This window comes from Nerophis lumbriciformis, linkage group LG21 (genome assembly GCF_033978685.3).
Source record: "Nerophis lumbriciformis linkage group LG21, RoL_Nlum_v2.1, whole genome shotgun sequence".
Lineage (NCBI taxonomy): Eukaryota > Metazoa > Chordata > Actinopteri > Syngnathiformes > Syngnathidae > Nerophis > Nerophis lumbriciformis.
In genome coordinates this window covers 16,827,624-16,889,595 of record NC_084568.2, presented here as the reverse complement: position 1 = coordinate 16,889,595, position 61,972 = coordinate 16,827,624, and the positions used below count along the sequence as shown (strand labels likewise).

Sequence of the window (61,972 nt, the reverse complement as noted above, 5' to 3'; positions counted from 1 at the left end):
AGCAGCCACGTTTAGTACGACAAATATTTGCCTTTGTATGAAAACATTCTATTTTCAGGCGGTTTCTTTTCAAAAGGTACATAAGGACTTCACCCACATTGAGGGTCCAATAAAGAAGACCATGGACCATGAACACAATAACCCACCAACCAGCACCACACGAGGTCTGGCGGTCGAGCTCTAGTCTTTGGGCCTTTCAGTTGCCAAGCGACAGCCTCAAAACCTTCCGGATTTTAGGGGTATCTGTAAATGGAACCGAAACCCTGCTTGAGATGTGTGCAACTCCGGTGGCCAAAAAAGCGTCTGCGCTTCCTCACAAAGGCTTCTTTGCCAAGACCTGGCTTATTTTGGAAGTGTGCTTAGCAAAGTCTGCCTCACAGCCATGAGGTTGTAGGTTCAAATTCAGCTCAAAACTCGCAGAAAACACTGGTAATAGAAAAGTATGGTGTCAAACTCCTTTTCATTGAGGGTCACGTGGTAGTTATGGCCGCTTGTAGCAGTGAATACATGTGAATATAAATATATAAGGATTCACCTCATGATATACTACACTATTTTTTGCATACAATGTAAACATTTTTTTTTTTAATTTTACGGTCAAAACTGGCAATTCAGTCGCTTGAATTGTACTGTAAAATTGACTTTTTTTTTTAGAGCAGTTTTTTTAACGGTAAAATTATGAGCTGCCAGTTTTTCACTGTAAAATCTACAGTTGTTTCTACGGTGTATTACTGTAAATGGAAAAACAGTACATGTTTTTAGGGTAAAATTTTGGCGACTGAGTTGCAACATTTTATTTTATTTCTAAACGTAAATTATACAGCCATGTTTTCAGTTTACAATTTTTGTTTTGAAAGCTTAAGTTAAGCAACTATTTAAAGGGGAACTGTACCTTTGATTTGCCCATCGTTCACAGTCATTATGAAAGACATCACGATGGATGTTAATGTTTTGCATTCTAAATATTAAATAAATGTGATCAAATGTCTGCTTACAATGGAGCCTATTGCAGCCGTGCAATTCTGCCTATAAAGCCCCTAAAAAAACATCCAAACACCTCCATTAAGGTTGTATATACATGATTTAAGTATATATGTAATGTAGTAACATTTATAACAACATTTAATATTTACGTATTTTGATCACTTTAAGCATATATGGCACATGAATTTCAAAAACGCATCACGTTTGCTCTTTTTTTTTTTTTTTTTCATCAGTGCAGACTTCATGAGCCAACAAACATAATAAAGCATCACTTACTGTACACTGTCTGCTGTCATTAGGATGCCGATGGCTGGGATGTTCATATAATCCCATTTAAATGAAGAATGTCTCATTATCCTCACGAAGAACCGGGGGGCCGGGGGGAGACGACCTGAAATAGAGGACCTCCTAATGGCTTCGCGGTAAGCGGACTTTTATTTACGTTTATTTACAATTAAGAACGCATTTGAAAAAATCCGTCCGTCGTCAAGTCTTTCATAATGACTGTAACGATAGACAAAATTCCCCCCAAAAAGTGCAGTTCCCCTTTAAGTATTTAGTTTTAGTTTAACAACAACAAACATTTTGGCGTATATTTATAACATTAATTGATTTAAAAGTTTTAAATTTATGTATTTTTTCTACTAAAATGAAAAGAACAAATACATTTAGTAAGAAAAGATAAAGTACTTTATTGCAGAATATTTTTTCCAGTTTTTCCCAGGCCACATAAAATGTGAGTTTTTGTGAGTGAGCTTTGATAAATTGTTTATTATTTTTAAACATTTCTTTTACCAGCCTGACATAATCCATGTAAAAACTACTTCATTTTCCAGAACAATTTCCTATTTTCAAATGCTAATGTTAACAGCTATTACAAATGTTGATGTCCAGAGAATTTCATATTTATATTTTATTAATGTAAAATTATTTGTATTTCTTTTTTGATCACACTACATATTTGTTTTGTACTAAAACCAATTGATGGTAAAGGAAAAAAAAGTTTAAGTTTAGCGAGGACGACACGAAAAGACGTTTGTTCACCGGGGTTGCACACATCTCAAGCAGGGTTTTGGTTCCATTTACAAATACTCTTCAAATCCGAAAGGTTTTGAGGCTGTCGCTTGGCAACTGAAAGGTCAACAAGTTTTGTTTTTTTACTGCAATATAGCACATTTTTCATCCTTAAAATATACATTTATAAACCTTTCCAACATCAAACCCAGTACGCCTTCAGATTCTATGGGCGCCATTAAAAATACGGCCGCCACATTATTATCTAAGGGGTTATTGGATTTACATCTGGGCCATTCATACGGATCATGCCGTTTGAATCCCCAGGAAATGAAAATGAAAATGCACAATTAAGTATTTGTATTATTTCTTATAAACCCAAATTTCCTGCACATTGATTTGATTGCTTATCTGATCAATAACATTTAAAAGACTCATTTAAATGACCCTGATCACTGAAAAAATAGCATGTGCTGCCTGTACCCGCTTCCTAATTTCCTGATTTTATCATGAAATATGACCATTTAAAACCTTCAGAGAAGATATAATTTGTTTTGTTTAGTTTACCCAACTATGATATAGGTTTATACTCTCTAATTTTATTTTTTTAAGTTAAAAGTCACAATTAAAAAATCTGGGTTTCACTCAGTTACCACACATCAAACGTGGAATATTCCACAGGAAGTTGCATCATCTGCAGGCCAAATGTTTATTTTAGTCATGCATTCGCTAAAATTCCAATTCTGCTACTCAAATGAGTCATCATCGCCAGAGGACCCTTGTCCAAAAATGAAATAAAGTTGTTTGAGGTGCACCAATACACATTTAGAGAGGTTCGACATGTGTTTTATTTATTTAGGGTTGAAAAAAAGACAGAAATTAATTCTATTTTGAGGGCTCCAACAAAGCAAATAGCATCAATTTAGTGGAAAGCATATATTGTTCTATGTTTAGCCCTCCCTCCCTAGAAATGATTGCTATAATGTATTATTAAAATTGTCGTTAACAGTAAAAAATTATCTTTCGTAACACACACACACAAAAAATATCTGTAATTGTTATGGAAATGAAATGTGAATGAACACCTCTCCAAAATAATAAAACATGACACAGTCTCCACATGACTTTATTTTCTCAATACATTATAAAAGCTATTCCTACATAAAGTAATAAAATAGAATTCCTGACAGAATATACTGAATGAAGAAAACAGGTGGTGTTAATATTGCAGACACGTAAACTCCTCATTTAAAACCAAACATTATATTTTTGAAAACAGGTCAACATTGAAACCGAGACAGTTACTTTGCCGTCCACTTTATTTCATATATAAAACACTCAAAGTTGGCAACAAGCAAGTTCAAATAACAAAGGTTCCACTTTTTGACATGATCATATTTCAAATGGCGTGTGCTCAGTCAAATCACACAGAAACATTTCAGTCTGAACTTGTCATATTTTAAGCAGTAAGGCTTCTTGTTCCGCCTGGTTAAGATCACGTGATCACATACTGATATGATTTATTCATATTTTTCGGTCTCAACTGTCTAATTGGTGGCGTGTTTACTCCCATTTGTAAATAATCCAATTACCGTACTGTGAAAAAAAAAAGAAAGGCAACTTTAGGCTTTGTTGTCTTGATAAAGGTGCGTTCACAGCACCATGACGCAGGAAGTGGCCTGCTTATGATACCAAAGCATTCTAAAACACTAGGAGTGATACTGTGTCAAATGATACCACGATGTGTGTGTCACTTTAAGAAAAAAAACATGTGACCAATACATTTGACTCTGAGGCGCCTTGCGTATTAAAAGTTGGAAAAAATTCCAAAATGCGGGATCACTTTAATCTTATCACACCGAATAAGTTATTTTCCTGTTGACTGTTTGGCTCATTGACCAGAGTTGCAAGTTTCGTACTTCTTTCTGGCAGCTATTCTAAAAAAAAACAAAAAACAAAAACAATATATTTCCAAATTTTATTTGCAAGTCAAATGTAGTGTTTTTAATCCAGCAAATGGCGCCAGTATGAAACAGCAACACATTGTCAATACAGCTAGTGAGTGTACCACACGCTCATCGAGGCGCCATTTACCCATCACTACAGCTTACTTGGCGGGGGTCAACGCTGTAGTCAGTGGTCAATATGTGGTCATTACAGCGTTGCTAAGGTAACCCGCCTGGATCTGCCCCCTTTTTTACCAACCAAGGTGCACAGATTGAGAGGCAAAAGTGCAAGGCAAACCAGATGAACAAAAAATAACCTGTCAGCTCATTGTCCAGCGCGACTCTTAAGGCCTTAGGGAGGATTACCGACATACTCTCGCACGGCGACACTCATACATCAAAGGTAATGTTGCCCGACACTTCACCGACTGTCAAAAACAGAGCGATATTATCCTGCTTCTCACCAGTTTGTTTTTTCCTTTCCAGCAAGAAAAGAACAATCAAGCTATTGTTTCTCTTCTTAGTTCAACATCACTTTTTTTTTTTTAATAAACGTACTTAACAAGCATCTGTTAACCAGAAATGTGCTTACTTCTTCATGACTTTAGTTTGAAACAGCCACATCCTTGCATCTGCTGACCCTCATGATACTCTAATTTTCCCAAAATAGACTACATTTTACAATCTGAGGACCACCTTTACTCAAATCGAACCACTGGTCCTAACACACCAGTGTCGCAGAGAAAGTGGACGACTTTAAAGACAATAATCTTCAGCTTCCCATTAATAAACGCCTGCTGCTCTCTGCAGTTGAGTAAATACACTTTAGTCGAAAGAACCGCACCTACTTTTGAACCGCCACTGATGGCGTGCGGCAGCAAAAGGGAGGTACCATAGTGGCAGGTTTTGCAAATTGTATTTTATTTGAAATGTCATTGGTAAATATGGTTGGAGCAGAGTAGTATGAAGAGTTCTTACTGGTCACACGATGTACTGGTACAAGTCCGCCTTGCCGTGGTCAGGTGTGGCAAACGGGTTCAGCCAGGCAACGGAGAACGGGTGACCGAACACCACTTTCAAGTTCATCCATTTGGACTTTTTGATCCATCTTCTTTCCTCTTTTTTTAGCTGCTCGATGCCCTTTTAGGTCAAAGATGACAGAGAGAAATATCAGATGATATCAGCATGCATCTGAAATGTCCGATACAGCGTGTTTACTTGTGCAACGCTGGACAGTTAACGTCTAAATGTCCTCCAATAATCACACAAGGTTGATCTTTTCTTGTATTTTAGTCAAGTCATTTACAATAAAGTAAACATGGCAGGCTACAGGCTACGCAACAGCTAAGCAAACAATAACACACAGGCGAGGCATACATAATAGTGTCCTTAATATAAGAATATTGCATTCTAAAATAGCACATTTGTAATGATTAACAAGTGTGAAATAATTATAGTTGCATATTACTTACACATACAAAGTCTACAAGACGTGTTAGAAAATATCCAGTAACAAAGGTGTCCACATCATTCAACCTAATGAGTCATGAGCTTAACTCAGTTCTCCTCAAATAGTATGGGGCAATGCGTTGTGTACTTAGTTTTAACTTCATCGTGGAGACAATAAAACAACCTCAAGTTGAACATTTTTAAATTTCTAAATCAAAGGACGGTTTACATATCTGCCAAACTAAATTTCAACATTCAGGGAGTGCAGAATAATATATGTAAACAAACTCTGGAAGGTGTTACATTGTAGGAGCAAAATAAGCAGCAACAATTGAAAAATACAGCAAAACAATTCAATGTAACATGAAAAAGTTGATACTAATAACACAGATTTGTCTTTAAACATACTGTATGCACCGTATTTTTCAGACTATAATGGGCACTTAAAATCCTTTCATTTTCTCAAAAATCGACAGTGCGCCTAATGTACGGAATAATTCTGACTGTGCTTACCGACCTCGAAGCAATTTTATTTGGCACATGGTGTAACGACGACAGTAACACATAAGAGATATGTGTAGATTGCAGTATGACGCCAGTAAACAACACCAAAACTTTAAATGTTCCATTGAAAACAGAAGATTACACACGGCGCTCAAAAATCTGTCAAAATGTTTTAGTACGACTTTAGTAAACAATGAAGCCGCACCGTTTGATGGATTGTCGGAGCATTACGGCTACTGTAGTCAGACGTACAAGTATTATTATGGTGTGTGTGTATAATGACCGCAAAATGGCACCCATTAGCAGACATTATCTGGCGTTTTGTTTCGCAATATTATGCAAAACCAACTTTTCTTACCTTCTGGTAGCTGCTGATGTGTATTTGAGATCTGGATAAGTCCTGAAAATTTGCACAAGTCCTTTGTAGTCCGTGACGACATTGTAGTCGATAAGCTTCTTCTTGTTATGTGGCATTCATCCTCCAATGTTGCTATTTCTAATAAAAAGTAGCATAAAGTTCTAACTTATATCAGTCAGTAGACTTGTTATGGAAGCGCTAAAAACTACCGGTGTAGTGGGTTTACATAATTCACCCATGGAAATTCAGTTATTAGAATGTTACGGTCCGACGTTTTTTCACGGGACACATTTCTGGCGTTGTTGCTGCACTAGTGAGCCACGGATGAAAAGATGCTGCTCCGTTATTGATTTAGGTAAAGTTTGAATGTCATTAAAATAGTTAGCTCCATCTTTTGACACTTCTTCCCCTCCCGTCCTTGCACGCTACACCGCTACAACAAAGATGACGGGGAGAAGACTCTGTCAAAAGTGAGCCAAGTAAATAAGACCCCCCACCAAACGGCGTGTCCTATTGAGATGGTCAAAAAGCAACTTGAAGATGGTCTGTAAAACAATCTATGCAACATTTTGACGGAACAACTACCATTACATGTTATGTAGAACACAAGGAAGTGTTTTCAATTTTGAAATAAAAATTATGATATGACCCCTTTAATGCGCCTTAGAAACCGGTGCGCCTTTTTTATGAAAATAGCCCTGAATCATCGGCAGTGTGCCTTATGGTCTGGAAAATACAGTATACATTTTTTCAGCCTTCCTCAAAGAAAATACATGTGTCATTCCCAATTAGGCAAATTCTACAAGTATATCGTATTGACACTACCCCCACCACACCCTGACCACACTCCCACCGCCACTATTAGATTGACACTCTGTGAGAAACACTGTTGCCTTATTATCTATCCATCCATCCATTTTCTACCGCTTATTCCCTTTGGGGTCGCGGGGGGCGCTGGAGCCTATCTCAGCTACAATCGGGCGGAAGGCGGGGTACACCCTGGACAAGTCGCCACCTCATCGCAGGGCCATCACAGATAGACAGACAACATTCACACTCACATCCACACACTAGGGCCAATTTAGTGTTGCCAATCAACTTATCCCCAGGTGCATGTCTTTGGAAGTGGGAGGAAGCCGGAGTACCCGGAGGGAACCCACGCAGTCACGGGGAGTGCATAAAAGTGATTTATTCTGTAGTTACTTGCTCAGATCATTCAGAGTTTCTCATACGTTGATTGAATGATTTATTATTTTCTTTCTTTTGTTTTACATACCGTACATTGATTTATTTGTGACAGCCCGCCACAAATAGATTTGGGGCTACCTGTAAAAAATTCTCCATGTTTACAAGTCGCACTTCCTCTTTTTAGACACACCTGTTTGCTATACTAGAGAGTGCTAAAAACTACTTTAAACATTACTCTTACTGCGTTCTGCTGGGACTGCATAAAAACAGTACTTACTGTCTCGTCGCTGCAGATGGAGTGGACCTGTGTCCCAAACATGACGGCGGTGAAGATTAAGAACAGAAGCCCCTCGAAGCACAGCAGGATGAGCAGGATGACAGTTGCTGGTGCAGAAAAGGTGCTGCACTCTAGTGAAGGAAGTGAGATCTGTCTTACAGTATTTATCGATATTTTTACTGCTACCTCAACCAAAAGGAAAGGTGCTACTTACTTGACCAATCGTCTTCGAAGCAGAAAACAAAATGGAACGCCACCATGGCCAATGCATGGAAGGATACTAATGCGATGTACATCTAAGACAAAAAAAAGTTACTTGTATGAACATATTAAACATTGTATCCAATATGCTCACTATTTTGTAACATGTTATTCATAATTAGTTGTCAAAATAGTGTATTTTTGTTGACTCACCGTAAAGAGCACAAAGTATTTCTGATTGTTCTCCCCGACACAGTTGTTGACCCAAGGACAGTGGTGGTCCATCTTTTTGATGCACCGTTTGCACACACTGCAGACACACAGGCGGGAATGGGGAGAAACATTTTTGAAAAAAATATTAATCAGCTCAAATTCAAATTGTTTAGAATTCAGATTCTCTGGGACAATTTTTACCACTTCTGCAATAATCCACTCAAAAAAGAAATCAAGTAATATAATGATTCATAAAATTGCTCTGAAGCGAGATAGTATCCGCTAACAGGTCTCCAGTCACCATCTGATGCCACTCCAGCGTAAATGCACCCCCACCTAACATGCTAATTGATTGTATTGATTTATATTATATATTTTATATTATACATAGATACAAGGTCTGTGCTCTACAAATGAATGCCGTACATAGGGACGGGTATTTCGATACCTTTGTTGCACGTGACATCACGTCCGGTTGCAGACTAAACACTGGCTCATGCAAACAATCACTCAAGCAGCACTCAGGGCAGACTCAGCCAAACTCCCTCTAAGTAATGTTGCAATTTTCAACACCAACAAAGCAAGTTTGCTCTGTAGAAAACGCGCAAACGTAAAGTAAGGCTTTACTTTTTACAAATGCGCTGGCTTGATGCTAATTTACATTGGATCTGCCATAGCTACTGTTAGCATTAGCGATTTTGCAAGGCGATTTCAACACCTCCAAATTTGGTCATAAAAACTACAACTAAGATGAAAGTTTACATTCAAACAGCTGGCGTGTAATAAGCACAATACTTACAGTGTAAACACTTTGTAGGGCGCAATCTAACACATCATGGAAAAAAGCTACTTTTTAGACAACATACCATAGATAGCCTGTAAAATATTGCCATCTAATGTCTTGGAATTGGAAGTGCGACTGCAATGCAAAATGTAATAAGAAAACAAGATATAACAACTAGACATTCCAGTTATCAAAATCAGCTCATTTTTAAATGTTACATTATAAAATAAAATGTTATTATCAAACATCCATCCATTTTCACCGCTTATTCCTCTCGAAGTTGCGGGAGGGGGGCTGGAGCCTATCAAAACTGCACTCGGATGGAAGGCAGGGTACACCCTGGACAAGTTGCCAGCTCATCGCAGGGGCCAACATATATAGACAGACAACACACTCGTGTGTTGCCAAACATTTATCAACACACACAAAAGTACCAAAAATTGGTACCGTCGAGTTCCTGTATCGATTTCCAAATGGTACCGTATCGGTTTAAAAGTGAACACTACCCATCCGTGGGTTTCCAGCTGAGTGTAATTGTAATGAATAGAAACACAGTGGTGAATCTGTGTGGTCTTCACCAGAAGATGACATAACAATTGCATTCATTGCACCTGGCGCTGATAAAATTATTGACTTGTTTAAGAATTAAAAAGCAGGTTTTGATAAAAGACTTTCCTAATGTGAGATGTTACATGATGTTAGTGGTGTACAACCTCAATACTAATACAATCAGTACAATACCATATCATACTATACCATAATCAAGGAGTTTGACGCTACAATTTATGAAAAAGATGTATTTTTGATTTAATTAGGCAACTATTCATCTTCCCAGGAGACCCACACAAATCACTACCTGTCGGTGTCAGGGACTCACTACATTGAAAACATCACTGCTGCATTCAATTACAGTTCCAATTGTTCCACACTTTAATATTATCTGATTGTCTTCCCGATTCAACTATATTGTACTTTTTTTTGTAATTTTCAGCTGATTTCCATCACCTAATAACTGTTGTTTAGCGTCGAATGTAGACGTGCATGCTGGACTGTGTACCTGCAGTGATGAGCCCTGTCAGGCTTGATGCTGCAGCATTTAGGACACTTGTAGACCACCTGTCCTGGTTTGAGCTGGAGGCTTTCGATGAATTCTTTGGTTGCGTTTCCTTTGGGCACAGCTCCCTGGTGAGAGAGATGACTGGATAAGACATACAATAGTAATTTATAAACCTTTAGATCAGACCTGGGCCACATGCGGCCCATTAAGATTTTCAATCCCGCCCGCCGGGCGTTCTACATAATTTTTTTACACCTTGAACATCCAAACTGTAGCCGCCATTATGATGTGCAGTGCTGTTTTTGAATGACCGTAAGTCTTGAACTATAGAAAGTAATTCAATGGTTGAAATCTGCGCTTTTGAGTTATTACGGTAATCTACATCACAGCAGCTCAGACGAGGAACCAACCAGAGTGGGCGGGGTTTGTTTTTAAAGCAGCCAGCCTCAAACATATTAGCCAGGACCAGATGTGGAAACAAATTTATACAAAAAAATGTTTGCATAAAAGTGATAATATATCATATTTTAGGTGTTTATTACCCTTTGCATTCATATTTTGCTGTTTTTTGCATTTTTGTTGTGTTTTGCTTGATTGTAAAAGATGTCTATCGAGGAGCTGGTCTGAGAAGTAAAAGAGGCTTGATGTTCATATGTTGTTAATATTCAGTGTTTTATTGTTCATAGTTAATATTGTACATCCCACTTTCTTTATTTTCATGTACATTTTGGGTGTCCCATTCAGTAAAAAACTGTAAAATTTAATTTGTTTTTTTGAGGTGGTCTGTTTTTAGAATTCTAGCGGACATTGTGACTTTTGGTATTAGTGTTCCTGAAAAAAGGGACCCAACACACATACAGTACAGCAGATTTTTACAGCTAAATGTGTATATATAATTTATACACACATACCACATTTTGTCTCTCAATGTGGCCCCCGAGTAAAAATATTTGCCCAGCTATGGCATAAACGGACCCCTTCTGCAAAAATAATGGTTAATTCTCATAGTGGATGGTTGCAGAATTGCACAATACACACAGTTCCATTAGACTTAAATTGCTAGTAGTTTTACTCTTGGGTGCTCATCTCATATAGTATACTTTTTAAAAGGATAATTTAAACTTTTATTAGAGAAAAACATAACACTGGACATTCTTGTGATATTGCCACAGAATAATAAATAGGTTATTTTGTGTTTATTTTATTATTATTCTTTGTTGTTTTCAAAACCTTTTTTTCCCTGGAGACCCCACAGAGGCGCCCTAGGCTGTTGGCCTCTTAAGACCTCTCCATTGGATGTGTACGCTCATGTTACTTCTAAACTAAACAAAGTTGTACTAATCGACCTGATTGCTCTCCTTTTTTCCAAATGAGAATCGATGAATAATCAAAAAGTTAAGCAGAATCAAAAATGGAAAAATCGTATGAATTCCCATCCCCAGTAAACTTAAGTGCGCGCGTTTTAGTGATTAAAACCAGGACTTTATAAGTTGGTTACCCAGGTTGTCGACATAAATGGGACCAAATTGAGCGGGTTTTTTAAATATTACAGCCGCACCTCACTTTATGAGTGCCCCAACTTTAGAGTGTTAAGAGATAAGAGCTGTCCTCAGCCAATTGTTATGCTTTAAGTTGCAAGCAAAAATTTTAGTTGCTAGCATCCCCGTCCAAAGCATCTGGTCTTACTCGCTAGCATGAGCATTAAACTAGAGATCGACATAACATTTTTTTCCAAGCATGGGACGGAAGAAAGTAAGGGCTGAAACAGTGCTGAGAAGAAGTGGACTATATTCCCTGAAATGAAAAAAGAAATCATCCAAAACATGACCAAGCGTGTCGCCAACTTGGCAAAGAAATTTAAACGTATCACTACCAGTGTGCACTATACTCAGTGAAATAATATCTAAATGGTGAACATTTATTCATGAAAATATAGAAAAGGTGTTGATGGTGTGTTTGACGGAGAAGCAGCTGGAAGGAAATACCGTAGAAGTCCACTCTCCCCGGTGAATGCTGTACTATTACATTATTTCATAAAAACTACTGCAGTTGTTTGCATTACATTATATTGCATTATAATACAATATTTCTCATTTAAAATTGTGTTTTTATTTTCATAGGGCATGTCACATGTTAAAATTGGGCTGTTTTGGAGAGGCCAAGCACCAAATGAATCATTTTCATTTCATTTGGAGATGTTGATTCAAGTTAAGAGCTCCATTACAGGACCAGTCAAGTTGATGTACTACCGTACGCTGCCTCCAAATTATTTCCATTCCCATTATTTCATCTAAATTGCGCAATAGTTAGATGTCTACTGTATAGGTTGTGTTCAGTTACGTGACTTTTTCCTACCTGTTTACTTCCGATGAATTAAGTGGTCGTCAACCAAACCAATATGCCTACTGTGCAGCAAACAGTGTGCAAACTATCGGAGTATGTAAGGGGTCTAGAGAAAAAAAACTGGAGGAGATGCGAATGTAGAGACAGGGCTGCGGAGCTGGCGCTGAACGCCTCGACGGACAAGCTTCACAGTGTCTTGGCTGAATGAGCAGGTATCGGACACCTCAGTCTCCTTAGACCAGGGGTCGGCAACCCAAAATGTTTAAAGAGCCATATTGGACCAAAAATACAAAAACAAATCTGTCTGGAGCCGCAAAAAATTAAAAGCCATATTACATAGAGATAGTGTGTCATGAGATATAAATTGAATTAAGGACTTAAAAGAAACTAAATGACCTCAAATATAGCTACAAATGAGGCATAATGATGCAATATGTACATATAGCTAGCCTAAATAGCATGTTAGCATCGATTAGCTTGCAGTCATGCAGTGACCAAATATGTCTGATCAGCACTCCACACAAGTCAATAACATCAACAAAACTCACCTTTGTGCATTCATGCACAACCTTAAAAGTTTGGTGGACAAAAAGAGACAGAAAAAGAAGTGGCATAAAACACGTCCTAGAAAGTCGAAGAAAGTTATACATGTTAACAAACTAGGTGAGTTCAAGGACCGCCCTAATTAGTAGGACAAAACGGCGCTCGCCAAATACTCGAATCAGTGAAGCATGTTTAATATAAACAGTGTGCTTTATAACAATTAGGGAGGTTTGTGTCATGTTTGTCCTCCTACAGAAACCATATTAAAACAAAAAATATTTTTTTCCCCTCATCTTTTTCCATTTTTCATACATTTTTGAAAAAGCTCCAGGGAGCCACTAGGGCGGCGCTAAAGAGCCGCATGCGGCTCTAGAGCCGCGGGTTGCTGACCCCTGCCTTCGACGCATCCTCACTCATCCATGCGGACTGGACACCGGCCGAGTTAGTGGGCGGCCGAGGGTGGAGTCGGCTCTCTTGGTTGCTTTGTTGGGTCTGCTCCTGTCTCTGGCCATGCTCCCTCCACCCCAGCAGACGATGGCGTGGAACACCGCAGAGGCCACCACAGTTTATGTGTTTCTTTAACTTTTTATTCATAGCTGTATGTAGAAGTGGCTGGTTGCATCAGCTCTGCTCTTTTAATGTCTTTAATGTCCTTTGTGTTCTTTGATGTTTTATGTTTCCCCACATGTAAGAGGGATGTGTGCTATGGCTATGAGTTGTTTTTTCCCTTGGCCTTGAGTCTGGACGCCCTCTCCAGGGACCCAGGCTTAGACCGATTTTTATTTATTTTTTCTCACCCCCCCATTGTTTACCTGTATCTCACCTTTTTTGTAAGGGGCGCCGGAAGTTGGCAGACCCGTCAGCGATCCTGTTCTGTCTCCCTGTAATGTTTGTCTGATCTTGAATGGGATTGTGCTGAAAATTTTAATTTCCCCTCGGGGATTAATAAAGTATTTCTGATTCTGATTCTGATTTTTGTTTGAGAGAAGCAAAATACGGCCCAGAACGCTTTGACAACAGACGCTGGCTTGACCACCACTTTGAACCTCACATTAATGTAACGAGCCGGACGAGACGTCAGGGGAATAAAATCTATATGTAAAAAAAGGTTTGGAAGCTCAGCAACACATCTGATTAGAAGTAAGTTGGTTTGACTTGAATTTTCCATATGTCAACAAATCCAGCACATCTGTTGTCATCATCCACTTACCGGGTCAGTGCACATGGCCTTGGCGTGCGAGGCGAGGGCGAGGAAGGCCAAACTGTTGAAGATCACGCCGTTGAAGAGGCTGTACGCCAGGCTCTTGGCGGGCCAGAGCATCACGAACACGACCACAAACTCTGCATAGAAGACCAGCATCCAGGTGATGACGGCGCACACGATGCCGCAGCCGTCGCGGATGAACCACATGGTGCCGGAGCTGCCCTGGGGCGGGGGAGGGGCGCAGTGTTCAGGCTTCAGGTAGCCAGCCTGACGCTCGATGTCCCTGGTGCGATGAGACGGGCTCCTCATTCTAGAGCAGCTGTGGCTTTATCCACATACTGGGAGGCGCCATCAAGGAAGAAAAGGGAAATAGCAAATGAGGTGAGAGTAATGACCAAAATTGTATTTACCGGGTATTACAATACTTTAGTGACAGTTTGTAAGAGCTTCATAATCAGTGTTTCCATGCATTCATTTGTTTGTGGCAGCCTGCCACAAATACATTTCCACCGCCACAACTGTGATACCGGTCACACCTTCGCTTGTACACAGTTTATGATGGGACTAACGGTGAACGCAACTTGTCGTTACAACTCAGTACTCATGTTGTCCCGGTACCGGTACCAAAATGTATTTCGATACTTTTCGAAATAAAGGGAACCACAAAAAATTGCATTATTGGCTTTATTTTAACAAAAAATCTTACGGTACATTAAATATATGTTTCTTATTGTAAGTTTGTCCTTAAATAAAATAGTGAACATACTAGACAACTTGTCTTTTAGTAGTAAGTAAACAAACAAAGGCTCCTAATTTAGCTGCTGACGTATGCAGTAACATATTGTGTCATTTTCCATTCTATTATGTTGTCAAAATTATTAAGGACAAGTGGTAGAAAATGAATTATTAATCTTCTTGTTCATTTACTGTTAATATCTGCTTACTCTCTCTTTTAACATGTTCCATCTACACTTCTGTTCAAATGTAATAATCACTTATTCTTCTGCTGTTTGGATGCTTTACATTCGTTTTGGATGATGTAGTTATCAATCTGATACCAAGTCGTTACAGGATCATATATTGGTCATATTCAAAGTCATCATGTGTCCAGGGACATATATTTCCTGAGTTTATAAACATAATTTAAAAAAAATTGTATCGAAAAAAGATTTGGTGATGCTAAAAAATATCGATGTAATCATAGTGGTATCGACTAGATACGCTCCTGTACTTGGTATCATTACAGTGGATGTCAGATGTAGACCTACCAGCGTTTGTTTACATTGTGACGCCGGTGAGCTATGGTGTGTAGTAAAGCATGTTTAGCTATTCCTCGTCCTGCAGAGATGATACTTGTAAGAAACTTACTTTATTTGTCACCATGGAGGCGAGGATTAGTGATTTAGAAGTAGCTAAAACACTGCCGACTGCGGCTGGACTTTAGACGCTAGCTAGCTAGCTAGTCATGACTTAAAGCAGCTCTTCCTGAGGGCGTTTCAGTGTTATAACTTCACCTTTATCTGCGTCGGTTCTCCCTTTTCTTTCTACACACCTTGTCTGCTTGTAAGTACTCTGTGATTGTGTGCTGTTGAACATGCTTCTCTGCTCGTAAAACCAACAATGATACGACGTGACGACGACGGGGAGCGGGGGGCCGGTACTTTTTAGAGGCGGTATAGTACCGAATCAGATTAATTAGTATCGCGTAATATACTAATACCGGTGTACCGTACAACCCTACTCAGTACAGTACATGGCATTGTAACTCTGCTCCTTAACACACCTATTAACCTCCAAGGACCTCATTTATAAAGGTGGCAGCGCACAAAAAACTTGCGTCAGCAGGGGTGAAATCTTATACCACAAACATCGGCATTTATTTACAGATAAATTTGTCTATAGCTCAAGTTTTTCAGAATCACAAAATAAAGCTCATAATTACATAAAAAAAACACATGCAATATGTAATCATTCCTCCAATTGTGGCTAAATTGTATTTTTATTTGTAAGCGCCTGAATATCCAAACAGCCCTTTATCATCGTTGAAGATACTGACTTTTGTCAGAACAAATCTACAAGTACAGTTGGTCAAATCCACCTTTGAGTCTTTCTTATCTCCAGGTGTGAACAAACGACAGTTAATGTAAATAAATGAAAAATAGATATACATAAGTTGAGTGAGTTATCGGTCGAGCAAGTTATTGCTATCGGCTTGAAAAAAAATGCATCCCTCATAAATACATATAAGAAACTAGTAAATTACTTGCAGAGTGCTTGTTCCTTATCCCATTTCGGACATTTCCCGAAAGTTCGATGAAAATCCGCCTGTAACTTTTTTGAGCTATCTAAAGCGAAATGAAAGAAATGGAGGGAACACTCTTGTCAGTCAACATTATCTTTGGCATTTGTTGGGATGCTTTTTAAGTGAGATTTATAGGTGAAACCGGTGAATCCCCATTACCAGCATTGTTAGCCGCCTTATGCTAGCAATGTTTCACTATCTAGAATGCACAGAAAAGGGAAACAAGTATTCTTGTCTCACATATAAGTTAAAGTTAAGTTAAAATACCAATGATTGTCACACACACACTAGGTGTGGTGAGATTATCCTCTGCATTTGACCCATCACCCTCACCCCCTGGGAGGTGAGGGGAGCAGTGAGCAGCAGCGTTGGCCTCGCCCCAAAAAGTGCAGTTTCCTTAACAGACGAGCCACAGCATTTTGGAATAACTGTACATGTGAGTGGAGGCTGAATTACCTCAACAAAAAGTGCATTGCAGTAGTCCGAACGCGTGAAACATAAGAATGGATTACTCGCTAAAAAGTCTTTAAAAAAAAAAAACTGACTTGATTTTGGCTAAAAGTCTAATGCTGGTACTAATAGTGAAATGACTGCCTTTCACAGCCGCCCAAAAAACCTTTCACGCTCTCAGGGAAGTCCGCCCCAATATATTGAGTCAACTACTATTTGGATTGACACTGTATGAAACATTTTTTTTAAAGGATTTTTACCTTTGCAACCTCATTATACTATTGACTAAGTTTTTATTCATAAATGTAAGTTTCTCAATACCCCACCTGTTTTTTGCACCTTTAAAAAAGAATTAGACTTAGACTTAGACAAACTTTAATGATCCACAAGGGAAATTGTTCCACACAGTAGCTCAGTTACACTGATGGAAAGTGTAAGGATAGAAAGGACAATGCAGGTATAAATAGACTAAATATAGCGATATAAAATATAACATATATACGTAGTATTTACATAATATATGTACAGTATATTATATATACTGATATATTTTATTATATTATGTCTACATCATATATACAATATATAACAATTACCATGAACAATAATACAGTATATGTGACAGCTGCAGCATAAAATAGAGAGTAAAGCCAGCAGAAAATAGAAAATAGACATTAAAAACAAAGAGAAGTAGCTAACATAGAAGGTGTCGGGTAATAGACAATTAAAACTCTACTTTAAAACGCTCTCTACCTCTAACAACCAAAAAGCTGTGAAAACTATGATGCTCTGTTCCAAATTTGGATTATTTACGGAACTTGTGTGAGCCTATGGCTTTACATTTTGTTAAATATATATTTTGCATTCTATTTTAGTTACTTTGTTGAGTTTACAACCCCCTGGTGCTGTTTTGTACTGTTTTTGTACTATTTCTGTACTTGTTTTGATTATTATTATTTCTTGATTGTATGTAAAAGTTGCATATTATAAATAAAGGTTTATAAAATAAAAAATAATAATAATAATAATATTGAGTCAACTAATTAAAAAAAAAGAAGACATATAGACACTAAATCAAGTTTTTTGATTGATTGAGACTTTTATTAGTAGATTGCACAGTGCAGTACATATTCCGTACAATTGACCACTAAATGGTAACACCCAAATAAGTTTTTCAACTTGTTTAAGTCGGGGTCCACGTTAATCAATTCACGGTAACTATCCATCCATCCATTTTCTACCGCTTGTCCCTTTTTGGGGTCGAACTAATCAATACTCAACCTCCCTATTCCACGTTGATCTTCACACTGACTCTTACAGCAAAATAATACCATACCTCCAACATTGTGAAAGACTATTTCTCAAACCTCATTTTATAAATTTGATTTGGTAATGAATTGCTGCCATTTAAACATTTCAATTTACAGCTCAGATTATCTTAACCTCCCAAAGGGTCTACCAAATCTCCAAATTTGATGACTTTAAGTTTGACATGAACAAACCGGAAGTAGGGAGTAAACAGCTGCATATCCCGGATGAGAATGCACCTCGAGTAAAACATGATTTCCCAACTCGTATTTATCACATTCTCTGGCTTGTCTTACCTCATTCTCTCTCTTGTGGTTGTGGCGAAACATTTCATCGAGTTGTTTAATTTTTTTTGCAAGTTAAAATATATCAAACCGAGAAGGTCTCCGCCCGTTAGCGCGCTCCCAGCTAACGTCACCTGCGGGAGGACTGCGACTCTCCCCCGGCCCGCTGACACTTTCACTGAGGCCGTGGTGTCAACGTGATGTTAACTAACATATTTATGGGTTAAATAAAACAATAGTTGCTCTCGGTTACCTAGCTAACTCGGTATTTCATTCTCTTTCGGGTCCGGTCTCCGGACTTCTCCGCAGACCATGTACAATAAAACAGGGCCAACCAGGAAGTACGTGATACTGATGTCCACATATCGGACCATTGTGTCCTCAACTTTGTCTTTCAGGTGCAACTTTCTCCCGTAGTAATCCTGCCACAGTGTAAGACCCGCGGATATAAAACCTAAAATAATGTACAATGAAAACCCAAATATCCACTTAGCAAAAAAATATAGTTGCGTTATTTTGAAATAAATTGCTAAATTAATCCCATAGTTTTTAAAACCTGAAATACAAATTAATGGGTACAATCAAAGCCAGTCCTACCAGGGTAATAGGTGATACTAAAATGTTAGTATCGATCAGATACAATCGCGTTCTATTTGTGAAGTCGCAAAGGTATATTTTTAGAAGAAAAAAAATTGCAAGCATATACATGCTATTTTAAGAACAAATTAACCTCAAGTGGAAAATACAATAAAACGGTAATTGGCAACATGTAGACAAGATTATAACTAAGCACAAAATACATTATTTTTCACTTAAGTTTGATTTATTTTCAAAAATAGGATGCAAGTACTTGCAAAATATATTATTTTCTTTCTTTGCGATCTCAAAACTAAGGCACAAATATAACTCCATAAGATATACATTCTTTTTTTTAAACTTTGGAGTTTGTGACTTAAGTTTTATTTGATCACAAGCTTAACCTATTGTTACTATAACAATCTACAAGGTTAATATAGGTTGCTTCTCTTTCTTCCCCTCCATTTTTCTGCATTCTTTCGTATCTCTAGTTATCATTACGTATATGTATTGTTGCATTTGAACAATTACTGTATTGTTGATAATAGAGGTAAATTATCGGTATTGTTCATTATCAATAGCGCTATTTCTATTGGTATTTGTATTGCTCCATTTGTAGTGTAATAATGCTCATTGTCATTTCTGTATTATTTTTTATTTTCGCTAACTGCTTATTTGCTATCACTTTTACCATCATATGTGTACATGTCGTATTTGCCGATGTTGCTCTATTGTTGTTGTTGTTGTTGTGTTTGCTGTTGTTGTTTTTGTCTCTCTGTCTAATCCCCCTCTTGTCCCCACAATTTCCCCCTCTGTCTTCCTTTTTTTCTCTTTCTATCCCCTGCTGCTCCGGCCCGGCTGCACCAAATGATAATATAAATACAATTAATAATGTCAAATACAAATAAGGCAACAAGAGAAGTATCCTACACTTCTCTTTTGTAAAGTAAATCTGAACAGCCGATATGGGCATCTACATCAACTATATGATTTGCCTGAGAAGCTGGACAGGACAAAACAAAAAAATGTTGATCATGATTATAACCAAAATAACTCACATGAATTAGGCAAATATTTTCAGGCAAGCATTTTTTAGTTAATAAACGTATCGGTGAACCCTTAAACTAATGATACATTTGACATTGTAACAACACAATTTTTTTTATTACATAGTTATTTGAGCAAAATAATGTACATCATGCAACAGTAACTTAAAAGCGTGTATTCTCTGAGTTTTTAAACTATACTTCTTATAAAAATATGAACAATGTACTAATTTGAACAACTCAACCAAAAATAAACAATGTCTTTACATTGGTATCAATCAGACTACCATTGGTATCGATGCTATTGATAATTGGATCGATCAGTTCGCTCCTACATTCCAGTAGGACTGGACGACGCTGCAAATTTGGATTTGTTTACAATAGTTTTCACCTGTTGTTGCACATATTATACTTCACGCAACCCATTAAGCCATTTGATGTCAAAACAATAAAGACAGTTAGTATGAGAGCGGTAAAGTATGGTAATCAAAATTCCGAGTCCGCTTTTGATGACGTAGAATGTACGCGACACACATTCGCGCTCGTTCAGAATGGCAACAGTACAAGTGAGCGAGGCGGAGAAAGTGTATATTTTACACGGTATACGGGTAAGTGTTGGCAGCACGAACGTTTTACTAAAGCAAACAAAAGCCCGGGTGTTGTAACTCAGTGAGTTTGTTGAAAAAAAAATAAATCAGGATGACTTGCGAGTGGACGGAAGAGGCTGTGAGGACTACAGACACATGGAGATAGAGACGGACGTGGTGTCCAATACAGATGGCTCAGCCAAAGTTTGTCTGGTAATACACAGCACGCATAATATAGCTTTGAGTTTTACATATTTATAAAGGTAACATTTTGTGTTTTGCATATTTTCTAAAGCTTGATAATGTGTTCATGTTCCAGGGACATACAGCAGTCCTGGTAGGAGTTAAAGCTGAAATCGGGAAACCCCGGCCTATGGCTCCAAATGAAGGCTATCTAGAGTTCTTTGCTGACTGGTAAGTGGGACGAGTGGGCCGATGTGGTGATAGTATATACACAAATTGCAGTTAAAACCACTGCTGGAGTAAATATTTTTGGTATCAGGTCTAAAATTAATTGTACATATCTGTTATACCGGGGTCCGATTAAAACAACTTGCACTTAGCCTAGTCTATAAAATCCGCTGCACCTCCCTGATACCGAAGTACTTGTCAAACTACTTCCTTAACATGACCGCCATAACCACAACACGAAGGGGAGCTCCACTAACCACGTTAAACCCAGATTCCGATCTAACAAAGGTCTTAACTCATTCTCCTTCTATGCCACATCAATATGGAATGCACTCCCAACAGGTGTAAAAGAAATTGCATCTCTATCCTCCTTCAAAACCGCACTAAAAGAACACCTCCAGCCAACTTCAACCCTAGACTAACACCCTCCCCCCTCCCCATCCCACCTCCCCGGATTGTAAATAATCAAATGTAAATACCGTATATTACCAAATAAACGCCCTTGTGCAAATAACCAGAGGTGGGTAGAGTAGCCAGAAATTGTACTCAAGTAAGAATACTGTTACTTTAGAGATTTATTACTCAAGTAAAAGTAAGGAGTAGTCACCCAAATATTTACTTGAGTAAAAGTAAAAAGTATGTTGTAAAAAAACTACTCAAGTACTGAGTAACTGATGAGTAACATACACACACATATCATATATATATATATATATATATATATATATATATACACACACACACATATATACATATATATATATATACACACACACACATATATACATATATATATATATACACACACATATATATATATATATATATATATATATATATATATATATATATATATACATATATATATATATATATATATATATATATATATATATTTCAACTTGTTTAAGTCAGGTCATGTGACCACCTGGCTCTGTTTGATTGGTCCAACGTCACCAGTGACTGCATCTGATTGGTGGAACGGAGTGAACGTCACCAGTGACTGTATTTGTTAAAACGCAGGCACTATGAAGGTCTGTCTGACAGACCAAAACAAACAAAGCGTGCATTAACAGATCGATAAAAATTAGTAGCAAGTAGCGAGCTGAATGTAGATAAAAGTAGCGGAGTAAAAGTAGCGTTTCTTCTCTATAAATATACTCAAGTAAAAGTAAAAGTATGTTGCATTAAAACTACTCTTAGAAGTACAATTTATCCCAAAAGTTACTCAAGTAGATGTAACGGAGTAAATGTAGCGCGTTACTACCCACCTCTGCAAATAACCGCCCATGTCCTAATAGCCGCCTGGGGTCTGACCCCATTTTGAGAATTAACCGCCTCTTCCTAATAACCGCCCATGTCCAAATAGCCGCCCGTGGGCTGTTATTTGCATTATTTAGATTAAAATCATATTGATTTCATTAAGCCCAATTTATAAGCTAAAAGGAAAAGCAAAGGTGCAGTAATTCTGGTAATTACGGTAACAGCAGACGTTATGTGGGGATTCTGGGTAATCAACATATTGCAATGGGTCACCGCATATAGCGTAACACACACTCAACGACAACAACAAACCCACGAGGAAAAGTTTCAGTATGGCAAGCAACAGTAGCAGTGAGTTGAATGAACAGGATACCGGTACACCACAACTGATGGACGGGAATACTTTAAGGGGGAAGAAGAACAGAAAGTTTGACTTAAAGTTCACGCTAGCGGTTGTGAAGTATGCGGAGCAGAATTCTGGTTTGGCAACGGCCAGGCAGTTTAACATTGACCCAAAACGTGTACGAGAATGGAAACAAAAAAAGGGACAATCGATGGAAAACGGGCTCGCTTATCTGGTGGAGGTAGGCAGAAAGTGAGCGACGAGCTTGATGCTAATTTGTGTCAGTGGATACATCACGTATGCTGCTTTATTTAAAACTGGGAGTACTGTAGCCTTTATTTTATTTAAGTGACAGTATTATTGTTCTGTTTTGATGGTGGGTTTTATACTTGAGTACTTGGTACCATAATTTAATTTTCCTGGTAGGCTGCTTTATTTAAAAAGTTTATTTATTTTTTATATTGGTATTCTATTTGACAATTGTTGCACTACTGTCATGTTGAAGCCTTGTCTTTTGATAGCCTACCTCATGTTGATCTCTTGTTTTTTTGTTTGTATGTTTACAATAGCTTTTACCAGAGGTGGGTAGAGTAGCCAGAAATTGTACTCAAGTAAGAGTACTGTTACTTTAGAGATTTATTACTCAAGTAAAAGTAAGGAGTAGTCACCCAAATATTTACTTGAGTAAAAGTAAAAAGTATGTTGTGAAAAAACTACTCAAGTACTGAGTAACTGATGAGTAACATACACACTCATATCATATATATATATATATATATATATACATACATATACATTGATATATACATACATATACATTGATATATACAGTATATAATTTATATGTATTTATTTTGCTGTTTTTGTTTACATGTTAAAGGTGTTTTAATGAATATACATGCATGTTTAACATATAGATTCCTTTCTTTCATGAAGACTAGAATATAAGTTGGTGTATTACCTGATTCTGATGACTTGCGTTGATTGTAATCAGACAGTCGTGATGATAACGTCCACGTTTTCAAATGGAGGAGAAGAAAAGTTCCTCCTTTCTGTCTAATACCACATGAAAGTGGTGAGTTTTTGGCATCTTAGTTGTCCAGCTTCCATATTCGTTTTTATACACTCTACAAGAAATATATTGGCGTCAAACTCCGTAGCTTGCTAGCTTGTTTGCGCTGGCTTTCGGAGACTCTTATTTTGAAAGCGCAGGCGCGATGGAGCGGCACTTTTATTGTGAAGACAGGAACGTCCTCATGTGCGGTCAGTTTTTAGGCTTTTGACGGGATGTATGGTTGGAATGAAAAAGTATCTTTTTTCCTTCACACTTTTGATTCATTGATTGGAACTTTTATTATTAGATTGCACAGTACAGTACACATTCCGTACAATTGACCACTAAATGGTAACACCCCCATAAGTTTTTCAACTTGTTTAACTCAGGTCATGTGACCACCTGGCTCTGTTTGATTGGTCCAACGTCACCGGTGACTGCATCTGATTGGTGGAACGAAGTGAAACGTCACCAGTAAGGCAGGCACTTTGAAGGTCTGTCTGACAGACCAAAACAAACAAAGCGTGCATTAACAGATCGATAAAAATTAGTAGCGAGTAGCGAGCTGAATGTAGATAAAAGTAGCGGAGTAAAAGTAGCGTTCCTTCTCTATAAATATACTTAAGTAAAAGTAAAAGTATGTTGCATTAAAACTACTCTTAGAAGTACAATTTATCCCAAAAGTTACTCAAGTAGATGTAACGGAGTAAATGTAGCCCGTTACTACCCACCTCTGGCTTTTACATTTAAAGTTTTTTGTACGAAAAAAAAATACTGGACAGTAACCATTGTAACCAAATAATGGCCTGGTGCAGGCTGGTGCAAAAATAAATAAAAGCCTTGTGCTAATAACCGCCCATGTCCTAATAGCCGCCCGGGGTCTGACCCCATTTTGTGAAATAAACGCCCGGGCTATTTGGTAATATACGGTAATCAAATGTATATACTTTTTGTTATGCTTTCTGAGCTCACTATGTTCACTGCTCGCTGTACATATCCTACCAAGTCAGACCTACACTGTTTCAATGTCCATTTTTCAGATGATGCGATTGTTGATGACTGAAGTGCTGATATCAACCAAACCTAACCCCCGCCCCCCTCCACATCCCACCCTCCGGATTGTAAATAATGTAAAAAAATTCAATGTAAATACTCTGATGATTAACTTGTGTGATGACTGTATTATGATGATAGTATATATTTGTACCATAAATTGATTTACGGGGACCCCGACTTAAACAAGTTGAAAAACTTATTCAGGTGTTACCATTTAGTTTTCAATTGTACGGAATATGTACTGTATTGTACAATCTACTAATTAAAAGTTTCAATCAATCAATCAAGTCGGCAACCCAAAAAGTTGAAAGAGCCTTATTGGACCTAAAATACAAAAAAATGGAGCCGCGAAAAATGAAAAGCCGTATATCATACTTGCCAACCCTCCCGATTTTCCCGGGAGACTCCCGAATTTCAGTGCCCCTCCCGAAAATCTCCCGGGTCAACCATTCTCCTGAATTGCTCCCGATTTCCACCCGGACATCAATATTGGGTGCGTGCCTTAAAAGCACTGCCTTTAGCGTCCTCTCTCACCTGAAAAGGAGACTATTATATATGTCTCCGTTATCCATAGGTTTATCTATAACCCATAAAGTAGGCAGGCACGGAGCTATTTCTCAGCGTGTGTTTATTCCAGCCGGCACGTTAATACACTGACACAACATCCGGATTCCCATCATGCGTTGCTTCAAAACTACGGCAAGTAGCAATGTCCAAAAACATAACAGAGACGAAGCAGAAGAACGAAGAAGAGACATGGCGACGACGAGTAAGAAGAAGTACGCTTGCAAGTTACAAAATGATTGGAAAAAATAACTTCAGTTCATCCAGGACAGCTCGAAGGGGAAGGGGTATGCTGCCTGCAAATTTTGTAGATCATACTTCTCCATTGAACACGGTGGCCGAACGGATATACTCATTCATGAACGGATTATTTATATACATACATATAAGAAATACTTGAAAATACCATCTCCCGAATTCGGAGGTCTCAAGGTTGGCAAGTATGCGTATATAAGGCCATGTCCACACGAACACAGATACATAAATAAAATATAACAGATACATAAACGCATACTTATCTCTGCGTTTAGGCCTCTTGACCACACGCAGACGCATACTTTTGTCTTTAAAAACGCAGACTTTTACAAACACTGGCCAAAGTGTCGAGATCCCAGACTCTCCGCTTAGCGTGTGCATGTACACGGCACAGACGGAGACTTGTGATGACGTCACGGTTGTGCGCTGTCATTTCCAAAGCTCAACAACACTGCCTTGCTGCCTTTAAACACACTATAAAAGGACTTACTGTATGTTTGAACGTAAACATGCTGCTCTTTTCACTCAACATTGATAAAAAAAGACACATCAAAATGGGCTTTGCGATACTGCCACTGGCGCAAATGACAGTCAGCTGTTTTGGATATGATCGCTGTGGACCTCCACCAAATGGGACAACTTTGACAAGCAAGACTTTTTGCCATGTGTCATAAGAAAGGTGCAACGTTATCTTATGTTTTTAGTCCTTGTTTAACGACAAATCATGAAGTTAACTTACGTGTCTTGCTTCCATTTTTGTAGATAGTCGGGCGCGACCAAGCAACTAAAAAAAAACATAATGTAGCGTCCTCCTTGTAGTGTGTACTGATGTTAAAGACAATATACACTTCAATACTCATGTACCATATCACTATATCCATGATTAAATGCTTTATAATTCCATGAGAGTTTTGCAGCGGCACACGCATTTTCGTGGGCTTTATATAGGCACTTAAAAATGCAAAATTGTTTCCTTGTCTCGTTAGTGTGTGCTGATTTTAGAAAAAATGTACACTTCACTGCACATGTAATACTTTATATAGGCACTTAAAAATGCAAAATTGTTTCCTTGTCTCGTTAGTGCGTGCTGATTTTAGAAAAAATGTACACTTCACTGCACATGTAATACATCACCATGTTCCTAAACATGTTATAATTCTATGAGTGTTGGGTTTCAGCAGCACAGGTGTGCATTCGCTCTTTAATAATGTTCCCGGGGCTGTGTGTACGTGCAGGCTGGTTTTAAAGATAATGTACATGTTATTGTACATCTAGTATATCAAAATAAACATAATAGGAGATGTAATGCTGCACCAAGTCAGATATTGATGCTTTTTTCAGGCTTCTGATTGGACAAAATGTGCATGACAGCAGGTGTATGCGTTTGTGTGTAGACATAGACACTTTTGAAACTACACTTTTGTGGATGGGGATTGTTTTAACCCCAAATATGTGTTTTTAAAACTCTCCATGTTCGTGTGGACATGGCCTAAGTGTCATAATGAAGTCAACACATGACGTAAGAGTCTATATTAGCTACAATAGCCTACTATCAAAATGACTATGTGTCGCAGGCTAAAGCAAATTTCCTTGACAGAAATGTTGAAATTTAATATTTATTCTACACATTTTTACAACATTAGAAACCATTAGTAAATCAGAGGCTACTCAGAAGGTGAGATAACTCCTGGAAATGACTGGCTTTTAATGGCCAAATGTATAGATGAGTGTGTCCAAGTTATTCTTTTAATAGATTTATTACAATCTAGCTAGGTCATGTTTGCTGTGGTCTGGCAACAATATGGCACACAAACTATCAACTATCTGAAACTTCAGTTGGTTTATTGATATTTTCCACAATGAAGTGACTGTAAAACTGAGCACACAAAGAAAAGTACATTAATATACTTATGAAGTGCACATACATGTAGGAATCACATTCAATTAATAATACTGTTTGAAATTAACAATTAGGGATACAATTATATAGGGGAATGTTGGCTATAATGCCGCTAGCTTAATGCTAACATATCACGGACCAGCTTTTTGACAGGCTAACAAAAATGAGCAGGGCCAATCGCAGAGCACATACAGACAAACAATCATTCACACTCATATTCATATCTATGGACAATTTACAGTCACCAATGAACCCAACATGCATATTTTTAGAATGTGGGAGGTTGCCGTAGTAAAGTTAAAGATAGGTACCTGAAGAAAACCCACACACGCACTGCAAGAACATGCACACGCCACACAGAGATGTCCAAACAGAGATTCAGAGACGCATACGGCGTAGTTAGACGTTACTCTTGATAGTAACGTCAAAATTAGAGTTGTTTTCACAGGCTTGAACAAGAAATGCAATAAATAACTTGGAATACCTTTCTATTGAACTTATTTTCCTTACCTACTTTTGCTGGGTGCCAAGTCCGGCGTGCGACCAGCTGTATTGCTTATGCTGACAGGCGCTGACGCGTTTATAAAAAATAAAAATAAAAAAAAGCATAGAGGAACAATTTAATGATATTTTAGATCAGTGGTTCTTAACCTGAGTTCGATCGAACCCTAGGGGTTCGGCAGAGCCTCCGCCGCAGCGGTCAAGACACATCAGACTCATGAATTGATTAACGTGGACCCCGACTAAATTAAACAAGTTGAAAAACGTATTCGGGTGTTACCATTTAGTGGTCAATTGTACGGAATATGTACTGTACTGTGCAATCTACTAATAAAGGTTTCATTCAATCAATCAATCAATCGTGTAAATAAAAACGTCTCCCTATCGGCGTATCTGTACTGTAAAGTTAACATTTGAATGACAATAAAAAGGAAGTCTAAGTCTAAGTATTATGGATACTCCCAAACAATGTTCCCTCTAATTTTCTATCTGATTTGCAAGTGTGTAATTTGTTGTGAGTGCATGCACTGTGTTGGTTTTGTTCTTTGAACAAGGTGATGTTCATGCACGGTTCATTTTGTGCACTAGTAAAAAAAAACATACAACTTTGTCTTGAATTTGAAAAAATTAAACATTTTATTTTTCACTAAAGAAGGGTTCGGTGAATGTGCATATGAAACTGGCGGGGTTCGGTACCTCCAACAAGGTTAAGAACCACTGTTTTAGATGTTATTAGAAGTAAGTATGGCCAACAGTGCTTAACTAATAAGACTATATACAGTATATCTATTCATACATTATAGTAAATTAGTGTAAAAGGTGTGGTGGCTTTTATTTTGCCGTGGCGGTGTGCCACATTCAAGTACATATAGGTAAAACACTGAAGGTGTTTTGGAGCAGAACGTAGTAAAGATGTTGGAAAGTACACAGTTCACACCAGTAACAGGTGCAACATATTTTACTAATAATAGTAATCAACTACAAACAAAGCATACTAAAATAAGATAAGGTGTTAAGTTGCTATTATTTCTCTCCCCTTTTACTAGTTCAGCCAACGCAACCCCACAGTTTGAGGGTCGAGGAGGGGAGGAGCTCGGGACGGAGCTAAGCAACACGCTTTACAAAGTGTTCAACAACAAGCGCAGTGTGGACTTAAAGAGCCTGTGCATCAGTGAGGGGGAACACTGCTGGGTGCTCTATGTGGACGTGCTGGTAAGGGAACGCACCTTTTGCAGCAAACTTTTAAAAAGCGCTTCATATGTATAAGACAATGTCTGGTTCCGCTTCCTTAGCTCCTGCAGTGTGATGGAAACCTGTATGATGCAATCTCCATAGCGATCAAGGCAGCCCTCTACAGCACAAAGTAAGTCATGAACATCGATGCACCCACCATCTTCTATCTAAAACGTCTTTGAAACAACAGTATTTTTCACATAGCTCCAGTTTCAGCAGATGTAATTGAAGGATACTTTTCATAGTACGGTTGCATGATAGACAATACATTTAGGCAACGATAGAGCTTTTAATACTATAGTCATATCGTGATAATTACATGTTGATGACACGTTCTAGCTGGGCGTGCTCAACACAATGTAGCGTCCTCGCTTGTGAGCGAGCGGATAACATCCCTCCACAGTGCAAAGCCACTTCTAAGTCAGCAATCTTTGCCTACATGGCAGCAATTAAACGTTTCTTACAAGTATCATCCCCAGAGGATGAGAAATGGCGAAATATACTACACTACACACCGTAGGGAGATATGCTAACCACTAAGCTAGAGCTCTTGAACGTACACAGAGGTGGGTGGATCGATACAAATATCGAAAGTAACGATACAAAGTATAGTGTACAATTAAATCAATATTTTGTCTGTCAAAAAATCTTGTAATTTTTGTTACTTATAAACTCAGGAAGAGCCTTTTATTTTTTTGAAGACTTTACCTTTTTCCCCCCAAAATTAGAAACTATATTGTTGTCAATATATTTTTCTTCTCAATGTGGCTGTAATACTACTGCATACTTAAGATATATATACTTTAGAGTAGGGTTGTACGGTATACCGGTATTAGTATAGTACCGCGATACTACTGAATCATATTCGGTACTATACCGCCTCTAAAAAATACCGGTCGGCCGCCCGTCCGTCGTCACATTTGTGTCACTGCTGGTTTTACGAGCAGAGGAGCCTGTTCGGCAGCGCACAATCACAGAGTACTTACCGGCAGACAATGTGTGTAGACAGAAAAGGGAGAATGGACGCATGTTAGCTTAAAAACTAAAGATAAAGCTGAAGCTATAACACTGAAACGTCCTCAGAAAGAGGTGCTTTAAGACATGGCTAGCTAGCTAGCGGCTAAAATCCATCCCAGTGTTTTAGCTACTTCTAAATCAGTAATCCTTGCCTCCATGGCGACAAATAAAGTACGTTTCTTACAAGTACAATAGCTCACTGCTAACAGCAAGCTAGCACCCCTGAATGTAAACAAATGCCATGGGTGGATCTACACCTGACATCCACTGTAATGATACCAAGTACAGGAGCGTATCTTGTCGATACTACTATGATTACATCGATATTTTTAGCATCACAAAATCTTCTTTCATTTTTGAAAATTTATATTATGTTTATAATCTCAGGAAATACGTCCCTGGAATCATGAGGACTTTGAATATGACCAATGTATGATCCTGTAACTACTTGGTATCGGATTGATACCTAAATGTGCGGTACCATCCAAAACTAATGTAAAGCATCTAAACAACAGAATAATAAGTGATTATTACATTTTAACAGAAGTGTATATAGAACATGTTAAAAGAAAAGTAAGCAGATATTAACAGTAAATGAACAAGTACATTAATAATTCATTTTCTACCACTTGTCCCTCATAATTTTGACAAAATAATAGAATGGAAAATGACACAATATGTTACTGCATACGTCAGCAGCTAAATTAGGAGCCTGTGTTTGCTTACTTACTACTAAAAGACAAGTTATCTTGTATGGCTGGGCGATATATCGCGGGTTTGTCTGTGCGATATAGAAAATGACTATATCGTGATATTCGAGTATACGTTCTCACGCAGTTGCTTTTAGCTGTGGACATTACACTACAGGCTCTCCTCGCTGTTTCCTGTGTCTCCTTCTCACAGACAGCAAGCGCACCTTCTACATACGTCACATACTGTCACGTCATACGTCACATACGTATACGCCCCCGCGCAGCAAAAAGGTAGCAGCATGGGTAAATTTAGCTGTGATGCTAGCGTAGCCGTGCGAGTGGTTATACGAGAGAGAGAAGGTGCGAATCTGGTAACAAATGAAGGAATAATTAATTCCCCCAAAAAACAGCAGGGGGTCCATCGTCTGGCGGTGGTTTGGCTTCAAGTGGGAATATGTCGAACAGACAACCGTAATTTGTCAAGTGTGGAGCAAAAGTGTTGCTATAAAAAGTAGCATTACTGCTAATATGTAGCATCATTTGAAAAGTCACCTGCTCCGCATATCAACATCTCCTTTCGGTGCCACACGCCCACACCATCAAAATGCCGAGGCAAACATTTCCAGATCAACACCGTATTAAAAAAATAGTGATTTTTTTTTAGTTGTGATTTCCTTCTCTGCATGAAAGTTTTAAAGTAGCATATATTAATGCAGTATGAAGAAGAATGTTTTAATGTAGACACATAGAATCATCATACTGCTGTGATTATATGCATCAAGTGTTCATTCAAGGCTAAGGCAAAATATCGAGATATATATCGTGTATCGCGATATGGCCTTAAAATATCGCAATATTAAAAGAAGGCCATATCGCCCAGCCGTACTTGTATGTTCACTATTTTATTTAAGGACAAACTTGCAATAAAAAACATATTTAATGTACCCTAAGATTTTATGTTAAAACAAAGCCAATAATGCAATTTTTTGTGGTTCCCTTTATTTAGAAAAGTATCGAAATACATTTTGGTACCGGGACAACACTACTTTAGAGTATTTCATATTTCAGAGTTGAGCCATTGAAAGTACCGGTATAATTTGTTGTGTTCTACCTGACAGAATTCCCAAAGTAAATATGTCATATGATGAAGAAGGGGGGAAGGAAATCGAGCTGTCTGATGATCCCTACGACTGCATGAGGCTCAATGTGGAGAATATTCCCTGTATAGTGACTCTGTGCAAGGCAAGCTCCACATCTGACTCACACGAACCAATAATTAATAATAAGAATAAAAATAAGTCCGAGCATTGTTTCTCTGACACGGGACAGGTGGGCCACAGGCACGTGGTGGACGCCACTCTGCAGGAGAAGGCGTGCTCCGTGGCGAGCCTGATCATCTCCGTTACGAACAAGGGAACAGTCACCTGTGTGAGAAAGATGGGAGGAGGCAGCCTGGACCCTGAGAGCATCTTTGAAATGACACAGGTGAGTCAACAACAACGTTCCCGCTAAGGTGCGCGCCTGCGCAATTGCGCACTGTCCTCTGTAAAAATCCCATCTGAACTCTAAACAAAATAAACACATCATTTTTTTCTATGGGATTTTGCAATGCAAACATTATTTTAAAAAAATATCGAGCAGAACTGGTCCTTTTCTGTCGTACAAACCATGCCAAAACCAACTCTTTGTCATCTTTCATATCAACAGCAGCCGCTCGCTCTTTCTCACTTTTGCCAACACACACACTCAATAGACTCAGCCACTAATGCGTTTACAGCCACACAAAAAGTTGTACAACTCCAACACCACATAAACTGTAAATGCCAGGCTGTTACACTGTGACTCCCCAATCAGATGTGTGCTTATTTCACGGTCAGTTATTAAGAATGTTAATTTATGGGTATTCATCCTGAAATGATGTTACTAGATTACAGAAATGCTAATACAAATATATATTTTACAGACAGAAAGAATGCACACTTTAACTCATGCTTACATTTCATTGTGCAACATGAGAATGTTTTAAGGCACCGGTGTCAAACTCAAGGCCCAGGGGCCAGTTCTGGCCTGCCACATCATTCTATGTAGCCCGTGAAAGCCTGAGAAAAAAATATATATACCGTACTTTCGGAGTATAAGTCGCTCCGGAGTATAAGTCGCACAGGCCGAAAATGCATAATAAAAGAAGGAAAAAAACATGTATAAGTCGCATTTTTGGGGGAAATTTATTTGATAAAACCCAACACCAAGAATAGACATTTGAAAGGCAATTTAAAATAAATAAAGAATAGTGAACAACAGGCTGAATAAGTGTACGTTATATGACGCATAAATAACCAACTGAGAACGTGCCTGGTATGTTAATGTAACATATTATGGTAAGAGTCATTCAAGTAACTATAACATATAGAACATGCTATACGTTTATAAAACAATCTGTCACTCCTAATCGCTAAATCCCATGAAATCTTATACGTCTAGTCTCTTACGTGAATGAGCTAAATAATATTATTTGATATTTTACGGTAATGTGTTAATAATTTCACACATAAGTCGCTCCTGAGTATAAGTCACACCCCCGGCCAAACTATGAAAAAAAACTGCGACTCAGTGACGTGCGGTGAGGTTGATGGCTGGTGAGGCACTGACTTCATCACAGTCAGATTTACAAACATATGAACCTTAGAGAGTATCTTATTCACCATTTGATTGGCAGCAGTTAACGGGTTATGTTTAAAAGCTCATACCAGCATTCTTCCCTGCTTGGCACTCAGCATCAAGGGTTGGAATTGGGGGTTAAATCACCAAAAATTATTCCCGGGCGCGGCGCCGCTGCTGCCCACTGCTCCCCTCACCTCCCAGGGGGTGATCAAGGGGATGGGTCAAATGCAGAGGACATATTTCACCACACCTAGTGTGTGTGTGACAATCATTGGTACTTTAACTTAACTTTACACATACAAACTGTAGCACACAAAAAAGCACATTTAATTAAAAAAACGTTACTATGGTCTTACCTTTACTTATAAGTGCGGGAACAGTGGTGTTCGTGTTGGAGGAGTTGTGAATGAATGAAATATGAAATCCGTGCTGCAGTCTACAGGTGTACCTAATGTTGTGTCCCTGCAGTCGTTCACGGCTCCTCCGGCGCGAGTATTGTTGTTTTTGCACTTTTTGGCTTCTTGTTAAGTGACTTTTTTTGGGTGGATTCGGTATTGCACGTGGAGGGTTTGGGTGTGGGCTTTGGTTGGTGTTGCGCTCCCGTCGGGGGGTGCATTTTGCGGCGGGGGTGCATTAACCGGCACCAGGAGGCGGGATTACTGCGAGCCTCACACAGTGCGTCTTCGCAGCAGTTTTATGATTGCTCAGCACAAGAAATACATTACACACATACAGTTGTTGACAAAATACACTGTACATTATATACCTCAGCTAACTAAACTATGGAAATGTATAATATAATTCATATAGCAATACGGTCTCACTGCACAGCAGGCCAGCAGTTAGCCGAGTCCGCAATCCATGTTGAGGCACAACTGAGTGACGTGCCTCAACTGGCTGCTGATCACTGCACCGTCTCTTCTCAGTATTTGAACGGCAAATGTGAAAATTCAGCGATTTTGAATAAAAATAATCTAAAACTGGTGAAGTTAAATGGAAAATAACTTTATAGTATAATCACTGAATACATATAACAATTTAATTAATTTTTTTCTTTTTACATTTTTTTTCTTTCCATGATGGCAGGTGAGGGCCCGCCTCACCTGCTGCGACTTATAGTCAGAAAAATACGGTAGTTAAATATCTGCTTGTCGCCTCTATTTATGATTTTAAAGTTATACATTAAAAAAATGTAATAATCAAATGAATATGTATTTTGATTAATCATGATTAATCACAGGTTATTACCCACATGCATAATGTAAATTAATTTAAAAAAAACGGCCCTCCGAAAGTAAGCCATTCCTGCGATGTTGCCCTCAAAGGAAAATGAGTTTGACACTCCTGTTTTAAGGGGAACTCAAAATGCCCTCTGGAAGTAGGACCCTCACCCAGACATTCAATACTAGTACAAAGCTCATGAAAAACAAGATGTGTTTATTATTTTCATTTTAAGTGGGCCATATCATCTTTATTAGAAAACAATCTCATAAAAATGACTGCTGTCATTTGATTACAATAATGAGACATTAAACTTGTTATGATGTCAGGTTTGGGATAGGTGTGCTGCTGGTCTGATGTTGCTCACATGTGCTCCACTGAATGCTCAGGGAGTTTTTGCGTTTGCTGAGACACATGAAAAATTAAAGGCGACGTTGGTCAACAGTAGTTTGCTGTTACATGAGCAAAGAAGGAGACTTGCGCTTATCTCTCGACTGATATTTTTGTGTGGATTTAAAATACGGCAGCATCTGCCCGAACATTGAAGGGAGGAGGAGGAAGTGGTCCATCAACAATATCTTTAAGCGAGTTACTGTTGGTTGCATCCATGTCCAAAATTCCCTCTCAACATGCAGGCCCCTCCCCTTTCCTTGCTTTTCTCATCCAATCAGCATTCAGGACCGAGCCTGTACACATTCACTGCCTCACAGACAGTCAAGTGATAGAACTTTTAACACCACCAAGAACTGTTGGGTCACTATATAGCTGTCAGTGCCCAGGGCAATACTGCAGATTGACCTTTTTTCCCGGTGCCCTCCCTTTTTAAATTGTATTTCCCATAATCTTCTGTGATGTCTCTTATTGCTGAAATTTTTTTTTATAAAAATCCTCCCCGACAGACTAAAAATGCTGAAGTCGACTTACAGTACTTGTTAACCCGTCAGAACCCAGTACTGGAGAATTTGCTTTTGGTAATTGCAAGGTACTGCTTGTATTAACAAACACATGGGTCAAATGGGACAACATTAAGTAAATAAAACATCTTTAAATATATACTTAAATTCATTCATAAGTGGAATTAAATATATAAATGTTTTAATAATTTATTTAATGTAAAATCACATTTTAATATTTCATTATTTATTGAATTCATTATTCTCATTATGTAAAATTGTCATGTAAATGTATTGTCAGTCTTACAATGTTAGACACGGAAAATGTCCTATTGTGTCCAAATAAGTTTTCTATTTTCGTCCTCAAAGCTGATCTACACCAAGATATTCTATAGGTTTTGGGTTTTTTTTATTTCAAAAATGCAATTGACATAGAAATAAATCCCATGTTTACATTTGCACAATTCAGCATGTCTGAAAAAGAGTAGAATATATTCAATAAGAAGACAAAATTAACATAATATATTTTGTTGGCTCCAAAATGGCACATTTTTCTCATAATACATTAGTACTTGACTTGACACTGCAAGGTATTAAAAACAAGATTAATCAATTAAAATAGGTGAACAAAAAATAATACAAGTAACAAAATATAGATCACACAACCAGTGCATCAAATTAATGTACAGATTATTAGGCTGTATTTTTTATTTGCTCTTCAAATTTATTGACAGCTTATTTAAGTAAAATATTATTCATTAATGTGTTATTTTCAAATTATTTATGTGACCATCCCCTAATTTATCTGAATGTATCCTTGTCTTTATTTGTCCTTTTTCATGAAGCAGTCCCTCAAATTTGATTACCGTAGTATTTATTTTTTTGTTAATCAGCCTATTTTGTGAACACTAAAAAGCAATGTAAGTATAAACGTGCACAAATTGAAACAGACACAGCCTAACATTTGCAGCAATGCTAGCGCTAACACTACATGAGACAATATCCTCTTTTTTGCTGGAGATATTGTATGAGATGTTTATTATGAAGTTACAATACGACTGAGACCAGTGGAAGATGTAACCAAAGCTTTTTTTTTTTTTTACTTTCTCCAGACAGGAAAACGTGTCGGGAAAGCTCTTCACATGCCTCTCATAAAGCTGCTGCAGGAAGAAGAAAGTTTGGGAGCAAAACGACAGAAAGTTGGTTTCCTCGGTTAGGTTGATGTCACCGTCAGCATTTGTCATAATATATCATCAGTTATTATGTGAAATGTTACAGTACTTTTTCATGAGAGTGGATGCTTTTATAAAGTACGTATCTCAATCACTCATCATTACATAATTTGATTTAAGTTTTAAAAAAAAAAAAACAGAAAAGACTTGTTCTTTTGTAATTTTGTCATTGTATATAATAAATCGTTGTCCATGTTTCCTTAACATGAATGTATTTGTTGCGGTCCGCCACGGACAAATTTGAACTGTGACAGAATAGATTTGGTAACGTTTTTTTGATTTAACACTATTTGTTCGTCTTCGAGGGCAGCACGGTGGAAGAGGGGTTAGTGCATCTGCCTCACAATACGAAGGTCCTGAGTAGTCTGGGGTTCAATCCCGGGCTCAGGATCTTTCTGTGTGGAGTTTGCATGTTCTCCCCGTGACTGCGTGGGTTCCCTCCGGGTACTCCAGCTTCCTCCCACCTCCAAAGACATGCACCTGGGGATAGGTTGATTGGCAACACTAAATTGGCCCTAGTGTGTGAATGTGAGTGTGAATGTTGTCTGTCTATCTGTGTTGGCCCTGCGATGAGGTGGCGACTTGTCCAGGGTGTACCCCGCCTTCCGCCCGATTGTAGCTGAGATAGGCTCCAGCGCCCCCCGCGACCCCGAAGGGAATAAGCGGTAGAAAATGGATGGATGGATGGATGGATGTTCGTCTTCGCTCACAAACACATAAGGGAGTCCGAGTGGCTTGTAGTTACAACTGCAGACATCAGATGGCATTGTTGCTTTGCGCGAGTCATCAAACAACTACATTCTGACTTGTCAACAAATAAACTGAACAACAGGTAACAGGTACAGTAAGTTAACACAACCACTGGTGAGTAACAATGACCAAGCGCAAACTACAAACACATAACTGATATTCACAAAGTCCTTGCTACGCATGCCCAATATGTGTATCATGACGTGTACATTATCTTTTCTTTATTTTTTTTTAAACAGCACACTCAGGAGTCCTGGACACTTGTTTTGTCCACCTACACGTGTGCATTCGGAAAGTATTCACATCACATCACTTTTCCCAGATTTTGTTATGTTACAGCCTTATTCCAAAATGGAATACAGTATTTTTGTCCTCAACATTCTACACACAATATCCTATGATGATAATGTAAATAGTTTTATTGGGGTTTTTTCCCCCAAAATGTATTAAAAATAAAAAACTTAAATATCATGTACAAAACCAGTGAAGTTGGCACGTTGTGTGAATCGTAAAATAAAAACAATAGAATTATTTGCAAATCCTTTTCAACCTACCGTATTTTCCGCACCATAAACCGCCCTGGGTTATAAGCCGCGCCTTCAATGAACGGCATATTTCAAAACTTTGTCCACCTATAAGCCGCATCTAACTGCGCTAAAGGAATGTCAAAAAAACAGTCAGATAGGTCAGTCAAACTTTAATAATATATTAAAAACCAGCGTGATGTGGGCGCGCATGGAGTCGTATATCAACATGGACGGAGCTGCGTGAAAAAAGCCACCCGGCCTCTTCGCGTAAACTTACCTTAACCACTCGCTCATCTTTTCTTCATCCATCCATCCCTTCGAGTTAGCTTTTATGATGACGCCGGCTGGAAAGGTCTCTTTTGGCAAGGTCTTCCTTTTGAATATCACCATGGGTGGAAGTTTCTGGCCATTAGCATGGCAAGCTAGAACCACAGTGAAGGATGACTTCTCATTCCCTGTGGTGCGAATATTCACCGTACGTGCTCCCGTTGTATCCACAGTGCGGTTCACAGGAATATCAAAAGTCAGTGGAACCTCGTCCATGTTGATAATGTTCTCTGGCCGGATCTTATTTTCAGCTATCTTGTTTTTACAATATGCACGGAAAGTAGCCAGCTTTTCTTGAAAGTCTTTAGGCAGTTGCTGTGAAATAGTAGTCCGTGTGCGGATGGAGAGATTGCGTCTTTTCATGAACCGGAAACCTGTCGCTTAGTAGGAGCCATTTTGTGGTCTTTACAGATGTAAACACACAAAGGAAATGAAACGTAATATCCGCGCGCTTCTTCTTCTTCTACGCGGGCGGGTGGTTGCTTACAGTAGAAGAAGAAGCGCTTCCTGTTCTATGGGGGCGGGTGCTTACCTTGGCGGTTGCTTGCGTAGAAGAAGAAGCACTTCCTCTTCTACGGGGAAAAAAGATGGCGGCTGTTTACCGTAATTGCGAGACCGAAACTTTATGAAAATGAATCTTAATATTAATCCATATATAAAGCGCACCGGGTTATAAGCCGCACTGTCAGCTTTTGAGTAAATTTGTGGTTTTTAGGTGCGGCTAATAGTGCGGAAAATACGGTATATTCAATTGAATAGACTGCAAAGACAAGATACTTAACGTTCGAACTGGAAAACTTGTTATTTTTGGCAAATTTAGTCTCATATGGAATTTGACGGCTGCAACATGTTTCAAAAAAGCTGGCACAAGTGGCAAAAAAGACTGAGAAAGTTGAGGAATGCTCATCAAACACTTATTTGGAACATCCCACAGGGGAACAGGCTAATTGGGAAGAGGTGGGTGCCATGATTGGGTATAAAAGCAGCTACCATGAAATGCTCATTCACACACAAGAATAGGTTGAGGGTCACCACTTTGTGAACAAATTGTTTAAGAACAACATTTCTCAACGAGCTATTGCAAGGAATTTAGGGATTTCCCAATCCACGGTCCGTAATATCATCAAAAGGTTCAAGAGAATCTGGAGAAATCACTGCACGTGTCTGCAACATTGAATGCCCGTGACTTTCGATCCCTAAATGATAAATGATATCACCACATGGGCTCAGGAACACTACAGAAAACCACTGTCAGTAACTACAGTTTGTCGCTACATCTGTAAGTGCAAGTTAAAACTACTATGCCAAGCGAAAGCCATTTACCAACAACACTTTACTGAGTGTTGTTAAAAGGAAAGGCCATGTAACACAGTGGTAAAAATGCCAACTTTTTTGCAATGTGTTGCAATTCTAACTTAATGATTATTTGCAAAAAGAACTTAAGTTTCTCAGTTTGAACATTAAATATCTTGTCTTTGCAATTTCTTCAATTGAATATCAGTTGAAAAGGATTTGCAAATCATTGTATTCTGTTTTTATTTACGAATTACACAACATGCCAACTTCACTGGTTTTGGGTTTTGTACATAGGTATTTACAGTCAATACTTTGCTAATGCACTTTTGGCGGCAATGGCAGCCTCAAGTCTTTTTAAATACGATGCCACAAGCTTGGCACACCTATCTTTGGGAAGATATTCCAAAAGATAGCCCATTCCTCTTCGCAGCACCTCCCAAGCTCCATCAGGTTAGATGGGAAGCGTTGGTTTTTCATCCAGGATGTCTAGAATGATAAATGGGTTGTACTTGTATAGCGCTTTTCTACCTTCAAGGTACTCAAAGCGCTTTGACACTACTTCCACATTTACCCATTCACACACACATTCACACACTGATGGAGGGAGCTGCCTAGAACACCACCTACATCCCGGAAATGTCTCGATTTAACGTGATTACAACCTAGCAATTGGCTCTGATTTAAATCATTTGGGTTTTGCCCTTTGAACTCCTATGTGTCCAGGGACTTGATTTCCGGAGTTTGTAAACAACAAAAACAAGAACAAAATGTTGACAATAAAAAAACGGCTATATACTGATACTATACTTGGTATCGATACACCCACCTTTGTTTACTTTCAAGCGCTCTAGCTTGCGGTTAGTGGTTAGTATATCCTCCTATGGTGTGTAGTGTAGCATGTTTAGCTTTTACTCGCCTTCCAGTGCTTGTATTAGGCCCGCATGGTGAATTTATACAAATAAATATACCAATTCAATATGGCACACATCAAGCATCTTACTGGAGGTAATTCAAACGTTATGACAAATTTTAAAGACCACAATGTTAATTAAAGCTGCAAGCAGCGATGGACGGGACCGACTTTGACGGCACATAAAATCCAAACCGAAGCAGTAATTAAAACTCTTTCATCAACTTTTAATCAGAAGGGTTCAATCTCTCTCCTGTGCTAGTTTGAAGCTAACACGACAAACGCGCTCAGAGGAGATAATGTTTGAAAAAAGGTGACCGGTTTTTACAAAACTTTTGTTTTGAAGGGGGAATTGCAAACTTCCTGTTGATTTTTGCTGGGGGTTGTCAATATATGAAATGTAGGTCTAAGTGTGACCTACATAGAGGTTTTTGTTTCATGTCTCTAAGACATTCCTACTGGGAGTTACAGGCAGTTTTGTCTGAGTTTTCTTCCTTGGAGCAGTTGTGTCTGTGTTTTCTTCCTAGGGGGCGCTACAGCGCAATTTTGAGTTTTGGGGTTGGGTTTTTTTATTAGATCGCAATTTTTGCCAGTCCTGATGTGTGTGTCCAGTTTGGTGAGTTTTGAAGCATGTTAAGGGGGTAAAATTACAGCTCAAAGAGGCAAAAGTGACTGTTTTTAGTAAACTTTTGTTCTGAAGGGGGAATTGCCAACTTCCTGTTGATTTTTGCTGAAGGATGTCAATGTATGAAATCTAGGTCTAAGTCAGACCTATATAGAGGTTTTTGTTTCATATCTCTATGACATTCATACAAGCAGTTTTGTCTGTGTTTTTTCCTAGGGGGCGCTAGAGCGAAAGTTTGAGTTTTGGGGTTTGTTTTTTTATTAGATGGCAATTTTCGCCAGTCCTGATGTGTGTGTCAAATATGGTGAGTTTTGAAGCATGTTAAGTGGGTCAAATTACAGCTCAAAGAGGCGGCCGGTATAATAATAATAAAACCTTACAATTACAATAGGGTCCTCTGTCCCAAAGGGACATTGCGGTCCCTAATTATACGATGTAGTACATGAGCCATTCTTAGTGAGGGTGTCACATTACCACCAAATGTCGCAATAATTTAACTGTACATGACTAAAAAGGACCCAACTTTAATGATTAAAACTCTGTCCGTATAAAATAACACATTAAAGATGTATGGAAACACAGTCAAAAGTGATCATTGTAATGACAACAAGGCATGCTGGGAGACGCTTGCTTCTCAAACGCGTTGACTTCTTTTACCGACGAAAGTTACAAACCTCCCAGATTTTGCTATACACAAAATATTATACCCGATTTTAAAAGGATGACGAGGAGTTGGTGGATCAAAAACCACTTGATTAAAACGGACCACCGCAGCCGTCAAATTTTGGTCAAAATTGCCATGTCGTTACAACGTAGTTAGAACTACACCGTACATTTGAGTATTTTAGCATGCATGTGCATGTAAGAGCCAGTCTTCCCCACAACGAGAGGACAGAGAAAAATAAAGAACTTATGGACTACAACTTGTCAGTATGTGGACTATGGCGGCGCAAATTACTGCACAGATTGCTTTTCCAGGATGCAAAACAACTAGACTGGACTTGGCGTGAAGGTAAAGACATATTTATTTTTACACTAACAAGAGAAACAAAAGGCACGCACAAGGCGGAAGGACAAACTTGGCTAAGAAAACAAAACTAGCACTTGGGCAAAAACTATGAACGTGGAATAAATAACACTTGCTAACTGTGACATGAATAAACAAACACTTATTTGAAAAGCATGGAACTATGGCATGGAACACGTAATCAATGGAGTAACAGGGATAACAGAGCTAATGTCTCCAGGACGACCAACTGAAAGTGACAGGCTTAAATAGTGGTGACATGATTAACACAGGTGCGTGTGTCCAAATGAGCAACAGGTGAAACTAATGGGTAACCATGGAAACAAAACAAGGGAGTGAAAAAGCAGGAACTAAGTGACCAAAACTCAAACAAGACATAACTAAAACAAAACATGATCAAAAGACATGACACAACTGGATGAAAATGGCAGACTTGCGCAAAGCTCTTTGGGTAAGCCTTGACCATATATGGAGATAGTCGCTGTTGTAACAAAGACAAAATACATCACTTAAGTCTCAAATTCCAAACGACTTGTTTGGAGCAAGTTTTGAAGAAGGCAAGATTGTCCGATAAAAATCTCCGCCAGTCCTCCAGGGTTTGAATTAACATTTTCAGGACTTATTGCCAAATACACAAAAACAGGCACCTACAGGTAAGAAACATAGATTTTACATAAGTGCACCCTTTTCAATGATCGCAAAACCTCTCTGTCGTCTTCTTTGGTCCCTTTGCTATCTTTACACCTAATCTGTTTTGGTTTTTCTAGACATTTCTCCAAGTATTCCAATGTTTCCGCCACACACACAGGCCACATCACAGGCAGTGTGACATAAATCACCAATACGTGCACCGCTGTCATGTGCGCTTTATAGGAACAGTATTGCGTAGAGTGTCCGCCCTGAGATCGGTAGGTCGTGAGTTCAAACCCCGGCTGAGTCATACCAAAGACTATAAAAATGGGACCCATTACCTCCCTGCTTGGCACTCAGCATCAAGGGTTGGAATTGGGGATTAAATCACCAAAAATGATTCCCGGGCGTGGCCACCGCTGCCGCTCACTGCTCCCCTCACCTCCCAGGGGGTGAACAAGGGTGATGGGTCAAATGCAGAGAATAATTTCGCCACACCTAGTGTGTGTGTGACAATCATTGGTAGAAGAAGAAGATAAACAACATCCATGTGTTTTACTCATTAAATCAATCAGAGGCTTATAAATACAAATACAAGCTTTTTTCTAGTCAAATTAATCTATGAATTGTTTTTCTTACATCACTCTCATACAAGTAGACTTGGTTTCATACATATAATAACATTAACAGGCCTCAAATTTTAACTTATAAGGTCAAGGCAAGTGTTGCCTTAAAGAAGGGCTCATATTTTAGGGCACCAAGGCAAACATTATTTTCTTTCAAGGCAGGAGATTATATATATATATATATTAGGGCTGGGCGATATATCGCGGGTTTGTCTCTGTGCGATATAGTAAATGACTATATCGTGATTTCGGAGTATACGTTCTCACGCAGTTGGTTTTAGCTGCTGGCATTACACGACAGGCTCTTCCCACTCCTTCTTGTCTCTCCTTCTCAGACAGCAAGCGCACCTTCTTACACACGTCACATACTCTCACGTCATACGTCACATACGTATACGCCCTCCTTGAGCAGAGAGGTAGCAGCATGGCTAAAGTTAGCTGTGGTGCGACTGGTAATACGAGAGAAAGAAGGTGCGAATCTGGTAACAAATGAAGGAAGAATTAATTCCCCTAGAAAAACAGCAGGAGGTCCATCGTCTGGCAGTGGTTTGGCTTCAAGTGGGAATATGTCGAACAGACAACCGTAATTTGTCAAGTGTGGGGCAAAAGCGTTTCTACAAAAAGTAGCATTACTGCTAATATGTAGCATTATTTGAAAAGTCACCCGCTAGAGAATAAGGAGTGCTTACTCCTCATGTCAACATCTCCGTTCGGTGCCACACCAACAAAATGCCGAGGCAACCATTTCCAGATCAACACAGTATGAAAAAAAGAGTCCACGACAAAAGGAGATAATGTCCGCACATAGCGAAGGACATACACTATTTGATTTCCTATTTGACACTTATTGAAATATCTTGTGTGACATCATGTTTTTAAACTATTGTAGTGGCGTTCTGTACAAAAACTGCACTTTAATTTAGTGTTGTTTTGATAAGTCATCTTAGTGACGTCGCATGCACAAAAGAGCACTAATAGCTTGTTTTAAAATGTCTCTGACAATCTTGCACTTTCTGTTTTGGAAATGACATGAATGTTTGTGTCACTGCTTAATAACTGTTTAATAAATACAGTTTTGGTAAATTGACTTAGTTGTGATTTCCCTCTCTGCATGAAAGTTTAAAATGAGCATATATTAATGAAGTATGAACATCAATGTTTTAATGTAGACACATAGAATCATCATACTGCTGTGATTATATGCATCAAGTGTTCATTCAAGGCTAAGGCAAAATATCGAGATATATATCGTGTATCGCGATATGGCCTAAAAATATCGAGATATTAAAAAAAGGCCATATCGCCCAGCCCTAATATATATATATATATATATATATATATATATATATATATATATATATATATATATATATATATATATATTAGTGTTCATGTATGACATCTAGGGCTGCCAATTATGGCCAAAGTAATAATTAAGATTATTGTTATCAATATTGAAATCATGATTACTGATTGTTAGGAAGAGCAGTGTTGGGGTGTGAATGTAATACCATCATGTCATTTGTAATGTCTAATAAAAAAGACTACAGATAAACGTTATCCATATATTTATAGACACATATATATATATATATATTTTAAATTTTTTAATAACATCAACTTGTCAGCTTTTTTTCATTACATGATGCCTTTATCTCTATTTTTACATTTTGATAGAGAGTTTTTTTGTGTGTGTTATTTTTAAAGCTATGTACATCACATAGATGATGTTCCGGGACAGATCCATTAAGAGTTTGAGCAGAAATATGTTGTATAGGAATGAACTATACACAATACCACATTAACAAAATGCTGTCACATGAATGATTTTTGAAGTGACATTAAAATAAACAATTAATGTAAACAAAACCTGGTGTTTACTTTTTGATATCAAAATAAAACACAAAGCAGTTTGGCCAATAAAGATGAAGTCTAATAAACAAGCTTTGTTCTTCTCCAACGCCTCCATAGTGTTTCAGTACAGCAGTTTGGACAACAACAACAAAATCTGCAGGGATACCTCGCACATCGAATAAACAATCTTCACCGCCTGCGTTCAATTCGATGAGATGACAAAACATTATAGCTAGTTTTGATGTTATTTGAAAACTGATACAGTTTGCAATTAAATAAAGGAGGAGTGAACATCCCAGTAAACAAAGTAAAGACTTTATAAACAAGTTGTGACAATGTTCACAACACATCGCCTGCTGCAAAACATCAAATAGTTTTCTCCTTCGCTGTATAGTTTTAGTGTGGGCACAAGTGCGTCTGTCTCCAATATTGTCCACACCTGTCTCCATCTAAACACAGCAGTGCGCTCTTAAACGCACGGCGAGAAGCGAGGGAAAATTATGTTAAACCAAGCGCTTGGCTCCGTTTAATCCGAGGGGAAATCTCTGTAGCAAAGTCGGTGTCGTTGGTCCGCCATGATTATGACGGTTTTTCGGTCATTAAAAAATTAAACGGTATTACTAACCGTCGGGAATTATCGCAAATTATCATTATATCGTTTACTGTTACATCCCTTGTCCATTAAAAAGTAAAAAGTCAAGGGCGGTCACGGCATGTTCTTGCCGCAAATGTTGGTACATTTTTTGGGGCATTACGGCAAATGACGAGGGCGGTCGCGGTAAAATTTGAGCGCTGCATTAGAGTGGTTCTTTGTAAATGTTTTCTGACGATGTCTTAACTTGGGTTAGAGTTGAGATGAAGCTTTGGAGTTACGATAAGAGTTACCCCTTCTTGTGCATAACTATTACAAGTGGTAGATTTACATTAAAAAGTATAATTATTTTAAGAAGTGATCTTTTGTTTGTGTTTCTTTCATATCAAGGCTGTGATGACATAATGATAAATGGGTTGTACTTGTATAGCGCTTTTCTACCTTTGAGGTACTCAAAGCGCTTTGACACTACTTCCACATTTACCCATTCACACACACATTCACACACTGATGGAGGGAGCTGCCATGCAAGGCGCTAACCAGCACCCATCAGGAGCAAGGGTGAAGTGTCTTGCTCAGGACACAACGGACATGACGAGGTTGGTACTAGGTGGGGATTGAACCAGGGACCCTCGGGTCACGCACGGCCATTCTTCCACTGCGCCACGCCGTCCCCACATAACCCAGTTGAGGGAAGATTCTAGAAGTTCTCCATCATATTGCTTTTGCCACGTGTCTGAGGCTCAGGCAGTAAAAAGAGACCAGATGGGAAGAAATGGTTCCAGACGTCTCCCAGACGCTCCAAAGTCTGAGGGCAGGAAGGTCCAAAAACAAACCGCTTGCTGGTCTGGCCTGCAGGTTTTGAAAGTCGTTCAAGTATTTGTCCCTTTTTTGGAGGAAAAGTTTTTCAAAAATCTGCCGCATTTCACACTAACAGCCGAAGAGCCACTCATAATTAATTTACTTCTTTATCCGTTTTAAAGTGACGCATCCCCAAAAGTCAACCTTCATAATACATATGTATCTTTTCATTGTCGGTTTTTAATGCAGGTTATATAACACGCAATAATCCACTTTTAATGTCCTAAAATTAGCCTCACACTGTTGTTTTGTGCTCGACTTTAACTCTTTAAATCCCGAAGTGACATGTAGGGAATTTATTGGAGTGCTTGTCACGTGACTTCCCAAAATGTACCTGGAGTGTGTCAGGAAAGTTAGCTGATATCCAAAAGCTTATGGGCCATTTGTGTCCCCGGGAAATAAAATGTATAAATGCATTCAAAAAACTACTGCAAAATAGATTTTTTTTTGTTAAGCATTGTCCTGCACATTGATCCGATTATATTTTAATTAGATACTGTCAGGCTTGTCCCTGACAGTTTGACTGTTTTAGTTTTTTCTCTGTGTTTGTCTTAGTTTCCTGTCAGCGCTTTTATTTTGTCTTCATTTCCTGAGTGTCTCCCTGAGTGCTGCTTCCCCTCAGCTGTGGCTGATTGGCACCTGGCCACACCTGGTGTCAATCAGCCAGCTACTATTTAAACCTGCCTTCTCCTCCAGTCATTGCTGGATCATTGTCGTTCCTACCTGTCGTGTCGTTGTTCTTAATACTTGTCGTTGTAGCTCTGTCTACTTTTGGTTTCACTCTGCTCATGTCCTAGTTCCTTCGTGTCACAGTAAGTGTTTTTGGTTTCTTGTCCACAGTTAGCCTCTGTGCTATTTTAGTTCATAGCCAAGTTTGTTCTCCGCCTTGTGCGCGCCTTTTGTTACCTTTTCGTTTGTTGTTTTGCCTTAGTGTATAATTAAATCATGTTTTCTCGTACAATGCCTTCCGCCTTCTCTGCATCTTGGGGTTCGTCACCTACAAACTCTGACATAATGATCCAGCCAAATTCGAATCTCGCAGAGATGTCCATGGCGGAGAGGCTTAACAAAGTTTTGGACTTAATGGCTAATCTGAAGAAAAGTTCGGCCGCTTTTCAAGCCCTCTCCCTCCCACCCCTGTCGTCTGTGGTCCTATCTGGGGACGTCTGGGATCCGTCCCTTGGGGGAGGGGCTATGAGTAGCAGTGCAGCTGGGGAGGCACAGCTACTTCTCGCCCCAGTGGGTCTGCAAGAGACGGCGCCATCATCTCCGGTGGGTCTGCAACCTACAGCGCCACCATGCAGTCCGGTGGGCCGGCAGACGCCACCATGCAGTCCGGTGGGCCGGCAGACGCCACCATGCAGTCCGGTGGGCCGGCAGACGCCACCATGCAGTCCGGTGGGCCGGCAGACGCCACCATGCAGTCCGGTGGGCCGGCAGACGCCACCATGCAGTCCGGTGGGCCGGCAGACGCCACCATGCAGTCCGGTGGGCCGGCAGCCGCCACCATGCAGTCCGGTGGGCCGGCAGCCGCCACCATGCAGTCCGGTGGGCCGGCAGACGCCACCATGCAGTCCGGTGGGCCGGCAGACGCCACCATGCAGTCCGGTGGGCCGGCAGACGCCACCATGCAGTCCGGTGGGCCGGCAGACGCCACCATGCAGTCCGGTGGGCCGGCAGACGCCACCATGCAGTCCGGTGGGCCTACAACCAACGGCGCCACCATCTTCCTCTCCGGTGGGCCAGCAGCAGACGGCGCCACCATCCTCCTCTCCGGTGGGCCAGCAGCAGACGGCGCCACCATCCTCCTCTCCGGTGGGCCAGCAGCAGACGGCGCCACCATCCTCCTCTCCGGTGGGCCAGCAGCAGACGGCGCCACCATCCTCCTCTCCGGTGGGCCAGCAGCAGACGGCGCCACCATCCTCCTCTCCGGTGGGCCAGCAGCAGACGGCGCCACCATCCTCCTCTCCGGTGGGCCAGCAGCAGACGGCGCCACCATCCTCCTCTCCGGTGGGCCAGCAGCAGACGGCGCCACCATCCTCCTCTCCGGTGGGCCAGCAGCAGAGGGCGCCACCATCCTCTTCTCCGGTGGGCCAGCAGCAGAGGGCGCCACCATCCTCTTCTCCGGTGGGCCAGCAGCAGAGGGCGCCACCATCCTCTTCTCCGGTGGGCCAGCAGCAGAGGGCGCCACCATCCTCCTCTCCGGTGGGCCAGCAGCAGAGGGCGCCACCATCCTCCTCTCCGGTGAGCCAACAGACACCGCCACCATGCACTCCGGTGGGCCAGCAGAGGGCGCCACCGCCATCTTCTCCGGTGGGCCAGCAGAGGGCGCCACCGCCATCTTCTCCCGTGGGCCAGCAGAGGGCGCCACCATCGTCTCCGGTGGGTCCTCCCATGCCGGCGGTCGAGCCGCCTCGCCAATTGCGGCGGCGTTCAACTCGCCGTCGCCACCTAACTCTTCCCCGCTGGTTGCGGGGACACTTGGCCTGGTGGCCCACCTCCTTGTCCTCCCTCCACCCTCCCGTGACTTTGGACTTTTTTGGGGGGGGGTTCTAGAACGTCTGGTATCCGTTATAGGAAGGGGGGCTACTGTCAGGCTTGTCCCTGACAGTTTGACTGTTTTAGTTTTTTCTCTGTGTTTGTCTTAGTTTCCTGAGTGTCTCCCTGAGTGCTGCTTCCCCTCAGCTGTGGCTGATTGGCACCTGGTGTCAATCAGCCAGCTACTATTTAAACCTGCCTTCTCCTCCAGTCATTGCTGGATCATTGTCGTTCCTACCTGTCGTGTCGTTGTTCTTAATACTTGTCGTTGTAGCTCTGTCTACTTTTGGTTTCACTCTGCTCATGTCCTAGTTCCTTCGTGTCACAGTAAGTGTTTTTGGTTTCTTGTCCACAGTTAGCCTCTGTGCTATTTTAGTTCATAGCCAAGTTTGTTCTCCGCCTTGTGCGCGCCTTTTGTTACCTTTTCGTTTGTTGTTTTGCCTTAGTGTATAATTAAATCATGTTTTCTCGTACAATGCCTTCCGCCTTCTCTGCATCTTGGGGTTCGTCACCTACAAACTCTGACAAGATACAATTTGAAAGATGAATTTAATCTTCCCTGAAAGCTGGAAAAATAGCATGTGTTGCCTGCTTCTTAAAAGTACACCATTAAATATAATCATTTTAATCCTTCAGAAACATTAGATTTGTGTTACTCCTTATCCTCATTACCATGAATTGATTAACGAGGACCCCGACTTAAACAAGTTGAAAAACTTATTCGGGTGTTACCATTTAGTGGTCAATTGTACAGAATATGTACTGTACTGTGCAATCTACTAATAAAAGTTTCAATCAATCCCAACTATACTTTAAGTTTATTTTCTTTAAAGGTTACCTAAATTACTGTCACCTAAAATATTTTTTGAAGGTAACTTTTTTTTTTTTTTAGATATTATTTTGTTGAATCACTAATGTGCTTAGTTTCAACATGTTATTAGCATAAATACCATGTGGCTATAGTTCATATATTCGCTAATTCTATTCTTAAAACCCACTCCTGTCACTGAAATAAGTCAACTTTGGTCTTTAAAAAAAAAAACAAGTTGCCTCTGATTGGTCAATGCACGTATCATTACAAATGGTCTATCTACTGACCTCATTGTAGGGTTGTACGGTATATCGGTACTAGTATAGTATCGCGGTACTAATGAATCAAAAACGGTACTATACTCTGTGTGAAAAGTACCAGTTCCAGGGCATGACGTCATGTCGTGACATTGCTGGTTTTACAAGCAGACGAGCATGTTCGGCAGTGCACAATCACAGAGAACTTACAAACCCCGTTTCCATATGAGTTGGGAAATTGTGTTAGATGTAAATATAAACGGAATACAATGATTTGCAAATCCTTTTCAACCCATATTCAATTGAATGCACTACAAAGACAAGATATTTGATGTTCAAACTCATAAACTTTTTTTTTTTTTTGCAAATAATAATTAACTTAGAATTTCATGGCTGCAACACGTGCCAAAGTAGTTGGGAAAGGGCATGTTCACCACTGTGTTACATCACCTGTTCTTTTAACAACACTCAAACGATTGGGAACTGAGGAAACTAATTGTTGAAGCTTTGAAAGTGGAATTCTTTCCCATTTTTGTTTTATGTAGAGCTTCAGTCGTTCAACAGTCCGGGGTCTCCGCTGTCGTATTTTACGCTTCATAATGCGCCACACATTTTCGATGGGAGACAGGTCTGGACTGCAGGCGAGCCAGGAAAGTAACCGCACTCTTTTTTTACAAAGCCAAGCTGTTGTAACACGTGCTGAATGTGGCTTGGCATTGTCTTGCTGAAATAAGCAGGGGCGTCCTTGAAAAAGACGGCGCTTAGATGGCAGCATATGTTGTTCCAAAACCTGTATGTACCTTTCAGCATTAATGGTGCCTTCACAGATGTGTAAGTTACCCATGCCTTGGGCACTAATGCACCCCCATACCATCACAGATGCTGGCTTTTGAACTTTGCGTCGATAACAGTCTGGATGGTTCGCTTCCCCTTTGGTCCGGATGACACGATGTCGAATATTTCCAAAAACAATTTGAAATGTGGACTCGTCAGACCACAGAACACTTTTCCACTTTGCATGAGTCCATCTTAGATGACCTCGGGCCCAGCGAAGCCGGCGGCGTTTCTGGATGTTGTTGATGAAAGGCTTTTGCTTTGCATAGTAGAGTTTCAACTTGCACTTACAGATGTAGCGAAAAATTCTAGTTACTGACAGTGGTTTTCTGAAGTGTTCCTGACCCCATGTGGTGATATCCTTTACACGCTGATGTCGGTTTTTGATGCAGTACCGCCTGAGGGATCAAAGGTCCGTAATATCGTCGCTTACGTGCAGTGATTTCTCCAGATTCTCTGAACCTTTTGATGATCTTACGGAACGTAGATGGTGAAATCCCTTAATTCTGTTATGAGCCGCTGCCCGGATCATATTTTTGTTTACGTTTTCAAGGTACTTGTGTTTTTTGTTAGTTTTGGACTCGAGTGCCTGTTTTGTACACCTGAGTTTGTTGCCATGGCTGCTTATTGTTTTCACCTGCCGCGTGTGTTCCCGACGCGCACCTGTTGGTCATCACTGACATTATTATTTAAGCCTGCCTTCCTTGTCATTCTGTCTTGCTTCCTAGTTTGTTTCCATACAACAGATGACGACTTTTATTTCCTGCACTAAACCTTCTAGCTCCCACGCTAAAGGCTCTGCTTACCTTCTAGCTCCCACGCTAGCTCCTTTTGTTTCTGCCTTAAGTGCTATGAGCACGTTTTTGTTTGTTCCAGTATAATTTATTTCTTAAATAAATCATTTTTCCTACCTGCATGCTGTGTCTGACGCCCGTCTGCATTCCTGGGAGAACGAACCCCGCATCACCATGCGCCCCGGTCGTCACAAATTCCTTGCAATAGCTCGTTGAGATACGTTTTTCTGAAACTGTTCGACAATTTTCTCACGCATTTGTTCACAAAGTGGTGACCCTCGCCCCATTCTTGTTTGGGAATGACTGACTGTATTTTGTGGAAGCTGCTTTTATACCCAATCATGGCACCCACCTGTTCCCAATTAGCCTGTTCACCTGTGGGATGTTCCAAATAAGTGTTTGATGAGCATTCCTCAACTTTCTCAGTCTGTTTTGCCACTTGTGCCAGCTTTTTTGAAACATGTTGCAGGCATCAAATTCCAAATGAGCTAATGTTTTCCAGTTCCAACATTAAGTATCTTGTCTTTGCAGTCTATTCAATTGAATATAGGTTGAAAAGGATTTGCAAATCATTGTATTCTGTTTTTATTTACGAATTACACAACGTGCCAACTTAACTAGTTTTGTGTTTTGTACAACAATGCTAGCACATTCCAAATTAGTATGGTACGATTTTATACCAATGTGTTATTGTTTACTTTAGTTACTTGCTAAAACACCTTTTATAGTTCTATAATCTATTGTCAAAGTATCAGACAAGGACTGGAAATGGGATTGGTTCTGAGGCCAAACACTCTGCACACTAAGAGACTTCATTGACATAAAAGTGCCAAAAAGTTAACTCCTTACTTGTTCAGTCACTTGGTGTGTGATCTGTGCCGATAATAAAAACAAAAGCAGAGCATTTCCGGTCCCCTGGTTGCACCATGGACATGGATTGGTTTGGACTACAAACACCGCTTGAGAAATAAAAAGGGCGGACTCATGCAAGCAGGAAACATTTACCATATATGGACAATATCTGCTGACGTCACAAGTTGGAGCAAATCTCAAATAACGTATTTTCTGGACCATAGGGCGCACCGGATTATAAGGCGAACTGCCGATGAGCGGGTCTATTCAGCTTTTATTTCATACAAAAAGCACATTGAAGGGGCCATATTATGATGTTTTTTATATATATTTAAAACATTTCCTTGTGGTGTGCATAACATGTAATGGTGGTTCCTTGGTCAAACTGTGACAAAAATGACAGTCGCTTGAGGACGCGCCGTTTTGTGGGTGGTCTTATTTACGTGGCTCACCTTCGACAGCGTCTTCTCCCCGTCATCTTTGTTGTAGCGGTGTAGCGTGCAAGGACGGGAGTGGAAGAAGTGTCAAAAGATGGAGCTAACTGTTTTAATGACATTCAGACTTTACTTATATCAGTAACGGAGCAGCATCTCCTCATCCGTGGCTCACTAGTGCAACAACGCCAGAAATGTGCCCCGTGAAAAAACGTCTGACCGGAACTCTCTAATAACTATATTTATAATAACTGAATTATGTAAACCCACTACACTGGTAGTTTTTAGCGCTTCCATAGCGAGATATAAGTTAGAACTTTACGCTACTTTATATTACAAATGGCAACAGCAGAGGGTGAATGTCCAATAACAAGAAGATAGTGAAAAAGAAGACGCTTATCAACTACGGTATCGGCACAGACTACAGTGGCGGACGTGCACAAATTTTCAGGACTTATGCAGATCTCAAATACACATCAGCAGGTACCAGAAGGTAAGAAAAGTTGCTTTTGCATAATATTGTGAAACAAAACGCCAGATAATATGTCTACTAATGGGTGCCATTTTGCGGTCCTTATACACATCCCATAATAATACTTGTATCTCTGACTACGGTAGCCGTAATGGGCCGACAATCCATCAAGCGGTGGGGCTTCAAAGTCATACTAAAACATTTAGACAGATTTTTGAGCGCCGTGTGTAATGTTATTTATTTTCAATGAAATATTTAAAGTTTTGGTTTTGTTTATATTGCAGTCTACACATAACTCTTAAGTGTGACTGGTCACACTTATCATTACACCACGTGCCAAATAAAATGTATTCGAGGTCGGTAAGCACAACCAGAATTATTCCGTACATTAGGCGCACCAGGTTATAAGGCGCACTGTCTATTTTTGAGAAAATTTAAGGATTTTAAGTGCGCTTTATTGTCTGAAAAATACGGTAGTTTGTTTGGAACAATGTTAAATTGTTTTACTCCAAGGGTAGGATTCACATTTCGGGTGCTAATGGGGATCCCAAATAGACAAAAACTGGTGCCAACAGGTAAAAAAGTGGGTTTTGCATTGCGTAATGTGACCCTTTTAAAGCACAAATAGGTCTGGGTTCTTGAGAGTGCATCGTAAAACATTTGTTCTTATATGCAGATGAAAACTGCACATGGTTATGTCATCAGTTTGAAGCACTGAGCAAGGTTTACACCATCTTGTAATTTTATACATGCACACACACGCACGCACGCAAGAGGGGGAGGGTTCTGAGGCAGAAAATAAATAGCAAGTCTTCACGCTGAACCGTCATCAGTCCTATAAGTCCAACCATGGAGTGCAAAGGTGTACGCACGCTGATGCTCGTCCTACTGATGGTGACCTGCTCGCTCCAGCAGACGCCACCAAAGAAGAAGCCGGTACGAAAAGGTACACCATTTCTATTTACCTTTTGTTTAATGTTGATCACGCTCTTTTTGGTCTAATCCAAGCAACACCACTGAAGCAACAGACTGCTTATGAATTTTGTGTGTTGGGATTAGAAAAGGATGCTGCCATTGAGGAGCTGCAGAGACAGATCAATGACATTGTGCAGGACCTCGACCGCCTGAAAGAAGAACAGGCTTTGCAAAGAGGTAAAGAATATATTTACATTTGACAATGTGATGTGTTGAAGTCGAAGAGTAAGATAGGTCCAATGACTACTTTTTACATCTTAATAAATACAATTTTTAATAATAGTATCATTAACTTTTGTTGCAGAATCTAATCAAAATGTTATATTTGTTTCAGACATGCTTAAAGGCAGTAATCTGAAATGTGCTTGCTGACGTAATGTAACAATAGAAAAGGGAGTTAGGTCTACAGACGGGGATCTTACTTGCTTTGTTTTGCATGTAAAAGTTGCTTGTGTAGCGCATTCAGTTCATTAAAGTTCAAGATAGGATTCTAAGGTATGGTTCTCAAACTACTGACAATGTGTAACCTTTGAAAACAGAAAATTGAGAAAGGTTCAATAAAATGTATATCCTACTATTTGGAAGTTGTTCTATCCTAATGAATGTGTAGCAGAAGCGAGTCAAAATACCTTCAAATTAAAGAGCAAAACACGACAATGAAAACAGAAGTCTGTCCAGGAATTTGCAACGTCTGCAATTTACGTAAAATCATCCAATCCCTGCTAGTGTTGTCCTGATACCAATATCTTGGTACCGGTACTTTTTAGAGGCAGTATAGTACCGGATATGTTTCATTAGCATTGCGGTACTATACCAAGGTAATCAAAAAGGTCAACCAACGAACGAGATTTCTCTACAGAATCTCCTCTCTGGTCAATAAAAGCACCTTGAAGATTCTAGCGGGAACTCTCATTCAACCCTTTTTCGATTACGCATGCACCTCCTGGTACCCCAGCACCTCCAAAACCCTCAAATCTAGACTCCAAACATCCCAGAACAAGCTAGTCAGATTACTTCTAGACCTCCACCCCAGATCACACCTCACTCCAACCCACTTCTCCAAAGTGGGCTGGCTCAGGGTGGAGGACGGAGTAAAACAACTTGCACTGAGCCTAGTCTATAAAATCCACTACACCTCCCTGATACCGAAGTACATGTCAAACTACTTCCTTACCGCCATAACCACAACACCAGGGGGAGCTCCACTAACCACGTTAAATCCAAATTCCGATCGAACAAAGGTCTTAACTCATTCTCCTTCTATGCCACATCAATATGGAATGCACTCCCAACAGGTGTAAAAGAAAGGGCATCTCTATCCTCCTTCAAAACCGCATTAAAAGAACACCTCCAGTCAACCTCAACCCTTGACTAACACCCTCCCCCTTCCACATCCCACCTCCCCAGATTGTAAATAACCAAATGTAAATAATCAAATGTATATACTTGTTCTTATGCTTTCTGATCTCACTATGTTCTCTGCTCGCTGTACATATCTTACGAAGTCAGACCTACACTGTTTCAATGTCCATTTCTCTGATGATACAATTGTTGATGACTGAAGTGCTGATATCAACTAAACCCTCCTCATCCCACCCCCCGGATTGTAAATATTGTACATAATGTTAATAATTCGATGTATATACTCTGATGATTAACTTGTGGGATGACTGTATTATGCTGATATTATATATTTGTACCATGAATTGATTTACGTGGACCCCGACTTAAACAAGTTGAAAAACTTATTCGGGTGTTACCATTTAGTGGTCAATTGTACGGAATATGTACTGTACTGTACAATCTACTAATACAAGTTTCAATCAATCAATCAATACTAATACCGGTATACCGTACAACCCTAATCCCTGCGAATTATGCACGGCCTCGTAACTTTGTCCAATGCCCGCATCTTCCCCGCATATTTTGGTCAGTCGTTATCATTTCACCAACCAAAATTGGCTCTTGATAGGCGCCCAAACGTGCACATTAACTGTTCAATCAAAAGGTATGTTTGTTTCTTGTGTAGACGAAGCAGAAACAGCAATACCAATATATTAGAGATGTCCGATAATATCGGACTGCCGATATTATCGGCCAAAAACTGCTTTAAAATGTAATATCGGAAATTATCGGTATCTGCTTCAAAAAGTAAAATTAATGACTTTTTTAAACACCGCTGTACGGAGCGGTACACGGACGTAGGGAGAAGTACAGAGCGCCAATAAACCTTAAAGGCACTGCCTTTGCATGCCAGCCCAATCACATAATATCTACGGCTTTTCACACACACAAGTGAATGCAAGGCATACTTGGTCAACAGCCATACAGGTCACACTGAGGATGGCCGTATAAACAACTTTAACACTGTTACAAATATGCGCCACACTGTGAACCCACACCAAACAAGAATGACAAACACATTTCGGGAGAACATCCGCACCATAACACAACAGAACAAATACCCAGAACCCCTTGCAGCACTAACTCTTCCGGGACGCTACAATATACACCCCCCGCTACCCCCTACACAACCCCCCCCCAACCCCACCCACCTCAACCTCCTCATGCTCTCTAGAGCATGTCCCAAATTCCAAGCTGCTGTTTCGAGGCATGTTAAAAGAAATAATGCACTTTGTGACTTCAATGATAAATATGGCAGTGCCATGTTGGCAATCTTTTCCATAACTTGAGTTGATTTATTTTGGAAAACCTTGTTACATTGTTTAATGCATCCAGCGGGGCATCACAACAAAATTAGGCATAATAATGTGTTAATTCCACGACTGTATATATCGGTATCGGTTGATATCGGAATCGGTAATTAAGAGTTGGACAATATCGGAATATCGGATATCGGCAAAAAAGCCATTATCGGACATCTCTACAATATATAATTATATCAACTCTTTATTGTTCAAACGACACAATTGCAATCCTGCCGCGTACCTTGCGGTGCGTTCCATTTGTACTGGAAAGTCGGAGTTTTCGAGTTCCTTGTTAGGAATTTCAACTGGAACTCGCTTTGAGGTCGGATTTCCGCGTTGGAATGTAGGAGTATTTTTATGAACCCCAAGTTTGTTTCAAAAATGGCTGCTCTGGATGTAAACAATGATGTCTGCCTCTATAATACATGTTATTCGCACTTCTGATTGTTTTTTGTCGCAGTAAATCAGCCACGTACAATGTATTGTTGTATGTTTATATATGGTAACATTGTGCTTTAAGGATGTAGAAAGAGTGCTCATTTTCCCACAGGTTGTTTATATTCAGACAAGGCAAGCGCAAAAATAGCTTTCGTGGATGTGGCCATTTTGGTTTCCAACCTTGTATCTGCAACGCTCACAACTCGGCTGTGACGTCATCCCTAACTCCGACTTCAAACTTCCAAGGTAAACGGAATGAAGCATTAGACCTACTTCTAGTTCCCGTTTAAAGCGCTAAGCCTCCTGGGTAATGTAGTATATAAACATTTAGCCACAAGCCAGCGTCCTGACTTCCGACTTTACATGTATTTAGATATTTATTTAACCTTTATTTACCCAGAGTAAGACAATTAAGAACATATTCTCATTTACAATGCTGACCTAGCAAAGAGGTAGCATTTACATGTTAGGAGTAGTTGACGTGTGATGATAATCTTTCATCATCTTTCATTTACCAACAAAAATTACCGCTATAGATCGCGCTCAACTGCTCATAAATGTTCTTACCGTGTGGGGGTGAATTTGTTATGTTTAAGATGGACGATCACTTTGAGCGTAAAATAAACATGGAGAATGTCTGCAACGTGTAGACGACAGAGCAGATAGCGAACAAAAAAGAAGCCTTTGGTGATGTTTTTAATCGAATTATAATTTTTCATTATCAATCATCATCAATGCAGTATTCGCGTTCCAATTGTTGTTGCAACCCTGTGATGAGGTTAAAGTTACAAGGAACATCTAAAACTTTAATATTTCCTGAAATCACATGTTGATTCAATGTTAATGACAAAAATAAGTAAAAAAAAAAAAAAAAAAAAAAAAAAAAAGGAAACTTTTGCCGCAACTTTCAGAAGAAGCTGTTGCAAATTCAGACATTTTAGTTCGCAACGATCAGAAAAAAAAAGCCTGCAAAATGCTGGAAGGACTGTAAAAGATTAAAAAAATCACAATTTAGTTAATAAAAAAAATGTTCTTATTAATTTTTAATTGTTCTGTACTTGTATGCTCTCTTAAATACAGAACGACCTTTAAATTAATAATAACTACGTTATGGATTTTTTTATATTTTCATATTTACATATATATTTATACATGTATAAATACTGTATATATATATATATACACACACACACATATATTTATATATATATACGTTATATATATATGTATGTATATCTATGTATGTATGTGTATATATATATATATATATATATATATATATATATACACATTCATACACACATACATACATATAAGTATATATATATATATATATATATACATACATGCATATAAATATATATATATATATACATACATACATATAAATATATATATATATATATATATATATATATATATATATATATATATATATACAGTATATACACACTTATATATACACATACATACATACATACATATATATATATATATATATATATATATATATATATATATATATATATATATATATATTAGGGCTGCAACAACTAATCGATTAAATCGATTAAAATCGATTATAAAAATATATATATATATATATATATATATATATACACACACACACACACACACACACACACACACACATACATACATACACACGTACACAAATACACACACACGTACACACGCACACGCGCACTCACACACACACACACTAACACACACACACACACACACACACGTATTAGAGCTGTGATTCTTTGGGCTCCATTCGATTCTATTCTTGGGGGTAACGATTCGATTCAGAGTCGATTCTGGATTCCAAATCAATATTTTAATAACATTAAGAGTCAGTATTATGATTAACTGCATTCCTCCATGAAATAGATAACAGCTCTGATATATGTATATATTACTTAAAAGAAAACTGCCTTTGTTCCACAAAATTCTACTCTAACAATTAATAAAGTCAAATACAAATAAGTGAACAAGAGCAGAATATAACATGTACCCCGCGTACCCCCCCAAAAAATTTAATTTTAAAATTAAAAATACAAAAAAAATGTTTTAATTTATTTTTTTCATTTTTATGATTTGATTAAGAATCATCACAAGTCAGAATCACGATTCATTCGTTTTTGGACACTCCTATTATATCTACATCGGTCATCTGTAATTTTACTGCAAACGTTTTCCTAGCCCTTTTCTGCTCTGTCACTGATAGGAATATATCGGCAAATTTTCCTCCGCATTGCCTGTAACTCTCATGGAGGGCAGCATTAGTACCGTATTTTTCGGACTATAAGTCGCAGTTTTTTTCATAGTTTGGCCGGGGGTGCGACTTATACTCAGGAGCGACTTATGTGTGAAATTATGAACACATTACCGTAAAATATCAAATAATATTATTTAGCTCATTCACGTAAGAGACTAGACGTATAAGATTTCATGGGATTTAGCGATTAGGAGTGACCGATTGTTTGGTAAACGTATAGCATGTTCTATATGTTACAGTTATTTGAATGACTCTTACCATAATATGTTACGTTAACATACCAGGCACGTTCTCAGTTGGTTATTTATGCCTCATATAACGTACACTTATTCAGCCTGTTGTTCACTATTCTTTATTTACTTTAAATTGCCTTTCAAATGTCTATTCTTGGTGTGGGGTTTTATCAAATAAATTTCCCCAAAAAATGCGACTTATACTGCAGTGCGACTTATATATGTTTTTTTCCTTCTTTATTATGCATTTTTGGCCGGTGCGACTTATACTCCGGAGCGACTTATACTCCGAAAAATACGGTACATTTTATATTTCTATTGACCCTTTGACTAAAAAGTTAACTATAAGCGCCAGTATACCTCAGTGATTCCTCAGAAAATTACACTGACGGTTAATGATATGATGCTGGACTTTTTTGTGATGGCACTAACGACAACGATAATTTGAACCGCGTAACACCTCTCACTAGCATTACGTAAATTGTGTTGTAATGTTCATACCTTGATTTCTGGAGTGGACTCAGGTTTGGGGCTCCGACTTTTGGTGGAGCCTTTGAGTTCGGCTTTCCTTTCTACAGAGCGTCGGAACTTAGGTGTTGAACTGTTGCTGCACGTGGCGAGATGAAGGTTGTGTAGCAGCGGGGATGGCGTGTTGTCCCCAGGAGACACAGACGACATGATGGGCGCACTCACTGGGCGGCTTGATTTGTTGTCCGGAGTGGACGCCATGGCTGAAGTGAACACAGAAAGGAGACATTCAAGTAAACCTTGCGAAAGTATTAGGCCACCTTATTTGATTTGTAATTTTACTAGAAATGTCCGATAATGGATTTTTTGTCGATAGCCGATATTCCGCTATTGTCCAACTCTTAATTACCGATTCCGATATCAACCGATACCGATATATACAGTCGTGGAATTAACACATTATTATGCCTAATTTTGTTGTGATGCCCCGCTGGATGCATTAAACAATGTAACAAGGTTTTCCAAAATAAATCAACTCAAGTTATGGAAAAAAATGCCGGCGCGACTTATACTCCAAAAAATACGGTACTCCTTTTTAAAGGCAGTGGTGCTACTGGGTTCAATCCCTGGTTGAACCGGAGTCCGGAACGATCGCCATTTTATTTTATCCATCCATCCATCCATCCATCCATCTTCTTCCGCTTATCCGAGGTCGGGTCGCGGGGGCAGCAGCCTAAGCAGGGAAGCCCAGACTTCCCTCTCCCCAGCCACTTCGTCCAGCTCTTCCTGTGGGACCCCGAGGCGTTCCCAGGCCAGCCGAGAGACATAGTCTTCCCAACGTGTCCTGGGTCTTCCCCGCGGCCTCCTACCGGTCGGACGTGCCCTAAACACCTCCCTAGGGAGGCGTTCGGGTGGCATCCTAACCAGATGCCCGA

General features: G+C 39.4%; 3 protein-coding genes across 4 annotated transcripts in view; 2 read left to right on the top strand and 1 right to left on the bottom strand.

The window, feature by feature from the left end:
- Positions 1 to 3,108: 3,108 nt before the first annotated feature.
- On the bottom strand, positions 3,109 to 18,751 carry LOC133621021 (palmitoyltransferase ZDHHC3-like). 2 transcript variants are annotated; one of them, XM_061982797.1, is made up of 7 exons: positions 18,422 to 18,751; positions 14,072 to 14,403; positions 9,976 to 10,100; positions 8,135 to 8,231; positions 7,935 to 8,016; positions 7,721 to 7,851; positions 3,109 to 5,084 (listed from the first exon to the last, which is right to left on the bottom strand). In XM_061982797.1, exons 2-7 carry the CDS (start codon positions 14,372 to 14,374, stop codon positions 4,926 to 4,928), a joined length of 897 nt encoding a protein of 298 aa, XP_061838781.1. In that variant the 5' UTR covers positions 14,375 to 14,403; positions 18,422 to 18,751; the 3' UTR covers positions 3,109 to 4,925. The 2 variants fall into 2 exon arrangements, with proteins under 2 accessions (XP_061838781.1, XP_061838782.1); XM_061982798.1 differs by having other exon boundaries at positions 18,663 to 18,739.
- Positions 18,752 to 20,493: 1,742 nt separating this feature from the next.
- exosc7 (exosome component 7) lies at positions 20,494 to 37,118 on the top strand. Its single transcript, XM_061983412.2, has 8 exons — positions 20,494 to 20,639; positions 20,730 to 20,831; positions 20,938 to 21,032; positions 29,012 to 29,177; positions 29,258 to 29,328; positions 32,026 to 32,149; positions 32,237 to 32,392; positions 36,795 to 37,118. Exons 1-8 carry the CDS (start codon positions 20,583 to 20,585, stop codon positions 36,897 to 36,899), a joined length of 876 nt encoding a protein of 291 aa, XP_061839396.1. The 5' UTR covers positions 20,494 to 20,582; the 3' UTR covers positions 36,900 to 37,118.
- Positions 37,119 to 54,772: 17,654 nt separating this feature from the next.
- Positions 54,773 to 61,972, top strand: part of LOC133621377 (tetranectin-like) — an 11,690-nt gene continuing 4,490 nt past the window's right edge. The window contains exons 1-2 of the mRNA XM_061983413.1: positions 54,773 to 54,877; positions 54,991 to 55,083. Of these exons, the coding sequence (XP_061839397.1) occupies positions 54,781 to 54,877; positions 54,991 to 55,083 (190 nt within the window). The 5' untranslated portion in view covers positions 54,773 to 54,780. The remainder of the gene's footprint in view (positions 54,878 to 54,990; positions 55,084 to 61,972) is intronic.

Excerpts from the sequence above, each read along its gene's own strand:
- LOC133621021 (XM_061982797.1), bottom strand. The coding sequence starts at position 14,374 with ATGAGGAGCCCGTCTCATCGCACCAGGGACATCGAGCGTCAGGCTGGC. Across the intron at positions 8,017-8,134 it reads AATACTTTGTGCTCTTTACG|ATGTACATCGCATTAGTATC; the intron begins GTGAGTCAACAA and ends TTTTTGTCTTAG. Across the intron at positions 5,085-7,720 it reads CCATCTGCAGCGACGAGACA|GGCATCGAGCAGCTAAAAAA; the intron begins GTAAGTACTGTT and ends TTGACCTAAAAG.
- exosc7 (XM_061983412.2), top strand. The coding sequence starts at position 20,583 with ATGGCAACAGTACAAGTGAGCGAGGCGGAGAAAGTGTATATTTTACAC. Across the intron at positions 20,640-20,729 it reads ATATTTTACACGGTATACGG|GATGACTTGCGAGTGGACGG; the intron begins GTAAGTGTTGGC and ends AAAATAAATCAG. Across the intron at positions 21,033-29,011 it reads CTAGAGTTCTTTGCTGACTG|TTCAGCCAACGCAACCCCAC; the intron begins GTAAGTGGGACG and ends CCCTTTTACTAG.